Here is a 72,089-nt window from a genome sequence, read left to right on the forward strand (position 1 = left end):
GCTCTCACCCGTGCAATTTGTAAATGTAGACGGGCGGTGGAAAGGAAGCTAGGAAGATAGAAGGACAATGGGAAAAAGGGCCAAGGCTACGGTCGGCCATGTAAAAAGGGGAAAAGGGGATGACCGCCCAAAAGGGATTTAGGGTTTTGTATATAAAGTTGAAAAGTGAATGAGAAGCTCAATGTGGGAGCTTTCACTCAACCGCCAAGACCCTCGGACCGCTTATTGTTTCAAGCGTTCCAAGTCGAGCACTAATGGCTACCTCTCACATAGCCAACGCGCCATCCATATTTACGGGTGTAGTGAGCTTACCTTGATGCCATTCGAGTTACCTCCTCTCCCTCACACTCCGATAGCTCCATGATCCAAGTGCAAGCTTCAAGCAAGCTCCATCCTCAAGCTCCATGCTCCAAGCTCCATTGCCGCGAGCAAGACGAGAGAAGAGAAGAGAAGAGAAGAAGAGAGGAGAAGATGGAGAGCTTCTCCTCCTCGGTCCCTCACCCTCACACACTCACTCCCTCACACTCTCACACTCCCTCTCTCAAGCACAAGCTCGAGCAAGCAAGAACAAGAAGAAGAAGAAGAAGAAGAGGAGAGCCACTTTTGGCCACACACAAGAATGAGCTTCTCATTCACTTTTCAACTTTATATACAAAATCCTAAATCCCTTTTGGGCGGTCATCCCCTTTTTACATGGCCGGCCGTAGCCTTGGCCCTTTTTCCCATTGTCCTTCTATCTTCCTAGCTTCCTTTCCACCGCCGTCTACATTTACAAATTGCACGGGTGAGAGCCCGGCACTCTTTTACAAGATTCCAGGGTGCGCCTTTTTATTTTAAAATGCGCCTTTCCCCTTTTGCCTTTGCCTTGGACTTTTAAGGTTGCCCTTGTGCTTTTGGCCTTTTCTCCTTTTCTTTCTTTAGTCGGGCTACCTTTTTTCCGCCTTTGCCCTGCATCTTTTCCACTTCCTTTTGCTTTCTTCGTGTTGGGGTTAACATTACCCCCTCCTAGACGAGTGCCAGTCCCATGGCACTCACCGTCGTAGGTAGCAGGCTGTAGCATGCACCGAAGACGTGGGTGACAAGGATGCCTGTGGTTTTCGTGGAGGAGTGTCGGTGGTGGTGTGGCAGAAGGTCCTGGGGGCCTGTTGGTGGCCAAGGTGGGGCTGGTGGAAGGTTGTTGGAGTTGGTGGTAGGGCTATGCTGTGTTGGGGGTTGCATTGATGGCCAGCACAAGTGTTTGTTTGTTGGGGATTCTGCACATGACGATTCTTGTGGGCTTGTCGAATGGCAAGGGACAAGCATTCAAAGTTGAGCATTGATGAAGAGTGAACAACACCTTATACCTGCAATTGGAAAACCTCACATGTGGTCTCTCCTTAAGGGGTAGTGCTAGGCTTCTCATCGTGCACAAGACATATTTTGATTAGTTTGGGAGGCAGGTCGAACTCTAAGCAAGCCTAGAGTATTATCATGCACTTGAGGACCCAAACTGTGGATATACTTCGGTGCAGATATTATGTGAGTGCTCGTGCATACTTAGATATATTATAGTTAGAAGGCCGTGGGCTAGTTTCTCATAACACTTCGTGGATGAAGCAAAGTTGTCCATGTGGGGAAGGAGTACGCGTGAAGGCATATGAGACATCCTTTGCATTGTGACTGCACGATGTAGCATAATGGAATACAAGGACACCGCACTTTGAGTAGCTGGAAACTATTGGACTTGCTTGATGAGTACGGTGTATTTTTCATGGCCAATCGTGCGGTGCTTATCACCACTGATTGCAATGGTACTAAGGCAGAGTGCAAAAGAAAATTGTGCAAGTGGGTCAGGGTGACAGGTCTAACCCTAGGCGAGGCAAGCTCCCCAGGTATGTCCTGCCCTTGAGGTGCCTTGAACAATTGTGGGTGATTGTAAGGGGCTAGGGGACTAGGGACGAAGCCGATCGACCAAGGTCACCAGACGTACCTAATTTGAGGACCCCTAGGTACTGTGCTATGATCGTGGGTGCTTCTTATTTTTCCTTTTTTTTCTTTTCTTTTCTTTTCTTTTCTTTTCTTTTTTTCTTCTTTTTTTTTTTGGCCTGAGTACAACCATTACAATATGTTGAGGCTATCAGCCTTTCAATGGGTTGAAAAATGTCAAGCTTCGAAGGCTCCGAAAATGAATAATACAATGATGATGGTGCCCTAGCCTCGTTGTTAGAGAAGCAGTTGGCGAAAAGGGGGAAATACACTTGAGCTATTGCACCCCTCCTTGCGGCACATGCGATGTGGGTACAATTGAGGTGACGACTGCCGTGAGCCAACTATAGAGCTGGACCCAAAAAGGGGGCGTGGCCCAGGAATGTTTTGTGGGCCATGCAATGTGGGCGGTTGGCAAGGGTGCTTTCGGCAGCGTGGCTTTGTCGCGGCTCGTTGTGGGGTTGTGGATGTTGCAGTGATTGGGCATTGAACATTTTCGCACAAGGACCTGTATCATCCTGCATCCACTTGTCGCTTCATGAGAGCATATGCATTGTGTATGCCGCAACTATAATAAACTAGTTCAATGCAAGGAGACATCACTTAGTTGACTAGACATTTATCACATGCGCTTGATTAGCCTTTTCTTTTGCTAAGGCGTAGCATATATTAAACGCAGATATGATAAGTTCATACAAGTCAGGAACACGTCAACACTTAACAAGTTGGGAAAACTTAACCATTTAGAACAAAAAGTCCTGGCCAATTATCATTTGATAAGCCCTTTATGCATTATGGGCTACTCGATTTGTACGAGGCGGGGCGAGTCTGGATAGCCGGGTGATTGGGGCTCTGCTAGCGTGGGGCTCCCGTGGGGGTGAGCAGGGAACATGTCGGCCAGGACATGAATGGTGTAATCCCGGCCCGCTACCGTCTCCAGAATATCTTTAAATAGTTCATTAATTTCTTCTCTTTCCCGGGCTGCCCTTTCTGCCTTTGAGCGTCTGGGGCCCGAGCGGGAGCTGGGAGTATGTACCACTAGTGCTGCGGCCTGTTGCGGGTTTCGAGTCTCTACGTTCTTGACTCGAGTATTCTTCGGCCTTTGCCCTGGGCAATGTCGCTTGGGGCCTCGCTTCTTGGCATACCTCTTGATGGTGGGCACATAGCGCTCCGGTGGAGGGACGCATGCCACATGCTCCTGCCTTCTGCGAAGAGCATCCTTGCATGCTAGATCCCCATGATTCTCCATGCGTTCTGCTGCCAAAGGAAACCTGCAGGGCGCAATCCAAGGGTTAGACCTGGATATAGGATACAACTATTTGCATGGAAGGGATTTCAGTGTGGTTTATCAAGCGCATGTGACAAGAAGGGGAGGGGTGAGGCATGCAGTGTTTTGTCATAACGGGATGGCCCCCATGATGATGTTCGTTTTGCCTCCAGCCATTAGCCAATATTGGCTTATGCTAATTTGTGTGGACTGGTTGTCATGGAGTGGGATAGGGCACATCCTCGGAAGGATAGACCAAAACGGGAAGAAGGTGTATAGAAAGGGACCGCACCCTGTCTACAACATCAGTGTTGTTGGTCAAGGCCTCCTATGGCAGTAATGTGGGTTGCATGCCCTTCACTTGGGGTGGGAATGGTCACACGGCTTTTAAATGTGTGATGAGAAGAGGACTTGAGGAGATTAGCCTGTTAGAACCAACTCTTCTCCTTGCGCTTGACTATCATTACTTGTGTGTGTTGATATTGTTTATACAAGGTGACACAAAAATCAGTGTTTATTTATATACATATCTATGAATCCATGTCACATCTCGAGGATAAGAACCAAGTGTAGAACTCGGGGTTGTACCGGAGCGTGGCACACGCATCTAGTATTCGTGGCAGCTGACTTAATACTGCTAGATATTTTGCCATGTCGAGTAGCATGGAACCTTGACCGAGTCTACTGGCAATATATAACTCCTCTTCCGTGAGAACCTTATCAATCAAAGGGCCCTGTAGCCTAGTCCCAGCCAAGTCCGCACCCCGAATGTCAGTGAGCACTCGAAGGGAAGTTGGTGCCATGTAGGTTGGGTCTCTTTGAGACCGCCATTTGGCCAATCGCTCTTCTGAGACCGTCATGATCTGAGCCCCTAGTTCGGCCATTACAACGCGGCTTTCGCACCAACGCTGCTCAAATTGACTCTGGCCTGCTGACAGTCGCTTTAGTAGCTCTATGTCTACGAGATTCGGTCGACAGAGCACTTCATTGAACATGACGGTTAAGCGTAGTTCGTCAGCCTCCTCGTCAGGGATGAGTCGCATCTGTTCATGCAGGAGCCTGTCGTAGTGCCTGTTAAGATGTTCTTGTTCTTCCCATGATAGAGGAAAGGTCAAGTAATCCCCAAGCTGCTCCTTGGGGATCGTGCCCATGTCCACAAGGACGTAGACACGCGCGACCACTTTGAGCTTAGCCTCCAACTCAGTTAAGCATTCTGCGACACTTCTATGTTCAACGAGGGCTTGCTCGGTTGCTATCTCATGCAAAGTTCTAAGAGTTTCCTTAGGCTTTAGCATGGCTAGGGGCTCAGGCCTAGATGAGCAAGATTGGTCCATGCTACGTTTTCTCATGATCTTGGGGTTCTCACGTTTCTCCTGAGGTTTTGCTATTATTTCGTCATGGTTCTTCTCGGATGTGACTGGTATAGATTTGTCACCCTATTGTGACAACGTTGTATCCACTCTTGATTGATCAATGTGAGTTCTATTGTCAGTGGATAGAGTGTTGCAAGCAACTGTTGATTGCAACCGTTGCTTTGGTTTCTCAGAACACACGGATGTGTCTGGGGTTTCACCGCTATTAGGAGAGACATCAGTGGGTTCATTGGTGGATGGACTCGATGCTTTATTCATTAGCTCTCCAGCGCCCTTCGTCTCAATGTTCTTCGGGTCCACAACCACCTGCATCTGTTGTTGTTTTCTCTGCTTTCTCCTCTTTTTCTTGGTCAATGAAGGTGCCTCTTTCAACAACTCAGGACCCTGGGCTATATCGACCGTTGATGTGCTTGGTCGGGCCTCAGCATTTCCCTTCTCTAGTGTGTCCTTATGGGACATAGCCGTGGTTTGCTGAATAGCCTTGCCCGGTTGTGAGGGCACAACTGCCGCCCTTTTCGGAGAGTCTAGCTTTTCAACCAACTCCCTTGCGTTTGACTCCTCCATTCTAGGCTTTAGGCACTTTGAAAGTGCTGGAGTTGCTGAGGGATTTGGTTGCGACACCTCCATCAATGCCTTCGCCTATAAGGCTTGGGCTTCTTTCGTGGTCTTCTACGATATTTGTGAGTCCAAACCCTGTCCTTGGCCTTGTCTCTTGACCTTCTTGTTTCCGGCATGGCCTCACTCACTGGTTCTCGTTGTTCCGACCTGTGCTTGTATCAACTCTTCCAACAAGTCCTTGCCCTCGTTTGTAGGCGTGACTGTTATGTCATCACCTTCCTTGCCTTTCCCTTGAGGTTCGATGAGGTCACCCTTGCTAAAGGTGGTGACTATCCTCACACCCGGTAGTGTCAGGTGTATCCTCTGTGCTACATAGTTGGCCTCACACTTGGTTGCCCTTTTAAAGGGTCTTCCTAGGAGGGTTTCTTTCTCGCAGCTAGCACCATTTGGAGGAACATGAAATAGGATAGGCAAGCTTTATGTTTCAATTGTCGCAAGGATTTTGCACTTCCCTATGAGTGCTTGTGGATGTTCCCCGTAAGGGCTAAGGGTTGCACTAGTCGGTGTGAGCTCTGGTTGTCCTAGAAGGGTCCATGATTCATAGGTCAAGATATTAAAATCTACTCCTTCATCAATTAGAGCATCAATAATATGCTCTCTTTTCGCGGTGAGTTTGACCCTAAGATAAGCAGGTGGTACTATGTCTTCATCTTCCGGGTCTTGGCTTGTAAATTTAAGCCTTCTGACAGATGCCCTTGAGTTCTCGACTGCACGACCAGATGTGGATTCTCCACTGCTGTCTTGGATCGTCAGTGCAATGCTATTCAAGGTACATCTCTCGTCAAGAGTGTCATGTCTAGTCATATTCGCATTTGTAGCTTGCTGAAGTTGCATTTTGCTCTGACTAGACAAGGTTTGAACACAATGTCTTTGTGTTCTCGTGGTGTGGCCTTTTTGCCCTTGATGGCTAGATTGGCCCATTGATGTTCTAGGGTCTCTGTTTCTCTCTGTTCGGGTATGGGCTTTTGGTTGCTCTATTGCAAGTGAGAATCCATGCTCGTGTAGAGCCATTACTTCACTAGGGTCCAATTTGGAAGACCTGTCACACAGCGCGCGTTTTCTCTCCAACCTACTCGGGGGAGGTGCGGAGGGGGCAGAGCCCCCTCTGCGGGGGTCCGGGGGGGTAGTCCCCCCGGCCCGCAGGGCCGTTACAGTAAACGCCATATGTAATTTGGAGGACCGTTTATAGCCAAATTTTGAACTACTTGCTCTAAATTTTAGCCCGGTTATGGATCTGTGATATGCCTTCAGCTCTACTAGCCTTAGGGGTCAATCTCGGGGGTTTAGATGTATCAAAATTTGTGTTCTAGGCACGTGTCCGATTTTGACAGTTTTTTGTCCGATTCTCAGATGTTCGATTTCTAGGAGTCCGATTATCAAAATCGGACATCCGATTTTGGGTGAGTCCAATCGGACCAGTGGTCCGATTTTGGTCACGTCCGGATCTAGGAGTCGGATCGAAAAAGTGGTCCAATTTTCAAGTGGTCCGATTTTGGGTGGTCCGATTCTGGCTGGTCCGAGTGTCCGAGTGTCCGAGTGTCCGAGCCTGACGGGTTGGTCCGATCGGACGGTTGTCCGAGCGTCCGAGTCCGAGCGGTCCGAGCGTCCGATTCTCAAAATCGGACGGGTTGGTCCGAGTGCCACGTGGCACGTCCGATCGGGCTGGTCCGATTCTAGGAATCAGACAGTCCGACTCCCGAACTCGGGTGGTCCGATTCTAGGAATCGGACCACAGCGAGTTGGTCCGAGTGCGTCGGCGGTGGGCGCGATTCCCGCGCGTTTGACCCCTCCTCACTGTCTGGTGTACACAATCACCACAGACTTTCTAAATCTGATCAGGGCACTTGTTGGAAAACACCAGACTCACCTGGAGCAACACGAATCACCAATGCCTAGGAATCGGGGCAGCGCTTCCTCGTCCTATGAACCAGAAGTTCTCTCTCTTTCTCTCTCTCACACAAGGCAAACCAAGGAAATGAGGTCTGTCCTGGCCTCCCAAGCCTCTTAAGGTCCTTTCCCGGCACTGCAGAACCTTACAGCCAGTTCTCTATCCCTGTCTCACCCAGAAACTTGAATCTGGTCCCCTGTTTCCCTGTTTTAGCCTGTTTTACAGCAACAGAGAATCCTATTGTTTGCTTGTTTTTTTCTTCTTTTTCTTTGTTTTTTCCTACCCTAATGCACCCAATTCATAAAGTAAATACCTACACTACTTCATTTCTCAACATAAATCTCAAGAAAGCAACAAACCTACTTGCCAAGGAGATCGAATACCATCTTCAACCCCCTCGCTTCCTACCTATCTACCTCAAGCACTGGTTCGGGGGAAACCCCTTACTTTGATGCTCGATTTAAAGCGCGCAAGCGCTCAAGGCTTGAATCCGTAGGTCCCGGCAACGGAAGCAAAATGTGGGAGCTTTCACTCAACCGCCAAGACCCTCGGACCGCTTATTGTTTCAAGCGTTCCAAGCCGAGCACTAATGGCTACCTCTCACATAGCCGACGCGCCATCCATATCTACGGGTGTAGTGAGCTTACCTTGATGCCGTTCGAGTTACCTCCTCTCCCGTGCACTCCGGTAGCTCCACGATCCAAGTGCAAGCTTCAAGCAAGCTCCATCCTCAAGCTCCACACTCCAAGCTCCATTGCCGCGAGCAAGACGAGAGAAGAGAAGAGAAGAGAAGAAGAGAGGAGAAGATGGAGAGCTTCTCCTTCTCGGTCCCTCACCCTCACACACTCACTCCCTCACACTCTCACACTCCCTCTCTCAAGCACAAGCTCGAGCAAGCAAGAACAAGAAGAAGAAGAAGAAGAGGAGAGCCACTTTTGGCCACACACAAGAATGAGCTTCTCATTCACTTTTCAACTTTATATACAAAACCCTAAATCCCTTTTGGGCGGTCATCCCCTTTTCCCCTTTTTACATGGCCGGCCGTAGCCTTGGCCCTTTTTCCCATTGTCCTTCTATCTTCCTAGCTTCCTTTCCACCGCCCGTCTACATTTACAAATTGCACGGGTGAGAGCCCGACGCTCTTTTACAAGATTCCAGGGTGCACCTTTTTATTTTAAAATGCGCATTTCCTCTTTTGCCTTTGCCTTGGACTTTTAAGGTTACCCTTGCGCTTTTGGCCTTTTCTCCTTTTCTTTCTTTAGTCGGGCTACCTTTTTTCCGCCTTTGCCCTGCGTCTTTTCCACTTCCTTTTGCTTTCTTCGTGTTGGGGTTAACAAATACCTATAGTAGCAATTAGGGTAGCGTGTCGTTGGATGCTCCTGGTCATCACACAAGGCTATGTGGGGTTATCTTATGAGTGTTATAGAGGCCCGGCTAGTGCATATAGCTAGTGTTGGGCCCGTTTTTTGTCTCAACAAGTGGTGCATTTGTCAAGAGCATGGCGGTTTCCAAGTCTTGGTCATATAAGGGACATGTTAGCCTTATTCTATAATCGAGAGCCGCTTGAAGCGGTGGATGTTAAAACTGACCGATTACAATTATGCTAATTAGCCTTATTCTAAATGGTTTAGTGGTTTTTTAGTTAGCCAATTACTTTATTCTTTGCCCCAAAAGTGGCACCATGCTCGAGTTTGGGTCTCTATGGGGAAGCACCCATGGAGTGACCTTGAGTAATAATAAATGGGGGTTAGAGGAAATATTAGGGAGAAAAAGTGAGGCTAGGAAGGCACAATCATCGATGATCCTCAATAATGGTAAGTTTTTAGAGGAAAATACTGCGATGCCATTGGTTGGAGTGATATATGCCTATGAGCGAGATATACATATGATGCTAGGGCTTGATGTAGTTGGGTACCGAAGTGCAATTTCATAAATCCATAAAGCATTGGATGATATCTATATATGTGCAAAACCCTTGCTAGAGAGGAAGATTCTATTGGGACCTATCTCCAATTCTAGGGAAACTATAGCAAATGAGGATAGAATTATTAAAACATCATTAGTAGGTGATGGGGTAGACTCCCTATTGCATAGCATAGGCCTCCCCAAACCACTTTATGAGTTGGTAGAAAGGGACGGCAAGGATAACATTAACCTTCCTACACCAGAAAAGGTGGAAACGGAAGAGGCCAAATACCCTAAAAGGCTGGAACTAGGTCATGACGAATATGAAGATTTTAATGACCCAGTGCTAATCCCAAAGGAGAGGACTAAATGCCCTCCTCCTTATAGGGATCTCCCAGTGTTTCATGGGCTGATAAAGGAGGATCCAATGTTGCACTTAAAAGAAGATGGCCTAACTTGCCTTGGAAGTGGGTTTAGCTAGGAAATGGTATTGGAGCCTCCCAAGAGGGTCGACTAAATCCTTCAAGGAGTGGTGTGATAAATTCTTAGATGAATATGAAAAGAAGGTGTCCCATGACTAAGGTCTTAGGGCAGCTTATGGAGATTAGACAAGAGTCATCTACATCTACTAAAGAATATGCTAGAGCCTTTGATGGTATCCTTAGGCTTTGGCTAAGAAGAGCCACTATGTTGCCAGAGGATAATGTGAGCTCTTTATGAGTGGTCTAGCACTTGATACACAAATCCAAGTGAGGATGCGAAATCCTAAGTCATTAAGGGAGGCTAAGATGCATGCAATAGACTATGAGAAATATATTCAAAGGTGTTAGGAAAACTTTTGGAGTTTTCCCTGCTCACTGCAAGTGCATCCTAGTATCCAACCATTTCTACAAGGAGATAATTTATTTTTTGGTACCCCAAAAACCTATGTGGGGGATCTTGGTAGCCAAAACCTCCAAGTAAGAAATGGGAGCCCTATGAGCAGTGATAGTGTGCCTCTTTGTAAAAAGACTTCAAGCCAAGCAAGTGCCATTAGGTCTTGCAACACTTCCACGAGAAGTAGTTGTGGAAGTATTAGTGATAGAACCATTGGGCCCACAAGTGTGGATAAGAGCACTATGAGTGGTTCTAGTTGTGCTCCTAGTAAGGCTCTTGAAATACCTTTCCAATTTATGGATGAATCATTCTTTTGAGTAGATGCTATTCCTTTTAATAAGAGCATGGTTCCTATGAATAATCAATTGCAGAGTAGACAAAGGCAAGTAAAGATATCTCATATGACAAAGATACATGATGCCAAAGGTCCATCTGCGCTCGATAAAAGTCATAAGGATGTTAGGCCATTTGGTTATAACAATAAGCCTACATTGAGTTCATTAGACCAATGTGGCAAATCGAGGATGTATAAGCATATAAGGAGAAATGTAAGATGGGTTTGGAGGCCCAAAACCCCTAAAAATACTATTGGTGCATTAGGTGAAAGGCCAAGCATTCCATGTGGTTATGCTTTGATGAATTTCAATGTGGAGACTAAAGGCCATATTGATACATCAGATGATATGAAACACCCTAAGATGCATCTAGGTGATGGGCCTAGGCTTGAAGCTCCACCTAGTTTGAGTCATATCATTGACGTAGGTAATGATTCAATTAGGGAAGGGTCGAGTTATCAAAAATCTATGATCCTCCTCATAGGGGGAGTTTCTGGAAAGTTGGAACGACTGATTCGTTTGAATAATAACCAAGGAGATTAGATATATAAGCCCAAGAGGATCGCTCATTCAGCTCATAGTACCCAAGAGGGGATGGATCTTATTACTGAGATATCAATAGAAAGGCTTGGGCTAGTGGATCTACAAAAGCCCAAGATCAAGCCTTCATGTAATATTCCCACCATAAAACGTCATATCAAGAAACAAATTTGGGCTTGAAGTGTTTTAAAAACTACTCATTGAGTTATCACATAAGTGAATGCACATAATATCGAGTCTTGTATTAAATCAATTCTGCAATCCAACACGAGAAGACGCCTCAATGTTCCCAACCAACAAGAAGCAAAAACGTCTCGTAAATAATATTACGACGGCTTGATCATAATATTTCCAGCATTATATTTGATTTAGTGTTCCCGATTCCATTTCATGCGTCGAAGATCGCATAGCCAAAAGAATAAGGCGACTACATGCTCCCCCTCATGGCTATAAATACACCCCCTCTCCTTTACAAAGAAAGCAAGAAGGAAGACCTCCTAATGATGGAAAATTTTCTCTACATCTCTTTTCCATTCTAGCTTGAGCCTTGAAGGAGGAAAATACCCCTCTTCTACCTCATTTCCATTTTCTCTACCCCCTATTACGCCTTCCTTCCATACAACCATATCGCTAAGCAAAACCTTGGTAAAATTTTTCTTGACGACCATCAACTCTCCCTGAACTACCATGTTAATTTTGCCTGACATCCATGGCTCCACGAGGTCACAAAAATTCAAGAAGCCCATTTGAAGCAAAAGAAGCAAGAAACATGGACGATAGAGAAAATGACGTCGTAGGAATTGGCAAAACCCCCATTACTACAAACCTGATAGAGGTAACATCTCGTCAGTTTTAAAAAAAGTAATATTTTATAAGCTTATCACTATATTTGACTTTAAATGATTATAAACGCATTTTAAAGAAAATGCATATGAACTGCGACTTAGGAAAATAACCTAACTAATATAATAATTAACTATTCAATGAAAAGACTCTTTCACTTGGAAAATGAATATATGCCTATCATTAAGAAAATATCGTAATTATAGTTGATTTCGTGATATTTATTGTTATCTCGTTAATGACGCATGTGATTATAATAAGTGAAAAAATGTAGAAGGTGTTAGGAAAGTGAATATTTTATCATTTTTTCTTGAAAGTGACTATCTCTATTTCATTTTTCTAATGATAAACAAACGTATATTAGTTTTATAATAATTTATAGAAAATTATTTAGATAATATTATAAAATAATCAATGCATTAAATCAATAGAAAATTGTATAGGAAAATATATACTAGACGCGCATAAATTAGATGCATAGTAATATAATTCAATGTCTGAAAGGTGAAAGAAAATTTACACTTATGATTGTTACATTGCTTAGAATAAAGTTTTCAGAAAAACAATGAGCATTGCACTTAGGACATAGCTAAATAAAAATTGATCTTTCTAGATAACGTTGAAAGTTCATCCAACATCGTTGATTAAACCATAGAATATGAGTAGAATAGAATAAAAATTATTTTCTTGTTGAAAACACACGCAATGTTAATATTGATGGTTATATTAGGGAGAGCGTCAATATCATGAGTTGACCCACGTATGAGTCAACAAGAAAACTTAACCTAAAATATCGAGAATGTTGAAGCAAAAATAACTATGAAATACTCGACAACCCTGAAACTATCAATATCAAGAAATTAAATAAATATCAAAATTATGTAAGACTTATTGGACATTGATAAGAATTTGTCGATACAAATTTTAAAGTCTAAACAGACTTGGAAAAGCAATTGAAATCCTACTAAGTGCGGGTTAGGGTAGGGCAGTGCATAAACTACATGCCATAGGTATAAATGCCCATATTATCTTTTAGGAAAAAAATACCAAATTTTTCATAAGGATAAAATACACTTCATATTCGCTAAATAACTTGCAAAGAAGAGTTGTAAGTAGGAAGCAAAACCCTAAGATTAAGGTGGAACCTTAAAAGAGAAACCCTAGATTTGGGTGGGGCTGCTTCCCATGCTAAAAACACTTACTGTTGTTTCTTTTTTTAATTTGTGCATGCATTGATGGTTGCGCAGGAAAGATTAATTGCGCTTGCAGCAGTTAGATCTGATTGTAAATATATAATCAGGATAATAAGAGGAAACATCGCGCTATGCCTCCCCCATGGCTAGATGCGGAACCCTGCTCCAAGGGGGATTTTTTTGTACCGCCACAAGGGGCTTTGGACTAGCCCCGATGGCAAAAGAGGTCGCTTCCATTAGGCAGAAGGAGGTGGGAGTGCCAAGGGAGGCTCTGGCCGTAAATCTCTCGATCCCTCCTAGGAACTGCTTGCTGACCCTCACGCGAATCAGGATGGGATCCTAGAGTCCCCGATACTAGTGAAGGGACAGAAATCTTGGAGAGTTTGTTTTCTTCTACACTGACGGAAGGGATTTTCCGATGAACAAAGGTTTTATCTTCTACATAGGAAGAAGGGAAAAATCATTGTAAATAACTTTGTGAACTAATAAATAAATATGTTTTTCCAAAAGATTGTTTTTCTTTGCCTTTGTGTTGTGTCGTAAAATTACATGAAGAAACCTATGATAACAGGTTAATTAATGAAGCTGCTTTCAAATGTCATAACTTAATGTGATACGTAATTACAAAACTAAAGAAAACCATTTGTGGGAAGCGGGTGGGCAAGATTCTTGATGGATCTATCCTATGGATGGGTGGTCCCGGTAAGCTAGGAGCTTCTTTTAAGAGATTGAACGAAACGTTAATTAGGAAAAATTAGGTAGAGCCGAGCGTTGACTTACAAAGGGTCAGGTCTTAACCTTGAACATTAATTATCTTAGGGGAAAGGTGCGGTGGTTGTGCCAAAACTCCATTAGGGTTCCCTGAATCCTAACCAGTTGCTCGAAAAAAGTGTTGCACTCCATGAACCAAGGGTAACTACGATCGCTCCAGTCAAACAAGAAGCCCTTGTGGGACACCTCCGATGGAGCTAGCTGATGCATCAAGACCTCAATTGCCAAATTAGGACCCCGAGCTTGCGCGTTGATCCTCGTGGGGATGACCGGTACCTTCCATTACGAGGTGGACTCTGGAAAACCTAGGTGATAGAGCCTGTGCATTCTCGTGAGTGCCAGGCGAAGCCGTCTAGGATAGTTCCCCGATGGACCACTAAAACGTGCTGTCATAGAATTGTTAGGTAGGCATGTGACACGTGGTATCATAGCATAATTGAAATTAAAAATATCTATGGTTTTTAAGACTAACTGTTCTAAGTAATAATCAAACTGTTGATTGCTAAGGGATAAACTTTGGCAAAATAATGAAGCTTGGAACCAGTTCCTTGTTTTTCGAGCAACGTACACATCTGCGTTGAATTCCACAAATGACAAGTGGAGAAGAGAAATGATGAGGATACTTGATCGCCTATACGGTCCATCCCCCGTGATTCATGAAAGAAGATGGTTCTGGGATGAGTGTTATTGTTACATCAAGGCCGATCGATTCTTCAACATGTAGACTAATGTAACATGCCCTGAATGGATGAAAATTTTAAAAGTAGTTGAGGCCTTTATCTTCTGTCCGTCCAGAAGGAATCCACTTATGATTACCAGTGGTCGGCAGATACTTCTAGACCGTTATGTCTATGACAAGGTACTGAAGGTAATCCCAACTGACAGGATTATAATCCAAGGACATCACAACTGTCGAGATTACCATATCCATGGTTTTCCAGATCTGCCATTTCCACATTATAGGTTTCTGGACATAGACAGCAATTGACCTACTTTCTTCTACATGAATGTAACTGATATCCATCCCTGAAAAAGAAAGATATAATGACATCTTGTTTTGGAAATTGTACATAGTATCTAACCTATCCTATAGATGCTGATGTATCTCTACTTGTAAACATCTTCCCTTTGTAAATATCCCTTACTTGTAAAAATCATAGCATATGGCTAATAATAATAAAAGATAACAACGACTAGATTTTGTAAAAATATTGTGCTCTTTGGTCCATTGTTGTTTTACAAAACTAGTAAGATATGTTAATGTGAAACAAAGTTGAAAAGTTTAAGGCACTAAACTAATTCATGAAACTTATGATAACCCATGGTAATATAGCTATCGCTAGTCCAACTGAAATTCAGGAGAAGAAGTATCTCCTTAAGCAGGTTAAGCCACCAAAATTTGATGGCAAGGGCAAAGATGTTGAAGCCAAGGCAAAGATTTGGATTGAGACCATGGAGGACTACTTTACTACTGCGGGAACTACCCCTGCTAATCAGGCTATGATCACCAAGTTGAAATTGACATGTAAGGCACGCCTATGGTGGAAACAGTGGTGTAAAGACTAGGGACTTATTGAGACAGTCATTACCTAGGAAAAGCTTAAAGAAGCTTTGCGTGGTTGATATTTGCTACTAGCTTATCGCACACTAAAAATGAATGAGCTCTTTAACTTAAGACAGCTGGGAATGAGCCTAGAGGCATATTACTCAAAGTTTATCTCATTGCTTAAATATGCACCTTCCATGACTATTGCTAAGCATGTGTCCAAGTTTTGTCACACGGATTGAATGCTCCTTTGAACACACGCCTTGAATCTATGCGCCCAACTGATCTGCAAGATACTTTGATTCGCGCAGCACCTTTTATTCAGGAGATGCAGTCAAAGACAAGGAATAATAGGCTCTGGAATCAAAACAAAGGGACTTCACGGGGTTATGTTAAGCGAGCCCAAGATCAATGTCCACTTGGTCAAGGAAAGAGGGCCAAAACAAATGCATTTGGAACTTCATACCTACAGAAAGTAATTCAAGAGTACTTAGGTGTTTCCACTATAATGAGCTAGGCCACTTTAAAAGACAATGCCCAAAGCTTGGCCAAATTCCTCGCCAAGGACAGTATAGAGGTCAGAACCAAGCTTCAATTCCAAAAGGAAAAGCATTTGTTGTAATTCTTAAAGATCGTGAAGAAGAGGAAAACCCAACTATGGAAGCTGATATGGAAAGGGCATCACTTCATGCCACCCTCCATAAGAAAGGCCCAAATCGCCAATTTTCAGTGATTCAAACACCAGCAGAATATGAGGGTAAGTCCTTTAAAATTCTGCTTAACTGTGGAAGCACACACCCTTTCATGTCACCAAAGTGTGCCAATAAATTAGGTATAGACATAATACCTACATCTAGGTTACTTGTGGAACTTGCTAATGGAAAAGAAATCCTATCTACTCAACAAACTTGCAAAGTGACATCGTAGTTGGCTTACCTTCTATTCAAGGAGGGTACAATTCAATCATGGTGATTGTGGATATGCTGACAAAGGTCACTCATCTTATCCCAGTCAAGACCGACTACACATCTTCAGATATTGCATGATTGTTTGTGAGAGAAATCTTTAGGTTTCATGGATTGCCTAAACGGATCGTTAGTGACCGCGACTCTTTGTTTACGTCACATTTCTGGAGAAGCCTATTTGAAGCAATTGGAACCCAACTTTGCTTTAGCATAGCTTACCATTCCCAAACTGATTTTCAAACAAAGCGGGTTAATCAGGTCATTGAAGATATACTAAGAACTTACTATTCCAAAGAACCGACAAGGTGGATACAATATTTTCCCTTAGTAGATTTTTCCTACAATGCGTCATATCACCAAAGTATTCAAATGACTCCATTTCAAGCATTGTATGGGCAAGATTTTTTTACGCCACTGAATTTCTCTGATCCAACCCTAAAGGTTGAGGCTTCTAAGAAAATGCTAGAAGACATGGATGATCAAGTCAAAACTATCAGACAAGACATCCAAGCTACCAAAGATTGCCAGAAAGCTTATGCTGATCTAGGACGGCAAGAGTGTATCTTCCAAGAGAGAGACATGGTTTTCATCCGTTTATGCCCAAAGAAGAGTTCTCTGTCATTGGAAAAGTTAAAAAAGTTGAGTCCAAGGTATTGTGGACCATATAAGGTTCTCAAATGTCTAGGAGCTAATGCCTACAAACTATAACTTCTTGATCATGTGAAAGTCCACAATGTATTTCACGTTAGTCTTCTGAAAGCTTATGTGGCAAATCAAGATCATATTCTTGATGACCAGCAAATCGTAATGCCTAGTCAAGGAGCCCTTGAACTCCAACTTGATAAGATCCTAGATGTAAAAGAGAAACAGAACCATTAGAGAGTATCTTATCCAGTGGAAAGACTATCCTGAGGAGGATGCCCCTTGGATAGAAGAGACAACTCTAGAAAAACAGTTTCCCTAGTTCTTTTCGAGATGAGGACATCTTGATTCCTCTAAGGAGAAGAGGATATAATATTCCCGCCATAAAACTTCATATCAAGAAACAAATTCAGGCTTGAAATGTTTTAAGAATTACTCGTTGAGTTATCACATAAGTGATCGCATCTAATATCGAGTCTCGCATTAAATCAATTATGCAATTCGACATGAGAAGACGCCTCAATGTTCCCAATCAACAAGCAACAAAGATGCCTCGTAAATAATATTACGATGGCTTGATCATAATATTTCCTGCATTATATTTGATTTAGCATTCCCGATTCCATTTAATGCATCAAAGATCGCATTGATTTCGTAATAGCAAGACAAATCGCAAAAGCCTTAATCAGTAGACAAAGAACATACAAGAACGAGCATGATATTGAGTAAGTTAAGTATCAAAGAGTATGGCATGACTTTATAAACTAGATAAGACATAAGATAACTTGGCCAAAAACCACTGGATGTAGTCGTTTTGAAGAAAAAAGACGTTTTTTTTAAAATAGGCCAAAAATTAGGACTTTTTGACATCTTGGAGGGAGAGAAAGAATTTTAAAATCATCCCCATGCCACTATCCAACAGGTAGGCAATCAAAAATCTTTTTTTATAAAGCTTACTTAGCTCTTGACAAGTAGCCAAAAGAATGAGTCGACTGCATGCTCCCCCATGGCTATAAATAGACCCCCTCTCCTTCACAAAGAAAGCAAGAAGGAAGACCTCTTGATGATGGAAAAAATTCTCTACATCTCTTTTTTATTCTAGCTTGAGCATTGAAGGAGGAAAATACCCCTCTTCTACCTCATTTCCATTTTCTCTACCCCCTATTACGCCTTCCTTCCATACAATCATATCGCTAAGCAAAACGCTGGCAAAAATTTTCTTAACAACCATCAACTCTCCCTGAACTACCACATTAATTTCGCCTGACATCCGTGGCTCCACGAGGTCGCAAAATTTCAAGAAGCCCATTTGAAGCAAAAGAAGCAAGAAATGCGGCTAATGGAGAAAATGACGTCGTAGAAATTGACAAAACCCCCGTTACTACAAACCTGATAGAGGTAACATCTCGTTAGTTTGGAAAAATTTAATGTTTTATAAGCTTATCGCTGTATTTGACTTTAAAGATTATAAACGCATTTTAAAGAAAATGCATATAAATTGCGGCTTAGGAAAATAGCCTAAGTAATATAATAATTAACTATTCAGTGAAAAAACTCTTTCACTTGGAAAAGGAATATATGCCTATCATTAAGAAAATATCATAATTATAGTTTATTTCATGATATTTATTGTTATTTCGTTAATGACGTATGTGATTATAATAAGTGAAAATAGGTAGACGGTGTTAGGGAAGGGCATATTTTATAATTTTTCCTTGAAAGTGACTATATCTATTTCATTTTTTAAGCTATAAATATACGTATATTAGTTTTATAATAATTTATAGAAAATTATTTATATAATATCATGAAATAATCAATGCATTAAATCAACATAAAACTGTATAGGAAAATATATACTAGATGAGCATAAATAGGTGCATAGTAATATAATTCAATGTCTGAAAGATGAAAGAAAAATTGCACTTATGATTTTTACCTTGCTTAGAATAAAGTTTTTGGAAAAACAATCAGCATTGCACTTAGGACATAGCTAAATGAAAATTGATCTTTCTAGATAACGTTGAAAGTTCATCCGACATCGTCGATTAAACCATAGAATATGAGTAGAATAGAATAAAAATTATTTTCTTGTTGAAAACACGCACAATGTTAATATTGATGGTTATATTAGCGAGAGTGTCAATATCATGAGTTGACCCACGTATGAGTCAACAAGAAAACTTAACCTAAAATATCGAGAATGTTGAAGCAAAAATAACTATGAAATACTCGACAACCCTGAAACTATCAATATCAAGAAATTAAATAAATATCAAAATTATGTAAGACTTATTGGACATTGATAAGAATTTGTCGATACAAATTCTAAAGTCTAAACAGACTTGGAAAAGCAATTGAAATCCTACTAAGTGCGGGTTAGGGTAGGGCAGTGCATAAACTACATGCCATAGGTATAAATGCCCATATTATCTTTTAGGAAAAAAATACCAAATTTTTCATAAGGATAAAATACACTTCATACTCGCGAAATAACTTGCGAAGAAGAGTTGCAAGTAGGAAGCAAAACCCTAAGATTAAGGTGGAACCTTAAAAGAGAAACCCTAGATTTGGGTGGGGCTACTTCCCATGCTAAAGACACTTGATGTTGTTTCTTTTTTTTATTTGTGCATGCATTGATGGTTGCACAGGAAAGATTAATTGTGCTTGCAGCAGTTAGATCTGATTGTAAATATATAATCAAGATAATAAGAGGAAAGATCGTGCTATGCCTCCCCCACGGCTAGACGCGAAACCCTGCTCCAAGGGGGATTTTTTTGTACCACCACAAGGAGCTTTGGACCAGCCTCGATGGCGAAAGAGATCACTCGGTGAGGAATCCGTTAGGCAGGAGGAGGTGAGAGTGCCAGGGGAGGCTTTGGCCGTAAATCTCTCGATCCCTCTTAGGAACTGCTTGCTGACCCTCACGCGAATCAAGATGGGATCCTAGAGTCCCCGATACTAGTGAAGGGACGGAAATCTTGTAGAGTTTGTTTTCTTCTACACAGATGGAAGGGATTTTTCGATGAACAGGGATTTTATTTTCTGCGTAGGCAGAAGGAAAAAATCATTATAAATAACTTTGTGAACTAATAAATAAATATGTTTTGCCAAAAGATTGTTTTTCTTTGTCTCTATGTTGTGTCGTAAAATTATGCTAGCCTATTATAACAAGTTAATTAACGAAGCTGCTTTTATATGTCATAACTTAATGTGATAGGTAATTACAAAGCTAAAGAAAACCATTTGTGGAAAGCGGGTGGGCAAGATCCCTGACGGATCCGTCCTATGGATGGGTGGTCCCGGTAAGCTGGGTGCTTCTTTCAAGAGATTGAACGAAACATTAATTAGGAAAAATTAGGTAGATCCGAGTGTTGACTTATATAGAGTCAGGTCTTAAAACCTTGAATAGTAATTATCTTAGGGGAAAGGTGCGGTGGTTGTGCCAGAACTCCTTTAAGGTTTCCTGAATCCTAACTAGTTGCTCGAAAAAAGTATTGCACTCCATGAACCAAGGGTAACTACGATTGCTCCAATCAGACAAGAAGCCCTTATGGGACACCTCCGATGGAGCTATAGCTGATGCATCAAGACCTCAGTTGTCAAATTAGGACCCCGATCTTGCACGTTGATCCTCGGGGGGATGGCCGGTACCTTCTGTTATGGGGTGGACTTTGGGAAACCTAGACGATAGACCTTGTGCATTCTTACTAGTGCCCACCGAAGCCGTCTAGGATAGTTCCCCAATGGACCACTAAAACATGCTGCTAGGGAATTATTAGGTAGGCATGTGACACTTGAGCTACGTGGCATAAGAGATGGGGTTAGCCCTTACATCTCATGAAATCTTTAGTTCACCTTGGATGGCCAAATAAGGTGCAATGTATACACCAAGAAAACCATGTATTTGATTGATTAAAATGTTCTATTTTTTAAAAGTGTAGTGGAGGTAGGATGGGGGAGTGGAGTACACTTGGGAATGGGCCCTAGAGTGCCCACCAGGCATGCGGGTAGTGTGCAAGGTGGATCCATAGGTAGGGATGGGCTGACTAGGCATGGGCATGGTAGCCACATGAGGAACCCAAGGAGGTGGGATGGGAACACGGGGAGCAAAAGATGGGAATCCCTATGTAGGTGGCATCAATAGGCATCAAACAAGCAATGCCAAGAAGCATTAAACAGTAAATGTCAAGTGCTGCCCTATTTTGATAGTCCTATGATTGTATATACAGCAAAGGACTGAAGGGGGAAGCACTGAATCGGGCACCAAGAACTAAGATCCAATGCCAGGGACTTTATGAGAGCAAATCTTATTCTACAAAAGTCCTAGTAAGATTTTCTTAATAAAAATTTACAGGTATATTGTTCTCTTCCATGGATGTTCTATGGTAAAGTTTTATCTCGTTTGGAAAGAACCCGTGTAAGTTATGTGCACACTCTAATATGAACTTTCTTTTGTTTTGGTGCTGTAAGTTACAGGTATATTGTTCTCTTCCATGGATGTTCTATGGTAAAGTTTTATCTCGTTTGGAAAGAACCCGTGGAAAGAACCTGTGTAAGTTATGTGCACGCTCTAATATGAACTTTCTTTTGTTTTGGTGCTCTAAGAGTCTCTCACAGTGAAGAACAATGATATTTTAAATACTCAACTTCTTCTTCAACATCTCTGGGTTTCTCTGTAAATAAAGTTATAGGTATGTTGACTTGTTTTTTTGTTCTGCATAGTTAAATTTCATCTTGTTTGAACAAAATCTATACAGATTATATGCATACTAAGCTTTCCTTTGTTTTTGTACTCCAAGAATCTCCCATAGTGAAGAATAATGATTTTCTAAAAACTCAACTTCTTCAATATCCTGCAAAGAGAGCCACATGTATATTGTCTTTTTTTTTTGTTGCTCCATGGTTAAATTTCAACTCATTTGGACAAAGCCTATGTAAGTTATATACATGCTTTGACCTATGATTTCTTTTGTTTTTGTACTCTAGGAATCTCACAGTGAAAGAACAATGATCTTGTAATAACTCAACTTCTTGTTCAACATCTTTGGGCCTCTTTTTGTGAGAAGAATTACAAGTACAATGTCCTTTTTTAAAAACTACTTTATGGTTAAATATAATTGCATTTGGAGAAAACATTTGCAAATTATGCATATTCTGAGTTAAACTACCTTTTGCTATTGTATCCTAGGTCTCCATCTCAACGAGATACCCCTATTGTCTATAAAACAACTTCTTTTTTAACAACCTTAAGATTGAAGGGCTACAAAGTTTCTCAAGCACATTGCTCTTCTCTACAGTGATTAAATGTAAAATTTTGTTTCAGATGTAAGTAATTTTTAATGAATTATTGTTGTTGACATCTAGTTAGGATCGATGGGAAGAAATATCTAGTATAGATTTGAATATTAAGTTTGTTATGTTAATAATGTTTATATTTAGAATTCCACAATTAAAATGCTATGAATAAGAAAATATTTTATTAGTTTTTGAACTTGTTAGGATAATTTTATTTAGATTCTAAAACCATGGAATAGCATGAGATAGCATCAGTGCTGCAATCTCATAGCATTGTATAATATTAGAATTGTATATGTGAAATGACAAAGGGATGTTTGTGCATGAAAATATTATTATAGTAATGATTCTATATATGGACAAATTCACTTACATGTAATAATAAAAGTACATAAAAACTTGATGATAGGTAACTTTTGTAGTTGGTTAATATAGATGTCTTCATCACGGAGGAAAAACATAAGTAACATACTTGCAATGGAAGTCTTCAATAGGAAAGATAGTAGTGGTAATTGGATTTGTGATAAATACTATGAGCTGGATTGGATTTTGATGCATCCAAGTACTTGAGAAAGTTTCAAGGTTAAGCATAAGGATATTGCAGACCCCAACAAACATTGGAAAGGTAGAATTTTAGAGTGAAAAGTGTTTAATGGGACAAGTATAGTAATATAAGTGTTGATGCAACATGTTTATACGCATAAACACTACATTGCAAAATATCAATAAAATAGTAAGTTTCTAAATGTAATCATTTTTTATTGTTTTATATCATAGTTATTTTTTATAATCTTTACAGTGTTCTAATTTAAATGTGTTCTACTGATAGCTCTATAATATCCATTGACTCTGCATAAATGGAAGAATGTGGAATACTTGAGCGGCAAGATACATGTTTGGTATGAAGATATAGGTTCTTTGATCTATGATAATAACTTTGCAAGCCAATTTGCAACTCAATTTTAAAAAAAAACAATTCATTGTATATAGTAGAAAGTCAAAGATTGCAACATATCCCATTGTCGCCATTATCTAGTTGTGAATGGTTGATTGGAGTTATTAGGAGCATGTCAGTCGAAGATAAAATCTTACATCAATAGTACTATGAAACCTATCACATGCTCCAAAGATATGCATCTTAGTTGGTTTATTCCATTTTCATTGTTTGCACATTTGTTTGGTTCATGTGAGTTTTCTGAAGAAAACGAAGATTACTTGTTAATGCAAGTGTTCGTTTGAGAAATGGGCGAGTCATGGTAGGTCAAAAGAACACATTTTGATGAGATGATTGAGTGCAACGGCCAACCAATCGGATCTTACATTCAGATAAATTTTTTTAATTGAATTGTATGCCTTGATTTAATTGATATAAGTATTGCTTAAATGAATTGTTGTGTTAGTCACTTTTACTTACCATATTTTTTATTTTAATTACAGATATTTCATGGCTAGAAAAACTCTATGCATTTGCTTTTGATATAGAAGATGGAGACTTTTGTGAGGGGAGTGGATTAGCTTGGATCAAGATACCCGAGATGAGACACATACAGCTCTCATAGATGTGGTTATCTTGTGAAATGGTCATAATCCTTTTGTATTGAGCGTAAAGAGTCAATGGCCCATTTATTTTTTGAGACAAGAAATCCAATTAATGTCCAATGAGCCCCTATGCAACTTCTATTTCAAGTTAGATAATAGAAAGGTGAGGACTCGTAGTAGTGAACAATCCACATGTAAGTAATGTGCTTATCCACATATCCTTGAGATAGTGGAATCCTTGTAAAAATTCTTATAAAGAGCGAATACAAACTTTTTTAAACTTTTGTATACTTTTGATTTTAATAATTTTGGTTTACTGTGATCCAAGCATGTGAGTATATATGTTGTAAGTAGTTAATCACACTGGTTAGAATCACCATTAAATTATAGCCTAGAGTTCTATAGCCTTTGGAATACTATCTTTGAATAATGATATATTACAACTCATCTCTTCTACTCATTTTTTGAGCACTCATTCTATTGTTGGAGGAAGGAATGAAAGTAAGTGTTGAAAGTATTTAGATTTTCAGTTGTTGCATTTGAAGGTTTATTAGATTTTTTTCTTTAAAAAATCCAATATTTCCTCTAGTTATACTTGAACATACTCAGTGATCCAAACATATTTGAGGGTATAATGAAGTATAATGAAGCGTTTGTCCATTTGAGTAATTTTGATGGTGGTTTTCAATCATAAAACTAAAGTATCTATGGTTAGGATTTTAATTCGAAACTTCAAGGTTAAAATTTTTATAAGAATCTTTGTTTAAAACCCTTGATACATAAAAGTTAGATCTCCAAACTCATTTTCACTTTCATTCTCTACTTCTCTATACTTGTGCTCTCCTTCATTCTCTCTCTCCATGCCATGGCTACTACTCTCGCCTTCACCACATGGATTAGCTCCACACGCTACGCACTTATAGGAGACTAGATTTACCAGAGGATTTACATGACCTTGAATCTAGAGAGCTTACTTTCCATGGTAGATCCTAGCTCTAGCATATTGGCATCATTGTGCGATGAGGTGAACCTTGTCACTTGCTCCATTCCAAACTCTGCTCTTAGGTGGATTTTGATAGATTTTTTGCATAGTCTACATGTCAGATCAAGCCATGCAAATGTAATAAACCGAGCTCTTGTGCATGTGGGGCAAAAATTCTGCGTTAGAGCTGTACCCATCTCATCCCAGGACCATATCACGATGTCGTGATGTTATGAGGACACAGTGTGAAAAAGTATGGAATGCATCATCATCTAAGTTCTTTATTGATCTAGAGAGTTAATGTGATCTAAGCCATTAGTACTAGTGTGAGTTGCATGGATTATCCAAAAATACTAGATTTTTGGATAAATTTAGCCTATTTTTGATATTATTTATTGTAAAAATCTGAAAGATTTAGAAAAACCTTCTAGATTAGGATGGCATGCAAAAAGCTAGTTGCTTTTTCAGCCAATTAGGGGATTTTCACAAGAGGGACAGATTGGCAAAATCGCGCACGTCGCAATCGCTGTAAACAATGGAGCCACTAGATTTGGGTTTCGAGCAGCAGAGAAGGAGATGTAATTTTTATGCACGTTTTGTTCTACAAAGAAGCTCCAGGAGATCTAATGCCTGGAGATTGCTTCTGAGTAGTGCGAAGATTCCAGGTTTTTTAAATACATATTGATTCAATTCATTGTGATTTGTCTTTGTAGTGTTTACCACTTGGGTATTCTCTATCTTCTCTTCCATCTCCTATCTCTACTTCCTTCTACTTCTGATTCCTGGTGGATTTGACCTTTCGACAAAAACCCCTCCGACATTGGTGAACCTGACGTGAAAGGTCGTTAGAAGAAGGAAAGACAAGATGGGAGAATCTTCGAATACGTTCTTCAGTGATGTTTTGCAACAGTTGGTGCAAAATATGAATATGCTTATGCAGGTACAACAACAACAACAGGTGATGCAAGCTTCAGCTCAAACAGAAAGTGTTGTGATGAATGCTTTGCAGGGAGTTGAGCATGAGGTGAAGTTATTCAATAGTAGGAATGTATCTGCATATGTATATATCTATGCTCAGAAGATGAAATTCTTTCGGGTGGCTCGATCTGCATGGAGCCGGTATTTTGTATGTTACTGTTCATGAGCTGAAAGCTCAGATTACTGAATTATACTTGTAGGATGCAGACTGGGTAGCCTTCAAGAAGACACTCAGGGAAGAATTTTACATTGAGGACACTAGTTTGATTACGCGCAAGACTTTTCAAGAGTGGGTTTTACAACCCAATAAGAGTCTTGTGGCTACGGAATTGTTAAGAGAATTTGAAAGTCGATTTGAGCAGTTGGATCTTATAGAACAACAAGCTCTTGCAAGTTAGAAAATTGAATTGTTTCGACATGTAGCTGATCCTAAGCTTCAAAAGAAGCTTGATGATTTGCTGGAGGATCAAACTACAGAGACAAGTTTGAAAATAGAGTGGAGACATGTCAAGGAAACTATTACTGCACTTGTGAAGAAGCATAGAAGAAGAGAAAGATTGCATGTCTCTAGCTTGCCCACTGTTACGGGCAAGACATTTATATATCCGAGAAGCCGCCTACTTCTGTGGCTAACTCTATGGCTGTACCTGCTATTGTTCCCTCTGTTAGGGAAGATGTCTTAGATGAATTGGTCAAAGGCATGTGGGATCTTCAATTAAAGGTTGCAAAATTGGACGAAAAATGACGAGGAAAGGGGACGGCGGGCAGCAGCCCTTAAGCCTGGAAAAAGATGTATGTGGTGTGAAATTTGCAGTAGGAGAGAAAGGATTGTGCTGTCTAGTAGGAGGCCTTGGCACAACAGCTTATCTTTTGGAAAGATGGCAAGATCCATGCACAAGAAATGGGATTGCCTCTTGCTTTGAATTTTGGAAAGGGAGGTATGCAGAAGTTGTTGGAAGACTTGGCTGTCCGAAATACTTATTCGGTGGTACATGCTTCTACTTTTGGTCTACAGTTGGATAGAATGCATGGCCAAGTGATGGTTGGTCCAAAGGCTGAAATATGGACACATGCTTTACATGCAGCTGAAAAGAGAAAGGTCACTGATAGTGAAATGTCTCATGCAAGGCAAGACATTCATGGCATAATTGGTTGGGAATCACTAGTAGATGCATATTCAGTGTATGCATATTTAGCAAAGGTACAAAACACGGATGTACTTATGGAAGAAAAACGAAAAAGAGATGAAGATATTGCAAGGACATCTAAAAGAATGACAAGAAGAAGTGTGGATCAGCCTAAAGCTGCAAATTAGCCACCTCCCGAGTATGTTATGTAAGAGGTCAATCAAGAGCAAAAACAGGATAACAAACAAGAGGGCAAAAAGAAGGGCAAGTAGCCAGGATATAAGTTGCAATCTGACATTGAGATAGCCACAGATCTTAAGAAGGTTCTTGAAGAATGGATCTTCAACAATCGGGTGGAATTTACCTTGGGAGAGGTGCTTGGGATGAGATCATTGACATAATTAAAAGGAATCGTTAGTTGCTTGGTGATACCACTAGTGTATTGCTGCAATTTGAAGAGGAAACTGGTTTGTTGGGTATTCGGGCTAAATATGAGCATGAAGTAAGTACATGATTGTCTATGTAGGATGCTACTAATCAATGGACATCATGTGGAAAAGAGAAGAAAGTGGCTGAAAATGCATTGTCTTGTAGCAATATGCATGGTGGAGTAAGGCAAATGCAACAATATGGAGAAGAGAATTTAGGATTTATTCCTCAAAGTCCCTACACAAGAAATCATTGGGCTAGAGCTACCACTGAAATGGTAGTGAAAATAGGGGAACGTTAAACTTCTTGTGTTGCTTTACTTGACCATGGGTCTGAGATAAATGTCATTGAGCGGGGATTGTATGAAAATGGTGCATGGCCTGTAGACACTTGATCATGGTTGGCGAATGAGGGCTACAAATAATTCTTTAGGGGAGCTCTAGGCTGCATGTCCTAATGTAAAAGTGACGATTGGTGATGTACAGGAAGAGCAACACTTCTTTGTGCAAGATAATTCCTCATATGCAGTGATTTTGGGACAGCCTTGTATTACAGGTGTGCGTATGAAAACAAAGGTGCTTGATGATGGTTCTGTTTATGCAAGAGTCAGAAGTAAGGATGGGAGAAAAGTAGTCCAATTTCTTACTATTTGTGTTAATCATCCTAGAAATTGGGATACGCTTCGAGAGTCTCCTTTAGTTCCAAATGCAAGAGAATTCAAAGACCTGGATTTTCATTAAGCACTGTTGTAATGCGGGGCTACAGTAGTGCTGTTCAGTGGGTGTACTTGCCTCTTGATGAAATGAAGCATGCATTTACTATTGGTAATTCTCAGTTTACAGCAATAATTCATGTTGGTTTAAGCCTATGGAAGCTATATGTAGGGTTGAATGCATATCTATGAAACGGGCTACCAAGAAACTGAGAGCATTGGGGTTGTTAGCTGAAAATGATGGCATTTCAGGCATCTTTTATGGGCTGAATATTACTGACACTATGGCTGAAATTTTCAACAACTATACATGCAGAAAATGAGGATGAAAACAGAGTGTTGTTAGTATGTTCTTTGGATATGTATGATGTTATAGCATTGTTTGCTCAGCAGGAAGGATTACAATGGGGTAAAGCACTTGTGGAGACAAAGTATAAGACAGTTGACAAAAAGGTGAAACTAATTGCTTTGCCACTTCCACTAAAGAGTGACGGTATGTATGAAAAAGTGTCAAGGCAGCCAAGCTTACGGGATCTTAAAGATATAGGTCATCAGTTTACATCTGAAACATTATAGGAATGAGAGTTGGTGTAGAAGGGTTTCTTTTGCATGTTGAGAGAGACTGTTTTATGTGGATATTGGCTAGACATGGGAAGGCATTTGCATTTCAGCCAAGTGAAATAGGTTGTGTGGATCTAAATGTTGTCTCTCCTATGGTCATATTTACTATGCCACATGTACCATGGAACTTGAGGCCTATTCCAGTGCATAAAGATTACTTGCAAAAGCTGATGGATTTGCTAAATGAAAAGATTCGCATGAAGATCTTGGAGCCTTCTTCTGCCCCGAACTCAAATCGTTGGTTTACTATGCCCAAAAAGAATGGGGCTTTGAGATTTATTCAAGACATGCAACCGGTCAATAAAGTGACCATAAGAAATGTGGGTGCAAGTCCTGTGGTTGATGAATTTGCAGAGGCTTTTGCAAGCAGAGCGATCTATTCTTTGGGTGATCTTTACTCGGGTTATGATCAGTTTCAGCTTGCAATTGAAAGTAGGGATATCACAACCATGAAGACTCCTTTGGGCTTAGTACGGATGTGTACTCTCCCATAGGGTGCAACAAACTCAGTGGCACACATGACAAATGCTATGAATAGGGTACTCAGGGATTTTATACCACAATTGACTATGCCCTTCTTGGATGATGTTCCAATCAAAGGGTGTGCAGTGGATGAAAAGAATGAAGAGATGAATGCTCATGGATGCAGACAGTTTGTTGTAGAGCATATTGTGGATTGTGAGAGGATTTTGACACGTTTAGAAGAGGTGCATTTAACTCTTTCTGGACAAAAGTCTATCTTTGGAGTTGAAGAGGTTTTGATTGTTGGGCATATGTGTGGGCCTTATGGGCGAAGGCCATTACCAGCAAAAATAGATGGGATTGATAGAATACAAGATGTATGCATGAATGTATCAGAGGTGCATAGATTCTTGGGAACATGTGTGTTCTATTTGATATGGATTCCTCGCTTTGCACATGTAACCGATGCTTTATATCAACTTCTAGGGAAAGATCAGAAATTTCATTGGGAAAGGAAGCATCAGAAAGCAATGAAGAAATTGAAGCAACTCTTAAAATCTGCTCCTACATTGAGAAAAGCTAACTATTCACATGGAAACCACATTGATTTGCAAATGCTTATCATCTGTGTTCGACCCTTTTTTACTCTAGTAGTCTTAACATTGCTTTCCTTACTTTGAAATATGTGTAATATTGCATTTGCATATCCGTATGCTCTAACACATAATACACAATTTTTTTCCCTCTCACAAAAGATGGATCTTCATCAGTGGTCCTCCTCCCTTAAGTCCCAGAATCTTTTCCTATTTGTGTAGACATTGTCTTTTTTGGCCAAGTATGTGACCCCTCATCATGCAATATAGCCATAATATCCACAAAGACATTGTCTCGATCTATATATTTCTTCTCTTTACAATAAGGAGGCAATGTTAGCAAATAACCAAATGGCATTTTCCAATGAATAAGAGAGTATTATAAGGATAGGATACACAATAAGCTCAAGACTTCATATATCGACCTTGAATATCGCAATTCATTCTAAACATTTGTCAAATGACTCTAAGAATTCTCAAATCAAATTATTTTCCTAAAACTTATTGGTTCCACATCAATGGAGCCAATAGATTACCATGAATGTATAGAATGTGCACTAGGGGAGCTTTTGTGGTTTCTAAAGGAGTAATTATTGAAGCAACAATGCTAGTTAGCATAGTCCACCATTCAACACAAACTTTGGAGAGATCAAATACCAAGTATCCATCCACGTTCATATAAAAGTTTATAATAGGCATATGGAAACTTCGAGAAGGCTAATACAATAATACAGAATACTATAGATAGAATAAAGCTACAAAGCGAACTCAATAATGTCAAGAAACTATCAAAACATAATAATGACACAACAACAAAGGCTCTAAAAGATAAACACATTCTAGACATAAAATTTAAATAGAAATAGCCCTCTTAGATTAACAAATAACCATCTTGAAGATCACATAAACACTAATAATGGATTGTTTAGACATCATTAGCTAAGAAGTAAAAATATAATCAAGATCTCAACACTCGAAGAGATCTATACATACATTGCAAATATCAGGGCTTAGAGAATATAGTTTAACATAAAAAGAAGCTCAAAAATAGTGTATTTTCCAAGCTTTTTGAGCAATCAATTACTTAACCCTTCCTTTCTTTTTGGGAGGGGAGGGTGGGATAGAACATAAATAAATCAAGTCAGATGCATAAACATTGCTTAACAAGATTCCCACTCAATTTTTGTCAAACCTAACCTATGAATGGTGTTATTTTCACCATATCACTTTATCATTTAATCTCTACTTAATGGACAATGTGCATCGTTATTCTAAAAACTAAAATATTAAATACTTTCAAACTTCTACCATTCACAATGTGCAATAAGACATAGACAACTCATTTCTCCAAATTTATTGATAATCTAAGTTTTTTAAGCCACTTATTAATTGCCACATAACTTAATACCTAATTTATATGAGTGGAAATGATAAAGCATTTAGCCGCATGCTAAAGAATTGTGTGCTAACAACAAGTCAAGTAGAGTAAAGGGGTTACACAAAACATTGAAATAAACAAAAATATCATTACATGGCTTGGCACTCTTTTTATAATGATAATTCTTTGGCTTGTTTTAATATAACAAGTCAAACATATAAAGGAGGATTTTCATAGGTTATTATTACAAGTATTTCAGATTTAACATGCACCTTTCATGTTTGTTTCAATGATTCCTTGGCTAGTCATGCTACTAGGAAGGATCAAGTGAACTACCACCTATTGATAATTAAGGGCTTAACTTCTTGAATGAAATGCACTGTAAAGTTGTTACTTGATTCCATATTGTTGGCATGTGGCATCACATGTGACTCCTTTGAGAATGGAGCTTTCCTAACGAATCACCTTCAACTATGTTGTATTGAAGTTGAATCTATTTTGTACTACCCTTTATAACACTATAAGAGCTAAACAATTCCTAGTTTCATCTGATTTGATATAAAGGGGGTAGAGCACATATCTATTTTGGAAGTTCAAATGCTTTTAGTGAAAAATGTGGCACAAAAGTATAAAATAAATAAAATCGGTTAGAAGTAAAGTTTTTAAAGGGAAGATTTTAAATCCATCAACTGAGAAGGCAAGTGAACTTTTGCATGACATTAGAATTTTATTGGTAATCTTTTATATCTTACAACTTAGACGGTCCATTGTCCTAGGTGACTTATATCTCCTATGTCCACTTATGGAGATTGTTTAAAACTTTTGTTTCTTAGCATATAGAAAAGCTAGTAATATGAATGTGCTACTTTCTTATAGATTGTTTTACCTCACCAAGAGTCCCAAAATATCCATACATGTCATTAGAGGAGGTAAAAATTAACAACTTACAAGGATTTCCTAAGAATTACATAAAAAAGTGAGAACTATTTATAATGATTTTGATGTATTAAACTAGACTTAAAACTATGATCTATCCAATGATGAAAAGCTACGAAATCTTGTAACTCAAAACAAAATTCTTTTGTTGTGCAACAAATTGCACATTTCCATGCTAAAACAAACGTGCATCCTAATTCTTTGCTTAAACTACAAAGCTTTGCAGAGTTGTAAATCTCCTTTGCTTTAAAGAACACACATTTCCAAATCACGTGAAAAGTGGCTCCTAAAATATAAGGGCCCCAAAACTCTTTTGGTTGGTAGGGCAATGTGATAAAAGGTAAAAAAAATCTATAGGTTGGTTAGGTGAATGGATGCTTGAAGCTACTCCACTACAGTTGATTGCCATCATTGAAGAGAGATTAGGATAAATACTCACCAAGTTCCATAGGTGGAAGAGATTGGGGTGAAACCTACGTATTAGTTGCATCTAAACAAGGGTAAAAATCCCCCTTTAGAAATGCTTGAACTAATCTCCATTTGGATCGAAAATGTGGATTTTCAAATAGAGACCAAGACAGGTGCTCTCTAACACAAATCAAGCTAATTTATATTCATTGTTTTCAAAAGCTTGCAATTCACCCTTTGTACTACCTCTTGTTGCTTTTAGCTAGACATTGTATTCCTTTTAGTTTTCAAATTAGGGCATGCAATGTCCTTCTAAAAGCTTAGAAGTTTAGAAAACTTATCCATCAAATAAACCTTTTAGGTGTCAACTTTCAAGTTGGAAAGATACTATCCTTCTTTTGGCATGTGAAACTGATATGAAGGCATCTTTATCAAAGATGGAGGATTAAGAAAGTTGAACATGTATGTGCTCATATTCACTTCAAAGTTAGCTTGATTTATGAGCCTTATGAGCTTGTGTTTAAAACCCTCGTTACGCATTAAAATGTATAGTTTTTTGTGGTGGGACCCTATTAAAGCCGCTTAATTATGGGACCTATTTACAATACATAGGTGAGTTTAGGCCCATTGCAACTATAATAGGCATGGATTGTGTTAACAAGGTCATTATGCTTCTATTTACATGATTTTGCTCGTTATGAGAGCTTAGGGGATTTGCATTGGAACATTGAGCATGTCAATGTATATAAGTGAGGCGGGTTAAGACTTAACAATCAAATAAAACAACCAAGTAGAATTATGCATGTGCTAACTTTTTCCACCTAGTACATGGGATGTCTAATTTCAATTGACATCCCCTATCTTCTCAAATGGCATTAAATATACACATTTGTTGAGTGGGCGTTGGTACCTTATGTATAGGTAATGAAATTTTTGGGATGTCCCTAACAAAGGCAAAGGCATTAGTAGTCCTCTTTTTTTTTTTTTAAAGGGGGGGGGGGGGGGGGGGGGGGAGGCAAGGGAGGGGGTAGATTGTTGTTGCTTAATTATTAGGAACACTTTTGGCCAGCTTTGAAATATGTAGAAAGATGTTGTAAATATCTATACTTAATTGTAATATAACATTAATATAACATTGTGATTGCATTAAAAAAACTACAAAAAGCACCAAATTCATTAGAAACATGGAAATAAAAATATTTATATTGGTTACAATTCTTAGTGTAATTAGTAATGGGGCCATCCTTCTCTCTTCTTTCAATGTGCAACCATTTTTGTCTTTCTTATTATATGAATAACTTACATTAGCCTCATTAGTGATAGCCTTCTTACTAGCAATGCCTAGCCTAATATAACAACAGCTACACATGGCCTTGTATGGTTGGGCAGTGTGACAATTGTTAGTGGTTTTGTTTACACACTACTTGCACCCAAGGTTGAACAAAAAGGGCATTAGCCCACTAGTTTTAATGCTTTCCTTAATGAGGACTGGGGGGTTCAAATCTGTTAGATGCACAATTCAATTTTTAAAAGTAGATATTGTTTTTTACTCACTTGGGCATTGATAAAATTTGGGTGAGCAAGATTTCCCCGCTCAAAATTAATTTCCATTGTGCAAAAAATACAAACCCTATAGTCATCTTGCAATCTCTCTCATTAGCCCCTATGTGTAACCAACCTAAGCATACAAGTACACATTTTGAACACCATGTTTCATGTAAAGAAGGGTTTTTTTTCTCACACATACACGAATGCACATATACACAAGCATTTATTGAAATGGTTTGCCATCTTTATCTCCATGTACAACATGTGCACATATGCATATAAGCTAATAAAAGCCCATGACACTTATTGATATTCCATTGTATTCATTATATTTAACTTAATTATTTCAATACTAACATAAAATCAGACTATTCCTCTTTTCTATCTTTAAAAAACACACTTAATATGTAAAACATATTACACTCGCCATTTGCATGTGCAAATGCTTCTATATCTTACTCATAGAGTAAATGTCTATTGGCTTTGCCAAACTGCATTTTACTCAATCTAACTCTGTGAAGAAAAATTGTAAGGGCCTTAATAAATGCATACTTCTTTTGAACTACTATAATTTGAACTTACTTTTAGCTAAAAAGTTTTTGTATTTAATTTGGTTAGATTTGTTTTGAAAACCTATCCCAAATTATGATTTGTTGCTTAAAATATACATAATGCACAAAATTGGCCAAGATGTTTAATGTCACTTGGCATTTGTAGCAGGTTCTAAGAATAATATCTATTCGTTTGTAGTGTGTAGCATTGGTTGGAATGTTGCTCAAATCCCAAAGGCCAGTACCCATCACACATTGATGGAAGTACCCCCCCTAAATTGCTCATTGTAGGAATTGAACCATCAAGCACATGCATTGCACACAATGCATTTACCAATTGAGCTACTGCGCAAGGGTAGACTCACATATCGGTGAACATACATCCATTAAATTGTTTATGTTAGGACTTGAACCATCAACCGCATGCAATGCACACAACGTCCTTGCGAACTAGGAGCTCGATTTAAAAGCACGATGCGGTAATGGTTGTGATCTAATTGTATCCATGATTAGATTATGATCAGATCGTTCCTTTACCCAAGTAAGTATTAGACCCTAAGTCTTTGCACCTCGCTGCACTATTCTCTTGGAGACCCGTGTGATAACATGACTTTATTAAAAACAAAAAAAACTACTATGGATAAAATCCCAAGTCAGGAAGGGGGAAATTTGAAAAGTATCAAACAGGGCTATCATGGCATGCCTATCTGGCTTCTTCAGAGTCAAAACCCAAAGCCAAAGGAGGGGCCTGTCGAGTATAATTCCCAATCGCAACGCAGATCAATGGAGGAGGCACGGGCTTTCCTTCATTTTGGCTGAAAGGGTCTGTGCCACTGCCAGGAGGCGGCTTGCCTGCAAGTGCTAGTAGCACTCTTGATCAGAGAAAGGTCGCCTTTTGTTGATAACAATACTCTTTCTCACTCCCTCCCAGATCACAGTATGGCATCCTAGCAGCATCCAGTTTTGCAGAGAACCAGTGGAAGGAGGATATAGACAGGTCAATCGAGGAGAGGCTTCATTGCCTGTTAGCGAGACAGAGGGTGCTGTGAATCCGAGGTCGCTGATAATCACCATTGCTGCCTGAAAGAGGCACTAGAAGAATCTCCATTGCTCCTGGAAAGAGGATACAATCTAGTGCCAGCGAGACAGAGGGTGATGTAAATCCGAGGTTGCAGACTATTGCCATTGCTGCTGGAAAGAGGATACAATCTAGTGCCTGCATCTCCACACAGAGCTCAATTTGCCTAGAGAGAGAGAGAGACTGTGGGTTGGTCAATTGTGCAAGAGAGACGGACTGCGTGAGACAGAGGGTGTTGCAAATCCGAGGATGAAGAGGGGAGGATTAAGAGGAAGAGGAAGGCTAAGAGAAAGAGATGGAGCAGGATTTCATCGGGTCGGAAGCAGCAGTGATGGTGATGGCATTGGCGATAGGAATGGCTCAGCTGCAGGGCCCGAGGGTGTGGATTGGGAGTTGAGACCAGGGGGAATGCTTGTGCAGAGACGAGATCGCACCACAGATCCTTCCCCTTCCTCTGGCCCACTGCTGAAATTGAAGATCTCTTATGGCCGTGTGCAGCATGATGTTATCATCCCTTCTGAAGCGACATTTGGTAAGAGATTAACGTATATTCCCATGTCTCCTGAAAACCCACAATAATAATCATAACATATGACTATAGTTTTGCCTTTGGGGTTAACATCCAAAGGGTGGTTTTCTTTTGTTCCTACACCAAAAGTTCAACAGTACATGGCTTACATGTTAATAATCCAGGTTCTGGAAGTTATATTGATCCAGATGTTGAAGTGTTAACTCTCATGGATCAATGAAACTACATTGACATGAAAGAAAGTTTGTGTGTCCATGATATAGAGATGACTTTTTTATCTCGTCTATGCCTTGGCAAGTTACCTTTCGCAAGCATTGCTATATGCAGTCCTATTTCATCCTTGATTAGTTGTAGAGTACAACATGGAGTCGTCAAATTTTTGGCTATGTTACATAGATGTGGAATGATTGGCCATAGTGAGATTAGTGCAGAAATTTTCACAACTGTGATTTCAAGTTTGATGTCTTGATAGAATGCTCATCCACTGTGGCTTCAGCAAAATCAGGGCTGTCTGCAGAATTATTATGGACAAGGACAGAATTATGTGTTGCAGTGATGTTAGCTGGTGGCACAACTGATTGTTGTTTGTCTTCCCAAGTTCAAACCCATTCTTTACAAATATGGGCTGACGACTTTCATTGGGAAAGTTTAAGGGTTTGTGCAGAAGGATTTGCAAAAATCAGGGCAGACTTGACTGTTTATCAGTATGTACAATTTTCACTCTGACTCAATTTTTTCTATGAGTGCAAGCCTTATTGTTTTAGTATTGTCTCCAGGTCCAAATATATGACTCTTCAGCTGCTGAGCCTGAACATGCAAAGTTTGTCAGCAATTTCTCTCATTCTGTGTGCCAGCTCAGCATCCATGGTGGCTGTGACCATAACGGGTCTAATTGCTCTTGCTGCAGATGCTGCCATGACTAATGAATATCAAAGTGCATGACCATGGTGATAGAGGGAGTGAGGGAGGCAGCCTCAGAGTAAGAGGGAGGCAACCTCTAATGTTACTAACACCTTAATGCCTAGTGAAGGTCTTAGAGTCCATTTGTGTAGATACATGAATACAATTATAAGTAGCATCATACTTACTGATTCCGCTCCTTATGTGTTCATTAGTGCACCCTTAGAACCATGCTTTGAAGTTTCCAGCAGACCTCACATCAGAGCAAAGGTTCGTGGCTTCATCCTGCTGTTGCCAGCCCAGGGACACTCCTGCATTTTGGTGGTCAGGTCTGACATCATCATCTTGTTGCTGTTTGGAGGTTTACAAGCCATCATCTGCTGCACATGACCTGCCTACAGCTGCGTTTCTTTTTGTGTAGCAAGCATGTAGTCAAGGAACCTGATAGGAATGGGGAGGCCCCATTCCAAGAACAGGGCATTAAGAAATATGTAAATTTAGGAATTTCCCATAATTTCGAAGTATACAACTTCTCGATTGTTGAAAGATGCTCTATAAGCACACTCCAAACATCATATTGGACTATTAAAACTAAATGAACTGTGCATCATATATTAAGACCAATTGATGCTGCGTAATGTGTACATACCACTTAAAAAGTCTAAAGACTGAAGAGCCATAAATATTTGAAGATTGAAGTACATATCATGAAAGAGCCAAGGTCCATACTAGTAACAAGGGCTAAGACAAAACAAGGAACATGGATGGCAAGCTGAAGCCAAGTTACAATGTGAACACTCAAGCTTCAAGGATTGCTACGCTCCTCCAAGATGTCCATGACAGCATCCTCATCTTCCATCTCATATGTGGCCTTTTTTGTTGCCTCCTTAACTCCCTTCCCAAGCTGTTGGACATGCCCTCTTGCTTGCTCTTCCTCTTGAACCATCTCCCATTAAGGAAAGGGATCGACCTTCCCAGCTGCACGCTTGCAAAACATATGCAAGTTTGCATTGGGGGAGACAATATCATTGGCCTTTTGCACTCCAAGATTGCACCTCAAGGCATATGATTGTAAGAGCACCACAATTGCTCCAAACTAGAGAAGCTAATAGCCTAGTTTGAAATGGGAAAACTGCTAGCTGTTGAAGGTTAGGACCCAGTTGCTAAAGCTTAGGGTCATCTGACCCAAAATCCTCCCACCACAAGGCAACAACCCAACCCTATACAACCCCCCTCCCCCCTCCCCCAGCCCTTGGTCAAGAGGGCCCCATTGAGCCACTAAAACTTGCCTCTACCTTATTTTTTTTGGCATTTTTCAGCTCATTAAACAACCTTAAAAACATATTTTTATTGTTTAAACAAGACACGAGACTTCTTTTGAATCCAATAGTTTCTACAATGTGCACATCTTCATCTCTTGTACCTCTTTTTCCATCCAATGTACCAACAGTGTCATTCAACCAACCCTAATTTGTAATCTATGTGAGACATCATCAAAATTAAATGCCTTGTACAAAAAATGTGGTTTTTAGTTGTTGCTTTGGAGCCGCCTTGCTCTGATCAACAAGACAGTCTGCTGCCCACCACTTGTCTTGCCTAGCATGGATCTCACCTCTCATGCAATCCTTCTCTCACATGCTCTCGAATTCCTTCTGACTCGCCCTCTCTTGACCACGTCATTTGCCTCCATCAATGCATAAGCACATGTATGTGGGCATTGCTGAGGTGCATTACCATCTTGGCCTACAAGTCAATGCTTTTTGAAGAGATTGTGCAAAAATTGAAGTTTTGGAGGTAGATCTAGTTATCTCTAGTGTTTGTTAGTTTTCATTAGTAAGAACAACTCTTGGCTTAATGAGCAAGCAGGGTTGGAGTGCTCTCTGTGAAGAGCAAGTATACGAATAAGTTGTTGGTTAGAGATTGCCAATGGCTAAAACTTAGGGTTTCAGAGCAAATCGGCTACTTTGTAATTAGATTTAATGGCCCTAGTTATCTTAAGAAATATTGCAAGGTCACTAAACTTTGGGGCCAATCCTTGTTTTATGTTTCTCAGTAGGAGTATTCTAGCTCCCTTGTGTTTGTAAGTTTCATGATTAAGGTTAAGTGTTTTGTAGATCAAGTTTATGATTAGTTTCTTTGATCATGGGGATTAGTACAACAATATATTTCTTGATACAAGATTGATACAAGATAAGACATCGATACAAGACCAGATCAAAGACAAGACAAGACAAAAACTAGAGATATTGGGCTTGAATTGGAACTAGAGAGGGCTTATCTTGTAGGGTCCTCCCAAGTGGTGTTGGCAAGACTGAAGGGCTTGTAGCCTAAGATCTCTATTTATACTAGAGTTGAGAAGGTTAAGGAGAAGCTTTTAGATGATGACATTAGCAATGTTATTCCAAATGATCTTCTAGAACTTTGTCGAATCTTTTAGAAGTTAGATGCTAGATTTCTTGATGTCCATGACATTATCCTCTCCTTTAGTGATGAGTTCCACAAGGAGTGGTGGGATTTCTTTGTAAGGATCTTGGCTTCAAAGGATGTCATTGATGAAACTTCTTTACATTAGTAAGTGCTTGGCGAAGGTGGGAGGTTGGTTCCCATGATTGCTCACTAGTATCATAGTCTTTTCAATGAACAAGGTATTCGAGCCTTCGGTGAGAGACTTTAGAATCAAGGATAGTCTCGACTTTGTATCCTAGGTGATCTTTGATTTCGATAGGTGGTGGTGGTTGTAAGTTTCTCCCCTTATCAAGGATGTATGGCAAGACTCCAAGATTGAGATATGGAATACTAGGTGAACTCTCATGGATTGTGGTAAGTGGAGATGATAAGTGATCGAATTCACTTGGTGAATAATCTTCAATGGTTCAAATCTTTGCTAATTCAACTTTTGGGAAGGGCGAGAAGAACATAGATTTTGTTGTAATTATTAAACTCAATCTCTGATGTTGTAAGTTGGATATTGTATCCTTGTCGATCGGCATTGTCTTTGTATTTTGCTTGGGCTTGTTGAATATGTGACTTTAACTCCTTATGAATCTTTCACAAGTGTTTAGTTAGATTCATAGCTACTAGATTCTTTACCAGGTGACTCGTATAAATGTCCATTCTAGGGTGTCTTTCATAGTTGACAAAGAATGGAGTTTACCTAATAAAGTATGACTAGCATTATTGTAGGCGAATTTAGCCAATGGAAGTAAATCCACACATGACAATGGTAGATATGTTCAAGGAAAAGTTGGGTCGTGTCTTTGCCAATCATTGTCCTATGGGTGGGGATAAAGTATGTCATCTTGGTAAATTTATTAACCACCACAAGAATGGAATTGAACCCCTTGGAGGAAGATAGATTAGTGATTAAGTCCATTAACCCAAAGGACCAAGGGTGATTAGGAATAGGCAAGGGGTGGAGCAATCCATGAGATTGATGGTGAGAGACTTTGGCTTTGTTGCACATATTACATGTGCGTAAAAATTCTTTGACTAATTTTCATATTTGAGGTCACCAATAGACTTGAGAGATGAGCTCTATTGTTTTATTGACCCAAAATGTCCTATAGCTGGAAAGATTATGCCTTGTTTGGAGTATATTTAACTGAAGTGATTTGGGTGGTATATATTATAGCCCTTGATAATAGAGCAGGCCTTCAACTTCTTGGAAGCCTTCAATGCTTGTATACCCTTCTTGAATTTTTTGCTTGATATTTTGGGCAAACCAATCCTTGGAAAGTTCTTTCTTCTAGAGCTTTGCTTGTTTATTGTGCAAAGTTGGAATTGTCTTGGTTTCAAAAGAATAGAATTTTGTTGGCCATGGATTGCATCTCCTTTTTTAGGTGCAAGATAGGAATGTTGAGACAATGTATCTAGTTTTCCTTATTGGTTGCTAGGCCGATATGATATGACAAAAATAGAAGGTACTCCATCTTACTTGCGTTGATTTAAGACTCCAGAACTCATGAAATACTCCAGAGTTTGTGGGGTGTAAAGATTGTGATTTTGTGGAGTGTCTTCTCTAGAAAATGTCTCCATATTTTGAAAGAGTCAATAACAGGTAAAAGTTTCTTATCCTGAATTTCGTACTTTATTTTAGTTACTTAGAAATTTTTAGAATGAAAAGCCATTGGATGTACTCAGTCATCATCGTAAGCGTGGGAAAGGATAGCACCAAGAGTAAATTTGATGCATTAATCTCTAGGAAAAAAGGCTTGGATGGATCTACATATTAATATTGGGGCTATATTGAAGGCTTAAGTGTTTGAAAAGCCTTATTTGCATTATAGTTCCTTATAAATTTATCATTTCTAGTTAATTGTGAGTGTCACTTTCTAATTAATTATGTAAGTGGCATGGTGATCTTGGAATAATCCTTAATGAAGATTTGATAAAAGCTCAAAAATCCCAAGAAGCATTGTATATCTTAAACTGATCTCGGTATTTCCATTCAAGAATAGTCTTAACTTTCTTTTTATCCATTGAGATTTCATTTTGAGAGACAATATATCCAAAGAATTTCACTTTTAGTTGATGAAAGGAGTATTTTTTTAATTTAACATATATGTCCTTTTCATGTAGTTTATTGAAAACTAACCTCATGTGATACTCATGCTCCTTTTCATTCTTGGAAAATATTAGAATGTCATCTAAATATATTACCACAAAGTCATCTAGATACTAATGAAAGATATCATTCATTAGATGTTGGAAGAGTGTTGGAGCATGGCATGACAATATATTCAAAGCAACTATACCTTGTGTGAAAAGTTGTCTTCCATTCATCACTTTCTTTTATTGTGACAAAATTATAAGCCATATGAATATCAATCTTTGTGAATATCTTTGTCTTCCAAGTTGCTCCAAGAGGTCTAGGATCAAGGGAAATGGGTAACGATTCTTAATGATTACCGTGTTGAGTTATTTGTGTTGACATGTTGGATTTCTCTATCATTCTCGTACAAAAGCCTTAAAATCATAAACTATAAAATGTTACTTTTGTAAGGGTACACTAAAATGGAATAAATTGAGTGCTCTAGAATGAGCTATCTCCTTTATCAAAACAAGTGATAGACAGGTCGGAGCTCCTAAAGTCCTTGTTTGACTCAGATTGAGGCTCACAAGTTGAAGATGACAAGGCATAAAAAACATTATTGCTAACACCTCCTCTCAAATCTTGGATGTGGTGGAAGGCCAAAGGAGAAATGGATCCTGGGGTGGCTATGAAGTCCGTTGATGAAGACTGTTGATGAAGAAGCTCTTCATGATCCTGGAAAAGCCCCTCTGAAACACTAGGGACTAGGGAATCCACAGCTACGACACCGAGATCGTCCCTCTCTGAAAGGGGGGTACGAGGAAATCACGGCAGGAGGGGGGGGGGGGGAATGGGGAGGAACGTGTGGAAAAGATGGTACACAAGAGGGAATGGGTGTAGCAATAGAGGACTACCTTGGAGGACCTTGCATAGAGAAGGGAAACGGAGGGCACTTGTATAGAGGGTGCCATAGAGGACATATGAAGGCCAACAGAACGAGTCTTTTGTGAAACATAGAGAGAACGGGGAGGAGAGGGATCTCGTACAAAACGGGCTAGGTGATCTTCGGTTGTCGCATGAACTAGCTCAAAAATTCTAGAACTTTCTTGAATCTTCTAGAAGTTTCTAGAAGAAACTAGGTTTCTTGTTGTCTACGATAGTTGGTTCCTCATCTCTATAAAGAAGGGGCTGCATAGCTATCAACCATCCTTGTCTTGCAAATTCGGACTGCCCTACTGCTGGTACCTGATTCCATTGCTGTCCATGCCCCTTCTTGGTGGTCATCTCAACTCATGGTGCTGTCCAGCATGCCTCCAGCATTGGTGACCTGATCAGCCCTGCCTTCAGCCTGTGTTTGCTGATCATGACTTGATTGCACACATCCTAGAGCATCCAACAACTATTGCCTACTCTAGGATGCCAAGGGTTGCATGTTCAGTCTGTTCGGGTTGTCTTGATGTTAGCATATATGCTACCAGTCTATCTGCTTGGGCCATTTGACAGTTGTATTTGCAGCATCTTGCTACCAGCCTGCCATATGTCACATCACGGAACTGTCGCTATGACTAGAGCTGCTGCGTTTTGATTGGAGCCTTCGGCTAGAATAGATCTACATTGTATTTTCTGCACTATGCAGGCCCTCCCGCTACCCGCTGCCAGATTTAGCTTGTTGAACTTCTCTGTTTGGGTTTACAACAACTGATCACTTCCAGAGGCTGCTTTCTGTGTTTTAGGATCTGTTCAGTATGACTCTCTTTAGCTCATCTCTACATTGGTCTAACTGAGACGCGGAGGTTTGAGGTTCATTGTATTCACATTAGCATAGTGTCTTTGTTCATTCATTTACATTCTCTTTGAGTTACGCTTCACCTTTGAGTTCTACTATTTTCATTGTGTTATTGTTGTACCCTTTGAGTTTATCTTCTTTGTTTGAATATTCCTTTACAGTCTGTCCATGGACTCATTTCAAGGAGTAGGGATGTGCAACTCCTATGAAGCCAATGAGAGTAGATAGCTATTGTCTCATGGGGTAGCAGTCTGTGGAGACGAGGGTATTCAACAACCTTTGTCTCTCGATAGAGCGGACTATGGAGCCAAGGATCATGAAAGCTACTGAATTTGAAAAATGAGTATAGGAAACCTTCATAGCTGATTGCGCTATCTCTAGGAGGGCTTATTGTCCATACCTTGATTTTCTCGAAAGAACTTAGGGTGCATTGTAGGCATTTTATTGCTTTGAGCAAAGAAAGAAGCAGGAGAAGAATTATCCACAACAATTTACATTTGTCTCCACGAGGGCTTATTGGCAGTGGCTTGATGTGCTCGGAAGGACTTAGCATGTGTGATGCAAAATGATTAGTGTCACCCAAAATGGTGAATTGGCACAAGGGGTGCCTTCGAGGATGTGCATACACTATGGTGGGGTAGGGGGTGACGGTCAATGATGACAAGCTGAAATGGAGTGATGTGTCTTGCTGCAATAGGTCTATCCAATGGTCAGTTTTTCATCTTGCGGGGAGAAAGCCATAACACTGGTGTTGCAGACCTAAGATGGGAGGTGTAAAGAACTGCATTGTCCTGATTGGTAAAGGGCACCAGGACTTGTGGAAGGAGTGTGGAGGGAGCAAAACTCATTCTCCTAGGAAGTAGGATATTGAAGAATATCGTGAATAGATGTGGGCAGCGAGGGAGGGAGCAAATACAGTCTTGATCAGCAGGATGTTGAAGATGATTGTGGCTGGCAAAAGACAAGTTCTGCGGGTTCAAACGCAGCTCCACGTGCAGATGATGATGACATTGATGATGATGACTGCTGGCTGTTCTCTTTGGTAGAAACACAGCTTGCTGTAGTTGATGACAGCAGGAGCTGCAGAGCCGATGGTGATGGCAATTGAATGGGGGGTTCCATAATGGACTGGGTGTGAAGAAATATCCTAATGCAGAAACATAAACGAAAGCGTATGACAAAGCATAAACTCAAGAGCTAGCTGCAGAGCCAATGGTCATGGCAATCGAATGGGGGGTTCCATAATGGATTGGGTGTGAAGAAATATCCTAATGCAAAAACATAAATGAAAGCGTATGACAAAGCATAAACTCAAGAGCTTAGGGAGCTTTGCTGTGAACAGCATAGAGTGTGCCATGTTCATGATGGTTTGGTTCCTATGCTCTATGACTCCATTGTGTGCATGGGAGTTGGTAGAGGTAAGCTGGCTTGAAATATTATGCTTCTATAGAAAGTCGGAAAACTTGTGGGAGTTAAACTTTCTCCCACTATCACTCCTTATGCATTCTACACAATGACTAGTTTGGTTATGTACTAGGAGCAACCAAGTAGAAAAATATGTGAAGGTATTGGACTTATGCTTGAGAAAGTACACCCATATGTAATGGGAATGATTATCCACAATAAAAAAGTATAGTGCCCCGTTCAAGGTGGTGGTGGATGTTGGCCTGCAAAGATCAATATGATCTAAGCGAAAATGCCAAAGATGCTCAATGTTCGTAGGCTCTCGTGTAGTAGCTAAAGCTTGGAAGTTGGGAACTCAGAGCCCTTGGTTGTTGGCTTGGAAAGAAACTATGTCATGTGGTATAGGCCACTAGACTGTGCCTCACCGTGAGCAATTACTAAACTAGTCTGAGAGTCAAGGACCTTGACTGTGGTCACTGTGAAGAAGACTACTTGACTCAATTGGCAAAGCTACTAAACAAATAACAAGTTTACCCCTAGTTGGGAGACATAGTATACATCATCTAGTGTAGCGCGATTCAGGACTTGGTTAGTGGGAAAACTGATGTAACCATGAGCCTGAATCATGGCCGAGGAGTTGTTTCCAACTCGAATGTGCCCAATTGCAGGGGTTCGGGAAATGAAAATGTCTATGATGGGCGTCATATGATGCGTAGCTTCTTTGTTCACAATCCAACGAGTAGCTGAAGTACTCGGTTGTGATGAGTGGGTCTCTGTAGTTACCTCGTTAGGAGGCAACTTGCAGACATGGACAAGACTTGCATCCTCAAATGTCTCTATGGAGATGATGTGGGCCTTTGTAGACCAGTTAGGCAAGCTCTCTGGTGTTGAAAACGTTATCGATTGTGATGATTGATTGATGGTAGTGTAGGTCTAGCCTCGCCACTGCTCTTGTCGATGGTTGCCACCACCTTGTCTCCCATGTTGAGGGTTATCCGACTGAGGGGTGGGGGTTTGATTCTTAGCTTTGTATAGCTGCCAGTTAAGTGTGTCTAACACTCAGATCCTAAGTCAAAATGTTGAAGATGTGAATGAAATTGAAGCAATAGACCTTGTATCTACTCGACAATAGTGGAGGCATTTTTAGTCTTCCATGAGTGGAAAACCTCTCATGAAACAAGTGCAAGATCAAGTTGGGCACAAGGTTCCATAGGTTGTGGGAGCCAAGGACATGTCTCATCAGGTTTGACCTAGTAGTGAAGTTCGGCCCGTTAAAACGAGTCTTATCATTAAAGGCATGTTTGGTGGATGAGGACAAAAAACCATGAGATGTTGGATAAGTGGAATAGGAAGGAGGTGGTGTAGGGGGATAAGTGTTATGACAGAGAGTGTGAGGATTGAGACACGCAATGCTTTCTCATAGTAGAGAGACAGAGAGATAGAGTGCAGAGTAGAGAGGAGAGTGAGCACGATATTCTTGGGTACAATGTTGAGTGTACCTCTTTAGGTTATTAGATAGATATATATATGAAAGTACAAATGTGCTAAGGGTGTGTTTACACCCGTGCACATGTAAAAGGCACGATGGCCCTTTATTCCGAACAACCTCCCACCTAAAGGCAATGTGTCTTAAGGGGAGAAGGTATGTACAAAGCTGAAATACATATATCTATCCAACTCCTATCATTTGTCGGTAACGAGCAAACTGCTCTACTGGAAGATCCTTCGTGAGAAGATATGCAAGATTATCATTTGTGTGCACTTTGACAAGCTCAATGCTCTTGTTGTCAAGTATATCTCTAATGAAGTGATACTTCACTTGTATGTGCTTCGTCTTTGCATGAAAGACAGGATTCTGTGCTAGCATGATAGCACTTTGACTATCACAATGGAGAATAGGTAACTCTGTAATACCAAGCTCTCCCACCAGATGTGAAAGCCATAAAGCCTCCTTGCAAGCCTTAGTGGCAGCCACATACTCTGAATCAGAAGATGGCGTACCAGTGAGACAGTAGGGTTTGCGGGGAGGAATACGGAGTGAACTCGGCAAACATGGAGAAGAGAAGATAAGGGAGAAGAAACTCTGATGAATGGAATGATAAAGTTTTGAATCACGGAGTGAATGTGATACAAGGGAACAAGGGTGCCGTAGCACAAGGAAGATGATGAAGATAGCTACGAACCACAAACTGCAATGTCCTCCTGAAGGGGTGTGAGGGTAGTGGAGAGGCTGGAGAGAAGAGGTGACGGTCTGAATGAATTACCCGTAAGGAATGAATGAGAGAGTGGCCTATAAATAGGCACAGTCAGTCGAGGATGGCGCCCCTTTTTGGGGCTGCAAACCCTAAACGCAAAACGCAGAAATGCAAAAAACGCAAACTGCGGGTGAAGGGTTTCTCAACACCTCCTCTCAGGCCCAAAAAGGAGAACAAGGGAAGAGTGAGGTGGAGATGCAATGCTACATGCTGAAGAATGCTCATGTAGCAGGTGTCACTTGGACAGTGTCGCTGGGAAAATTGTTCACTTGCCCAAGCACCCTAGTACATAGATGATGAAATCATGCAATGCATAGGAGGAATGTCGGACTTTGTGTGGTGCCGAGAACCATAAGGATATGCCCGTACTCGATCTCGGGAGGTGGCTCCATGCTAACCAAGTGACCAAGGCAAGAAGAAGAGGAGGAAGAAGATGTAGAGGATCCCTAAGATCCAAGATTTTCGTCGGAAAGGGAACCTGCAGTAAAGAATAGTAGACAGAGTGAACTAGAGAACCTAAAACACAACCTCGGGAGAGAAGCCACTAGCTTCGTGCATCCATGCTGGAAGGAATATGAAGGCCTCGTCACCAAGTCACGGCTGAACCTCCGAGGTCCCGATCTAGGTGGTACCTGAAGATCCTGGGTATCAATAGAAGAGATGACTGGTGGAAGACAGCCACCCCAAGAAAGTAGAGGATGGGTGAAGAACTTCATGTGGAGTAGGTTTCCCCTCTAAGGTGGGAGGTGGAGGGGCCCCTGCTGAAGTCAAAGAAGAAGTAGATGCCCCCTCTGAGGGCAAAGAAATAACATCCCTCTCTGAAGTAGATAGGGAATCCAAAAAACTCATGGATCACGGACTTTGAAATGTCTGATGACAAAGGAAGTGCCGCCGGTCGGCCGAAGAAGGTATCTGGGGTGCTGAAGAGCTCTAGAGGTAGCCTCTCGAACTTGAGTAGTCGAGGGTGGCGAAGGGTGGGGCTCAAAATGAGCAAGAGGTGGGCAACAGTTGCTGTCTCTCAGTGGAACGGATTGGGTAGCTGAAGAAGAGGAAGGAGTCGAGCAACCACTCTCTCTCTCAAGAGCGGATTGATGAGGAGACAGTATCAAACAATCAGTCTCTCGATGGAGCGGACTGTAGAACCGTGGGCCATGGTAGCCACTGTATCCGAAAATAGGTGGGAGAAGATTGCCGCTGGCATTGCGACGATCTCCAGGAGGTCGCAGCGCCAATCGATGCTCCATGTGCTCGAAAGGACTTAGTGCGTATCGGATGCGTCTTATTGCCTTGAGCATAGTACTCTGATAGTCGATGGAGAACAATCTCTATGGCCCAGAAAGGAGAGGTGGTACAAGGAGTGCCAGGTGGAAGACGCATATACTTCGGGGCGTAGGGAGCAAAGGTCGAAGTCGGCAAGTATCGGTGGTGTGTCCGGTGATGCCACAGTAGGAGCACCCAGTAGTCTAGACATATGTTGGTAAAGAAGCCATGGATATCAGTGTGCCTTGCTGAAGAAGGAAGAGATCGGTCACCATGAACCACGAACTGCAATGTCCGCCTCAAGGGGTGTGAGGGCAGTGTGAAGCACGAACCGCAATGTTCACCTCAAGGGGTGGGAGGGTAGTGGAAGGGTTGGAAGTGAGCTGTCAATCGGAGGAGGATGTGACCAGCAGTAAGAGGTTGCAACCAGTAGAAAAACGCATGTGAGGAGAGAGAAAGACTAAAAACGCAGGCAGGATAGCTTGCAGGAGAGAGAAAGACTAAAAACGTAGACAGGACAGCCTGCGGGAGAGAAAGACTAAAAACGCAAGCAGCAGGACTATGATGACGTGGTAGGCTGTACGGTAGTAGGTCTGCACAGGAACAACAATCGCTTGTGACTGAAATCAGTTCCAAACTGCGTGAAGAGGGCTGGAAATCGGGCTCCAACTGATGGAGACAGCAATGGATAGCTTCGGCTGAGATGTCCTCTGCGAATGGGGTGCAGGCAGCAAGTTGAAACACGCGAAATTTGCAAAAATGAGATTTTGATGCAACGGAAGAAGAAGAGAAGTGGATATTGAACCCGCCACTAGTCTTTGCCTTCACTGGAGTGGAGGATCTTCGCTGCTAGGTGAGCAGATCCAGCTCTGATACCATGTTAGAAGATGACGTACCGCCGATACAGTAGGGTTTGCGGGGAGGACCATGGAGTGATCTCGGCAAACATGGAGAAGAAAAGAGAAGAGAGAAGAAACTCTGATGAATGGAATGATAAAGTTATGAATCATGGAGTGAATGTGATACAAGGGAACAAGGGTGCTGTAGCATAAGGAAGATGATGAAGATAGCCACGAACCACGAATCGCAATGTCCTCCTGAAGGGGTGTGAGGATAGTGGAGAGGCTGGAGAGAAGAGGTGACGGACTAAATGAATCAGCCGTAAGGAATGAATGAGAGAGTGGCCTATAAATAGGCATAGTCAATCTAGGATGGCCCCCCTTTTTGGGGCTGCAAACCCTAAACGCAAAATGCAGAAATGCAAAAACACAAATTGTGGATGAAGGGTTTCTCAACACTCTACCTCTGCAGTAGACAATGCAACACACTTTTGTAGCTTGGAGAGCCAAGAGATTGCTCCTCCTGTGAAGATAAACACATACCTAGAAGTGGACTTTCTGCAATCCGCATGACCAGCATAGTCTGCATCCGTAAAGCCAACAACAGATGCCTTCTGCTTTCCAAAGCAAATGCACAAATCCTTTGTGTCTTTGAGGTATCTCATAATACCTTTCACTGCTTCCCAATGCTTTTTACCAGGGTTTGCCATGTATTTACTAACCACTCCCACTGCAAAGGCAATGTCAGGACATGTAGCAACCATAGTATACATCAAACTGCCAACAGCTGAAGCATATGGTATCTTGGCCATTTCAGCCTTTTCATCATCAGATGTAGGACTGTCCTCTGCACTGAGTTTCACATTGGAGGCAATGGAACCATAAATGTTTTCCCCCCTCCATATTGAAACGTTGCAAAACCTTGGAGATATACTCCTGCTGAGATAGATAGAGTAATCCTTTTGATCTATCTCTGAGTAGTTGCATGCCAAGAATGTGATTCGCATCACCAAGAGCCTTCATGTCAAAGCTGCCATAAAGACTTTGCTTCAGTGAGTTCAAGGCATGAGTATCCCTGCCAGCAATTAGCATGTCATAATCATACAAAACCAAGATAATCAGGCTGCCATCTGTTGCCTTCTTGGTGTACAAGCAGTGATCCAATTGACTTCTATGAAAACCTTGAGGGTGTATAAATGTATCAAACTTATGATACCATTCTCTTGGTGCTTGTTTCAGCCTATACAAACTCCTTTTGAGTTTACATACCATCTTCTCTTTCCCTTTTTCCACAAACCCTTCCGACTGTTGCATATATATGTTTTCATGCAGATCACCATGTAAGAATGCAGTCTTTACATCCATCTGTATGAGCTCCATATCTTTAGCTGCAACCAAGTCTAAAATGGTTCTCAATGTAGTCATTTTAACTATAGGAGAGAAGATCTCATCAAAGCCAACTCCATGTTCTTGCTTGTACCTCTTTGCGACCAATCTTGCTTTGTACTTTGGCGAGGAACCAGAAGTGACCTTCATCTTGTAAACCCATTTGCATGGAAGGGTTTTTTGCCCTTTAGGCAAGTGCACCAAGTCCCAAGTGCCATTTTTCTCAAGAGATTCTATCTTTGACAACATGGCTTTATACCATTTCTTACTGTCCTGTCCATCCATTGCTTCCTTGAAGCAAGATGGTGCACCACAGTTTGTCAACATGACATAATCAGCCACATTGTTTGCACCAGGAACAAATCTATCAGGTTGTCTAGTAGCCCTAGATGATCTCCTAACCCAATGATCATTATTTGCTGGCTGTTCTTGCAAATTTCCATTTTTAGCTTGTTATCCTGGCATTTCAGAGTGCAAATCGGCATTAATAGCTTGCTGTCTTGGCCGTTCCTTTACATCCAGTGGCTCATCATTATGGGCAATAGCTGGCTGATCATTTCCAACATTATTTTCTGCATTTGCATTGTTCATTTACAGCAGGTATTTGCTGCTGTACAGCGGGCACATTTTGCTGTCCAAAAGGTATTTCTTCCCAGAATACAACTCTACAAACCTCCTCATTCTTTTCGGGCTGTTTATGCATGCGATCTTCCTGGAAGATAACATCATTGCTACGTACTACTTTCCTTTTCTCGGGATCCCATAATCTATACCCCATTTCACCTTCATCACCATATCCTAGGAAAATACATTGCAGTCCTGAATGTATCCCAACTCTTTGGCAGGGTGCAAAGCAAGAACGTAGCCTTAAATTCTTCATCAATCAAGAACTTCAAGGCAACCAATTGGCTGAAAATGGAGTTAAAACTCACTCAAGTGAGTAGACATTGTTGTACCCTCTTTCATACGCAAATTCATAAGCTTTTTCAGCCAATAAACTTTGCTTGTGGCACTCTTCTGTGCATACAATTCTTCCAGTCGAGTCCAAATAGTATAGACAGAATCCAAACCTTCAATGTTAAACAACAAGGCATCAGAGATCGATAGCTCGATGGTTGAGCGTGCAAGCTCATTTAACTCATCCCAATCTTCTTGTTCCATATTTGCGGGCTTTGCTTGCTTCTTCTGCAATAAGATATTGTAGCACTGTTTTTGCCAGACTACAAAGTTATGTGCTCCTTCAAGCTTCTTAATGTGCATGAGATGACTACTGTCATTGCTGCCAACCATGATTTTCAGCCCAAATGTAACCAAAATATTCAGCAAATGCGGGCCCAAACTGTACACAAGTGACCAAAGTACAAACGAGTACCAACCTGCAATAAATAACCACGTAGAAGTAGAAATTTCAAACCTGTAAATAAATTTTCAGAAGCACCAAACTTTGTGCTACAGCATTCCACAATTGATTGCAGCTGTTTCAAGGACAAATACATCACATTACATGAGAAATCCCAAATTTTAGCTGCAATTTCTGTTGTATATGCATCCACGAGCATAAAATTTGACACGCACTGTCAAAAGCCCCAAAACTTTTGTACTCAAAGCATCAACCATACATTTGCACTGTCTCTAACATGCATAGAATAGGCTAATTTTGCCAAAATAGAGCAGTTTCAGCAAAACCCCCAAAATTTCCTAGTGCTAGATGTCCAAATTGCATGGAATTAAACCTGCATGTACATAAAATGACAAATGGCACACAAATTTTGCCCAAACAGCAAAATCCCCAAATTGCAGGGGGTCCAATGTGCATCAATGTCGAGAAATTGGGCAAATGTCAGCCCAATTCTTGCATGTATATGAAAAGCCCCAAATGTCGGAGGCAAAATGCCACAAATGCTTGCGATTTCTGAGACAAATGGTCTTGTTCTGCATCACAATCCCCAAATCCGCGAAAAGCCCCAAATTCTTGGGCCAAGATTGCACAAATCTAAACTCTGTGCTTATGCGTGCGAACCCCTATCAGGCCAAGGGGAAATTCAAGAAGAATTTTGAAGAAAAACGAATTTGTGACCTGAAGGAAAAAAAAGTCGTGACGAGGTCCGTTGACTTGCCAGTCATGTTGCGTGACCTAGAGCCCCGCCAACTGCCCATCAGACTTGCGTGACCTGGAACCTCGCATCGATTGTTGCGACAATTGATTTCGCTGGCGTCTGCTTGGTCACGGTTGACCTGTCCAGCATGTGCCGTCAGCTCGCTTGCTTGTTGACTTGGTCTTCGTCAGTCCTGTTGTCTCCTCCTCAACTCGCCCCGACTTTCGCACGCCCTGACTGTTGCCTACAGTCTGCTACCCGTCGAGACTGTGTGTCACTCGTGCGACACATGAAAGGCCGCTCGCTGGTCTGACTGCCTCTCTTGCACCTGCTATACATTGACAACTGGTGCGTGAAGCTCCTGCTTGCCTGTTACTAGCTTTGGGAAATGTGCACAACCTGTGTACTCTGATACCGGTTTGTTATGATAGAGAGCGCGAGGATTGAGGCACGCAATGCTTTCTCACAGCAGAGAGATAGAGAGAGAGTGCAGAGTAGAGAGGAGAGTGAGCACGACGTTCTTGGGTACAATGACGAGTGTATCTCTTTAGGTTTTTAGAGAGAGAGATATATATATATATATATATGAAAGTACAAATGTGCTAAGGGTGTGTTCACACCCGTGCACATGTAAAAGGCACGATGGCCCTTTATTCCCAACAATAAGGAGGGGGAGATGAGTAGGTAGAAATTGGCTAATAATGTCCAATGGGTGTCGATTGATGCAGAGGCATGGGAACATGAATGTTTCATAAAGTGCCGGTGGAAGTGGAGATACTAGGACACATTAGTTCTGTCCAATAGAGGGTTGGGACATAGCAAAATGAGCAGAAGGTCCACTAGGTAATGCCATGGAGACAAACTGTGGTACCGACTGATCCACACTCGGTGGTGGGTGGGTAGCATTTTTAAGCCGTGAAAAACTCGAAAGTGTGGGGATGAAAGGACGAACCTTCATCATGGAGACACCATTTGGCTGGGGAAGAGATGAGGTCTAAAAGGAGTGCCTATGGGTGAAGGACTCCTTGGTATGATGTGGGAAGACATGTGTTGCACTTAATGGAGGTTGAAAGGAAGGCGTATCGGAACTAATGGGTGGGATGGGTGGGAGATTAAATGGATTTGTCATCATTTGAGTTATGGGAAATGTGCTAGGTTCCTTTTGTCCATTAAATACAAATGAAGAAATAGATGAAAGGCTAAAATCATATTGACCATGAGATATAAAAGTTGAAGGAAAAGATGGAGTACTCACTATAGATTTTTGCAATTTTTGTTTACCTTTTCTTGAGTGCAACTAGAAAAACCTAATCTCTTTGGGCCGAATGAACCAATACTTAGTGTGAAGAGTTCCTTCATCATGAGCATCTCTGATATCTTGTGGAAAAGAGGAAGTAAAATCAAAAGATTGAGAGGTAGTAGCATCCGTGCTTGACATGGGAGTGAATGAAGGTGGAGCAGAACATAGTTTATACTCCATGCCAGTTTCCACGTAAGGGTGATTAGTTCTTTGTGGAACTTCTATCCTTCTTGTAAAATCATTAGATTGGTGCACCGAATCTAAAGGGGAAAACTCAAATTTACCTTCAATCTGCCGTTGAGCTCGATACACGAGAATGAGGTCGTGTTCGGCTCGTGAAATCTCGTATGGCTTGTGGACTCTATGGTAGTCCGAAGTCTCTCCGGCCATGTCAGATGGAGGAGCAAGCTATGAAGCTCACTTCGTCACGTGTCTCAATGTGCTAGGCTTGGGAGCATCATGATGATTTGGTGAAGATGTGTTCGAAGTCATCTTGCCCTCTTGTTCTTGCTCGTTATAAAGGGCTTTCATGTCAAAAGCTGATGTTTCGTGGAAGAGAATCTTGCTTAGATACCATGTGAAGAAATACCCTAACGCAGAAACATAAATGAAAGCGTATGAAAAAGCATAAACTCAAGAGAACATAGTTAGGGTTAGGGTAACTCAGAGACAATGAACACAATGGAATCTAAATGAATGATTGAATATTAAATATAACTCGTGTTTGGAGGACCGAGGTAGAGGTGTTGAGCGGGAGAGTGTATTGTACTCTTGATGGATCTCAAAATGCAGCAAAGACAGCCTTCAAGAGTCAAACACTAGCAAACGCATCAGGTGCAAACAGGCAGTGGGAGAGAGAAAGACTAAAAACGCAGGTACTTGAGGAGAGAGAAAATTGAGCTATAATTGGAGGCTGAAGGCGACTGTGCAGGAAGTGTAGGCGATAGTTGGAGGGAGAAACTCAACAAGCACAAATGTAGGCGATAGTTGGAGGGAGAAACGCAGCAAACACAAATGTTTGACAGGTGGCGACAATGTGTGGATGATGGTGACAACTTCATCAAGTGATGTCAGTCAGCAATAAATGCAAGCTCCAGAGGACCATGTGACAGCTCCTAATGATGGTGACAGCTAGAAGGTGAAGACAAGGCTGTAATCGGCGCCAAATGATAGCAGACAGCAAGGGGAAGCTCTAACTATGATGTCCTCCGCGACGAGGGTGTGGGCAGCAGAGATACAGCTCTTGAAACCTGCAAAAATGAGATTGAGATTGAATGAAGGGCAGCTTGCCTATCTATAGAAAGTTTCAAGACCTTGTACCATGCACCATTTTAAAACTCTTTCAAACTGGGCACCATTTTAGGGTTTTAATTAATTAAGCATTTTTGGGGATATTTAAGTGGCTAATTCAGCATGTAATGCTTATGTTAGCTCAACACTAGGTGGCAGTGGATCAGGCTGTCAATGATGGCAATAAGGCTGGTGGTAGCTGGTGGGCAGCAGCTACAGCAGCAGGGCAGACCTCTTTCAGGTTGGCAATGACCTCTAGAGGGTGGTGACTGCAGCAATCTGGCTGGGCAGCAGGGTGGCACCTCTACAGGCTGTCTAGTGCTATAAGGGGTAAAAAAGTTCTTAAACCTATGCTTCTGAGATTGGATGTTTCCTTGTTATGAGTTATATCTCAAACCTATGCCTGCAGTGTGGCTATCACAGGTACATCTTTCTTCCCTTCCACTGTATCTCAATTAAAATCAAAGGCCCACCATGAGCATTGTCTTCATGAAGGCTTATGGATCTCTGTGCTACATAATGACTATCTTACTTGTTGATTAATAACTCCGGGTTCCTGTAAACTACAGAGTACAGTCAATGGTCTTTGAATCCATATATACCGGTGCTTCTCTCTTATTATAACTGTTATTGGTGCTTAGAAGGCTTTGAAATATCATAATTGCATGGCCTTCACATTCTTTAGATAAATTATAGTTCTTAAAAGTTAAAACTGTTTTTAATATAGTTTTGACTGGGTGCTGTTGCTTTTGGCCTGGGGTAGGTGACTTGAAATGGATCTTGGCACCATTGACCAGTTTGCGTCCACAAGAACAGAGACTCCTATTTCGTGGTAAAGAGCGAGATGATTCAGATCACTTGCATCTAGCTGGAGTTGTTGACAAATCTAAAATAATATTGGTGGAGGATCCAGCAAGCAAAGAGAAAAAGTGGGAAGAAGTGAAAAGGAATGAAAACATTAGTAAAGCTTGCCAAACTGTATCACATATAAGACAAGACGTCGACAAGCTGGAAGGAGAGGTAGCTCTACTTAGAGTTTGATATCTTCAGGGCAGTTTTCTCATGGTTCTTTTCTTTGTTTCAACATATGCACATGTGGGGGTTGTGGCTACATTCACACCTGGCAAAACTTGAGTTTTAGCTCTAAAGTTGTAATTGAGATTGGTGATCATTGAAAAGTTTGAATAAAGCATGAGATCACTGGTTTTTCTAGAACCTAAAGTTTGATTCTTTATGCAGATAACTAATTTGGAGGCAATGGTTGGCAGTGGGCAAAAGCTTTCAGACAGAAAATTTTCTTTTCTGTCAGAACTGCTTATGAGAAAGCTTTTCGAGCTGGATAGTATTGAGGCAGATGGCATGGCAAAAGCACAGAGAAAAATTGAGGTTCTTGCTGTTCCAGTTCTTAATGCTTAAGAATTCTGAGGGAGTCGTGTCTTCTAGCCTATATAAGTTAGGCCTGCAGCATCTAGGATTTGGAACTCGTCTAAGTTTGAAGGCTTGCTGTAGAGATAGTTATGGAAGTCCTGTGAAATAAAGAAGGAACACAAATTTCAGGAGTGGGAACAAGGTTTCAGGGTCGAATTAGGAAAATAAGATGGGATATATTCGACAGAGGTGATGAATTCAGGGGTCATCCTTTCTAAATTCTGTGTTTTGCAAAAACATAGTTTGTGGCCATTGTCCTGTGGGCAGGATGAGCACCTTTTTTGGGGACTTTGAAGCTTGAGGATTTTCAGAGTCCCCATGAAGGGCATTTGATTCTGTATCTTTAGTGATGTCATTCCTTGCTTGGAAATTGCATCCCAGTGTCCCACGTCCAGAGTATTTTTCAACAGAGGTGAAATCTATCGTGATTTTGGGAGTCATCATTTCTAAAACCTGTGTTTTGGAAAAGACAGTGTATGATCATTGGTCCCCCTTTTGCGCAGGATCTGCAGAGTCCTTGCTCCATCACTCTTAATTTAAGAGAAAAGATAAGGGCCAAAATGGCTACCAAACTGCATCTTTGTTGTCGGTTTAAGAACTGTTCAGGCCATATTGATTACATATAGAACAATATTTCTGGCCATTGGTGGCATGGATAAATAAGGAGCTGTAGAAGTGCATGTTAAACTTTATGGTAGGGACACTTGAAAGAAAACCAGGAGGAGTTTTACAGTATGTGCTGTTAGCCATGGGTCTTTCTGCTATTAGCTAAGGGTTTTGTTGTTGTTGTTTTTCTCTTTTCAGTGATACATGTGGCTTTTTTATACCGGCCAGATGGCCTCTTGTACCTCTTTAGTTCAACAAAGTTGTGTGTGTGTGAGAAGAGAGAGAGAGAGAGAGAGAGAGAGAAAGAGAGAGAATCATATTGGTTCCTGCAGGTGCAGCGAGTTCAAGGGTTTGCTGATAGGGTGGACAGGTTAAAGGCCCAGAACAGTAATCCCCTTCGTAGTAATGCTGTGGTAGTCACAACACAATGGGAAACCTTTGACACAGGTGTTGGCAGCCTCTCTGCTCCCCAAGCCTTGGCATCGTCTACCATGACCACAAAGTGGGAGCTCTTTTAAGCAGGACCTATTCAGGCACAGTTTGATCTTATTGTTTTTGTACTTGATCTATTTGCTTCTTTATGAACAGTAATGCTCTCAATTGAAATCACTCTTGTACCATCGAAATTGAGCAGATATTCTTTTTGGATTTATAGGTGCTCTATATTGCATGGACTTTGAGCTTTAGCAGAAAACTTGATGTATATAAATGTGAGCTGAGTTTGAATGGGAACTGCTCTTTCTATGGAGCCTTTGGGTAGCAGAATTCAGCATCTTAATTTACATGATTTACAAAGTAACATCCTAGCCCTTTATATTTTGTGGAGAAGCTGCCTTGCATCTGGTAACAGTGTAACTCTCTGTATTTTTGTGTGGGCATGCATGTGCATGTACACACAGAGACAAACGTGCGTGCAGAGGGCATGCACGCATGTACATGCTGTGCATGTACGCACGCACACATGTATGTGCATGCGTGCATGCGCGTTAAGATAAATCAGTTTTTGCTCTGCTTAAGCATAATAAACATATTTCTAGTTTGTACTAGATGATACAATGGGTGGCCATTTTACATGTACGTCTGAATAAATTTTGGCTTGTCTGGGAGTGACTTATGGTTCTGTCTATTCACTTTGGAGTTAAAAAGACAGGACCAAAATATTTATTCCCAATTTGTTAGAAGAGCTAAGAGGGGGAATACAATGGGAGAGGTCTTTACGGAATAGATGTATTTGCAAACCTCTTGAAAACATCACTAGTGCAATAATGAGCAAAAGCAACATTAGGCCAATATTATTTTGCATCCAAAATGTTATTAGTTATGTATATACCTATACATAAAGCACCCCAAGCCATAGCAACATCAGCTGGCTTGTCTTTACGGAATTCTAGTATTATTGGAAAATTATTTCTACCCCTACTACTAACAAAAAAATTAAAATAATATGAACTCTAGTATTCTTGGAAAATTATTTCTACCCCTAGTAAACTTAAGTGGCATTTTTAGGATAGGGGTGTTTATAACATAAAAGGACAATGCTCTTGCATACATTAGTGAACCCCTTTGTAAATGTGCCACGCCTTGCTTGATAGGGGCAATATATGGAAAGGGAAAGCTTGAGTGAAAGCACAGAAGTGGAAGGAGCAAGGCAAGAGCTATGGCAAATAGAGCAAGAGAGCAAGAGAGCGACATCGTATGTGGAAAGTCAAGTAGTCACATTGTGTGATCCCTTATTCGATAGTCATGGAAAGAAATGAAGAATAAAGTGACAGTGATAGGTGCTTGTCACCTATAGTGTTGAAAAGTGTGGGTTTAGTGTGTAGTAAATACAGGGTGGCTAAGGCACAAACACATTTATTGCCAACAACCTTCCACTTAAAGGTGAATGTGCCTCAGTGAGGAGTGAGAAAAAAAAGTACAAATGTATATAAAGTATAACAGGATGATGAATAGATGTCATCTTATTCTATGTCTATCATGTTTCTAAGGAAGAAAAAATGTTTCGCTAAGACTTTTATCAATCATTATTTTTACAAGCTTAGTGGACTTGTTCTCTACCATCTCCTTGATGATGAAGTGATAGCGTACCTCAATATGCTTTGTCTTTATATGGAAGACTGGATTTTTCGCTAATTAGATAGCACTCGTAGAATTCAAATGTAGTGTAGGAGTAATAGTAATATTAAGGTCTATTGCCACCAAACGGCCTAACCACAGGGTCTCCTTGCAAGCCTTAGTGGTCATGCATTTCTATGCCATGGTATTTCAAGAAACAATACCTCTAGGATCAAACGTAGCTCAAAGCTAACTACAAAAGCATTTTATAAACATATACGGAGCCAATCATCAATGCTAAACATCAATACATCCAAGTGTTAAATATCCGAAACAAAAGTAGTGGGCTTGATAGTGTAACTAGGAAGGATCTTTATAGGAGAGGTCAAACCATCACACCCTCGTCTTCTATAAAGAATATCCAAATCTCATGGATTTTGACTCTAAAATCTTGATTATGAATTTGATTAAGGACCCAAGTTTAGCAGTCTAGTTCCATAAATCTCCCCATGCCTTGATCCCTTTCTAGTTTAGTCTAGCTCCTTCTTTAAAATCTTCCTTTGGGGGCGGGGGCGGGGGGGGGGGGGGGTGTGATGGTAAAGGTACGACAAATATAGTCATGATCAACCCACATGAACTCACAGTTAGGGATCTCTTAAGAATGAACTAGATAATGGCCCATCCTTGTTAGATGCCCTTACCTAAGTAGGATACACTTTTAGGAGTGAAGACAAAGCTATTGAAGATGATGATATGCAAGGCGATGTGTTTATGTCTAGGGATGTCTTTGACACAAACTTCAATGAGAGAGTTGATGTAACAAATTGTTCAATCTTCATCTCAATCAATAATCCACTTGGTGGCTAGTCTATTTACAAGGTACCTAAGGTCAAGAAGTCCTTAATCTCCTTTAGATTTGGGTTGGGTATAGGTGTTCCAAGCAACCTTGGCAATATTAAAATTTATTTGAATCCCTTCACAAAAAAACTTCTTACATAAAGATTCAAATTCGTTAAGGAGGCTTTGTGGGGAGGGGGGATCCAATAAGGTAAAAAAATGGATGAAGACTAGGATAAAAATATGAATGAGAACAACAATCCTAGAGGCAAAGCCCTTCATATGCCATTACAATGATATTATGAGAAGGAATTCTTCTTTGGAAGAATTATCCCTACCCCTAGTAAACTTAAGTGGCATTTTTGGGATAGGGATGTTTATAACATAAAAGGACAATGGTCTTGCATACACTAGTGCACCCCTTTGTAAATGTGTGGGCCTTGCTTGATAGGGGCAATATATTGAAAGGGAGAGCTTGAATGAAAGCACACAAGTGGAAGAAAGAGCAAGGCAAGAGCTGTGGTAGATAGAGCAAGAGAGAGACATCGTATGTGGAAAGTCCAATAGTCACACAGTGTGATCCCTTATTCAATAGCCATCGAAAGGAATAAATAATAAAGTGATAGTGATAGGTGCTTGTCACCTATAGTGTACAAGTGTGTGGGTTTAGTGTGTAGTGAATATAGGGTGGCTAAGGCACATACACAATTATTACCAACAACCTCCCACTTAAAGGTGAATGTGCCTCGATGAGGAGTGAGAAAAAAAGTACAAATGTACATAAAGTATAATAGGATGATGAACATATGTCATCTTATTCTACGTCCATCATGTTCCTAAGGAAGAAAAAATGTTTTGCTAAGACTTTTATGAATAAGCATTTCATAAACAGATTCCAATCCAAGCATCAATGCTAAACATCAATACATCCAAGTGCTAACCATCCTAAACAAAAGTAGTGGGCTTGATAGTTTAATTAAGAAGGATCCTTATAGGAGTGAGGTCAAACCATCACACCCTCTTCTTCTATAAAGAATATCCAAATCTCGTGGATTGTTTAGAAGTGTAGTTCCAAAAATCTCCCCATGCCTTGATCCCTTTCTAGTTTAGTCTAGCTCCTTCTTTAAATTCTTCCTTTGGGGGTAGGGGGAATGATGGTAAAGGTAAGACAAATATAGTCATGATCAACACACGTGATCTCACAGTTAGGGATCTCTTGAGAATGAACTAGATATTGTATTTGGCCCATCCTTGTTAGATGCCCTTACCTAAGGAGGACACACTTTTAGGAGTCAAGACAAAGCTATTGAAGATGATGATATGCAAGGCGAGGTCTTTATGTCTAGGGATGTCTTTGACACAAACTTCTCTAAGAGAGTTGATGAAACAAATTGTTCAATCTTCATCTCAATCAATAATCCACTTGGTGGCTAGTCTACTTGCAAGGAACCTAAGGTGAAGAAGTCCTTAATCTCCTTTAGATTTGGATTGGGTATAGTTTTTCCAAGCAACCTTGGCAACATTAAAATTTATTTGAATCTCTTCACCAAAAAAATTCATACATAAGGATTCAAATTCATTCAGGAGGCTTTCTTGGTGGGGGAAGGGGATCCAATAAGGTAAAAAATGGATGAAGACCAGGATAAAAATATGCACGAGAACAACAATCGTAGAGGCAAATCCCTTGATATGCCATTACAATGATATTATGAGAAGGGATTCTTCTTTGCAAAATTATCCCTATCCCTAGTAACTTTAAGTGGCATTTTTGGGATAGGGATGTTTATAACATAAAAGGAGAAATGCTCTTGCATACACTAGTGCACCCCTTTGTAAATGTGTGGGCCTTACTTGATAGGGGCAATATATTGAAAGGGAGAGCTTGAGTGAAAGCATAGAAGCGGAAGCAAGAGCAAGGCAAAAGCTATGGCAGATAGAGCAAGAGAGTAAGAGAGAGTCATCGTATGTGGAAAGTCCAATAGTCACATTGTATGATCCCTTACTCAATAGTCATCGAAAGAAATAAAGAATAAGCTGATAGTGATAGGTGCTTGTCACCTATAATGCACAAGTAAGTGGGTTTTAGTGTGTAGTGAATACAAGGTGGCTAAGGCACACACACATTTATTGCCAACAACCTCCCACTTAAAGGTGAACGTGCCTCGGTGAGGAGTGAGTAAAAAAGTACAAATGTACATAAAATATAATAGGATGATGAATATATGTCATATTATTCTACATCCACCATCTTTCTAAGAAAGGAAAAATGTTTTGCTAAGACTTTTATCAATCAAGATTTTGACAAGCTTACTGGACTTGTTCTCTACCATCTCCATGATGATGAAGTGATACCGTACCTCAATATGCTTTGTCTTCATATGGAAGACTGGATTTCTTGTTAATTAGATAGTACTCGTAGAATTCAAATGCAATGTAGGAGTAATAGCAATACCAAGGTCTATTGCCATCAAATGGCCTAACCATAGGGTCTCCTTGCAATCCTTAGTGGCTGAGCATTTCTGCATCGTCGACTTTCAAGAAACAATACTTCTGTGATATCAAATGTAGCTCAAGGCGGCTGAGTGCAAAAGCATTTCATAATCATATTTAGATCCAAGAATCAATGCTACAACAATACATCCAAGTTCTAAACATCCCAAACTAGAAAATTGGCCTTGATAGTGTAACTAGGAAGGATCTTTAAAGGAGTGAGGTCAAACCATCACACCCTCTTCTTCTATAAAGAATATCCAAATCTCGTGGATTGACTCTAAAATCTTGATCATGAATTTGATTAAGGACCCAAGTTTAGAAGTGTAGTTCCATAAATCTCCCTATGCCTTGATCCCTTTCCAGTTTAGTCTAGCTCCTTCTTTCAATTCTTCCTTTGGGAGCATGGGGGTTGATGGTAAAGGTAAGACAAATATAGTCATGATCAACAAGGTGAACTCATAGTTACGGATATCTTGAGAATGAACTAGATATTGTATTTGGCACATCCTCTTTAGATGCCCTTACGTAAAGAGGACACACTTTTAGGAGTGAAGACAAAGCTATTGAAGAAGATGATATGCAAGGCGAGGTCTTTATGTCTAGGGATGTCTTTGACACAAACTTTTCTAAGAGAGGTGATGAAACAAATTGTTCAATTTTCATCTCAATCAATAATCCACTTGGTGGCTAGTCTATTTGCAAGGTACCCAGGGTCAAGAAGTCCCTAATCTCCTTTAGATTTGGGTTGGGTGTAGGTGTTCCAAGAAACCTTGGCAATATTAACATTTATTTGAATCTCTTCGCTAATAAAATTCATACATAAGGATTCAAATTGATGAAGGAGGCTTTTTTGTTTTTCTGGGGGGAGGGATCCAATAAGTTCAAAAATGAATGAAGTCCAGGGTAAAAATATGTAGGAGAACAACAATCCTAGAGGCAAAGCCATTCATATGCCATTACAATGATACTACAAGAAGGGGTTCTTTCTTTGGAAAATTATTCCCTACCCCTAGTAAACTTAAGTGGCATTTTTGGGAGAGGGATGTTTACAACATAAAAGGACAATGCTCTTGCATACACTAGTGCACCCCTTTGTAAATGTGTGGGCCTTGCTTGGTAGGGGTCATATATTGAAAGGGAGAGCTTGAGTGAAAGCATACAAATGGAAGCAAGAGCAAGGCAAGAGCTATGGGAGATAGAGCAAGAGAGCAAGAGAGAGACATCGTATGTGGAAAGTCCAATAGTCACACAGTGTGATCCCTTATTCAATAGCCATCGAAAGGAAGAAATAATAAAGTGATAGTGATAGGTGCTTGTCACCTATAGTGTACAAGTGTGTGGGTTTAGTGTGTAGTGAATACAGGGTGGCTAAGGCACATACACAATTATTACCAACAACCTCCCACTTATAGTTGAATGTGCCTCGGTGAGGATTGAGAAAAAATTGTACAAATGTACATAAAGTATAATAGAATGATGCATAGATGTCATCTTATTCTATGTCCATCATCTTCCTAAGGAAGGAAAAATGTTTTGCTAAGACTTTTATCAATCAAGATTTTTACAAGCTTACTGGACTTGTTCTCTACCATCTCCCTGATGATGAAGTGATAGTGTACCTCAATATGCTTTGTCTTCATATGGAAGACTTGATTTTTTGCTAGATGGTACTCGTAGAATTCAAATGGAGTGTAGGATTAATAGTAATACCAAGGTATGTTTCCACCAAATGGCCTTAACCAGAGGGTCTCCTTGTTGCAAGCTTTAGTGGCAGTGTATTTCTGCACCATGGACTTTTAAGAAACAATACCTCTAGGATCAAATATAGCTAAAAGATAAGTGCAAAATAATTTCATAATCATATTCAGATCGAAGTATCAATGCTAAAGATCAATACATCCAAGTGCTAAACATCCCAAACAAAAGGAGTGGCCTTGATAGTGTAATTAGGAAGGATCTTTATAGGAGTGAGGTCAAACCATTACATCCTCTTGTTCTATAAAGAATATCCAAATCTTCTGGATTGACTCTAAAATCTTGATTATGAATTTGATTAAGGACCCAAGTTTAGAAGTGTACTTCCATAAATCTCCCCACATGGCTTGATCCCTTTCTAGGTTAGTCTAGCTCCTTCTTGAAATTCTTCCTTTGGGGGTGGGGGGGACGATGATAAAGGTAAGGCAAATATAGTCATGATCAACCTAGGTGTACTCACAATTAGGGATCTCTTGAGAATGAACTAGATATTGTATTTGGGGCATCCTTGTTAGATGCTGCTACCTAAGGAGGACACACTTTTAGGAGTGAAGACAAAGCTATTGAAGACGATGATATGCAAGGCGAGGTCTTCATGTATAGGGATGTCTTTGACAAAAACGTTTTTAAGAGAGTTGATGAACTAAATTGTTCAATCTTCATCTCAATCAATAATCCACTTGGTGGCTAGTCTATTTGCAAGGTACCTAAGGTGAAAAAGTCCTTAATCTCCTTTAGATTTGGGTTAGGTGTAGGTGTTCCAAGAAAACTTGGCAATATTAAACTTTATTTGAATCTCTTCACTAGAAAAAATCCTACATAAGGATTCAAATTCATTAAGGAGGCTTTTGGAGGGGGGGGGGGGGGGGGGGGGGGGGAGGGGATCCAATAAGGTAAAAAATGGATGAAGATTAGGATAAAAATATGCATGAGATTAGCAATCATAGAGGCAAATCCCTTCATATGCCATTACAATGCAATTACAAGAAGGGATTGTTCTTTGGAAAATTATCGCCACCCCTAGTAAACTTAAGTGGCATTTTCAGGATAGGGATGTTTACAACATAAAAGGACAATGTTCTTGCATACACTAGTGCACCCCTTTGTAAATGCGTGGGCCTTGCTTGATAGGGGCAATATATGGAAAGGGAAAACTTGAGTGAAAGCACAGAAGTGGAAGAAGGAGCAAGGCAAGAGCTATGGCAAATAGAGCAAGGCAAGAGCTATGGAAAATATGTGGAAAGTCGAGTAGTCACATTGTGTGATCCCTTATTCAATAGTCATGGAAAGAAATAAAGAATAAAGTGACATTAGTGTAGAAGTGTGTGGTTTTAGTGTGTAGTAAATACAGGGTGGCTAAGGCACATACACATTTATTGCCAACAACTTGCCACTTAAAGTGCCTCGGTGAGAAGTGAGAAAAAAAAGTACAAATGTACATAAAGTATGATAGGATGATGAATAGATGTCATCTTATTCTACACCCATCATCTTTCTAAGGAAGGAGAAATGTTTTGCTAAGACTTTTATCAATCATTGTTTTTACAAGCTTAGTGGACTTGTTCTCTACCATCTCCTTGATGATGAAGTGATAGCGTACCTCAATATGCTTTGTCTTCATATGGAAGACTAGATTTTTTGCTAACTAGATAGCACTTGTAGAATTCAAATACAGTGTAGGAGTAATAGTAATACGAAGGTATGTTGCCCCAAACTGTCTAACCACAAGGTCTCCTTGCAAGCCTTAGTGGCCATGCATTTCTGTACCATGGACTTTTAAGAAACAATACCTCTAGGATCAAACGTAGCTCAAAACTGATTGCAAAAGCCTTGCATAATCATATTTAGATCCAAGCATCAACGCTAAACATCAATATATCCAAGTGCTAAACATCCGAAACAAAGGTATTGCCCTTGATAGTGTAACTAAGAAGGATCTTTATAGGAGTGAGGTCAAACCATCACACCCTCTTCTTCTATAATGAATATCAAAATCTCATGGATTGACTCTAAAGTCTTGGTTATGAATTTGACTAAGGACCCAAGTTTAGAAGTGTAGTTCCATAAATCTCCCTATGCCTTGATCCCTTTCTAGTTTAGTCTAGGTCCTTCTTTAAATTCTTCCTTTGGGGGTGGGGGGGGGGGGGGGGGGGACGATGGTAAAGGTAAGGAAAATATAGTCATGATCAACCAAGCTGAACTCACATTTAGGGATCTCTTGAGAATGAACTAGATATTGTATTTGGCTCATCCTTGTTAGATGCCCTTATCTAAGGAGGACACACTTTTTGGAGTGAAGACAAAGCTACTGAAGATGATGATATGCAAGGCGAGGTCTTTATGTCTAGGGATGTCTTTGACACAAACTTTTCTAAGAGAGTTGATGAAACAAATTGTTAAATCTTCATCTCAATCAATAATCCATTTGGTGGCTAGTCTATTTGCAAGGTACCTAAGGTCAAGAAGTCCTTAATCTCATTTAGATTTGGGTTCGGTGTAGGTGTTCCAAGCAACCAAGACGAGAGGTGAGCCTTTTGGCAAGGGCTCTGGATTAGACTTTTAAGGTAGAGATAAGGCAAGTAACACATCTCTAGTTATGGAGAGGAGGTTTTTGTATTCCTTCTTGTGAATCAACTTTATAATTGATTGATGGACAAGGGAGGGCATTGAAGGTCATAAACTCCTTTTTGATGACTAATAAGGATTGGATAAGGAAAGACAACGATTCTAGGACTCTACATCTAAGACAAACATGTACTTTATCTTGAGGAGCCATTGAGGTTCGATTTGGGAGCTACAATAGCATGACTTGGTCACATTTGGGTAGCCATTACTGATTGGAAATCAATCAATAAAACTTGGTTTTGGATGCTTGGAAAGATATTTTGGTACATGCTTTTGATGTATGTAAGCATAGGGCTTGCTTATGTAAGTGGACATATTTTCATTTGAAAGCAAGGAGCTACTTGCCAAAAGCATAGGGCTTAATAGCAGGGGGTTTAAGTAGGACCTTTAAACAGGGGGCCTACTATAGTTTTTACAATAGAGAAAATGAAAGAGAGAGACACTCGATGGTTTGCTAAGATAGTGATGTTTATGGGTAGTGTTAATTATCCAGATACTCTAAGAGGTGGTTTAAGATGAAAAACACATGCTTTTAGGAATTTGAATGTGTTAATCTATCCTCCCATTCTTGTCACATTTTTTGGTCTTCTGGAAGTTATAGGGTATCTATTTTATCATAAAAATCCATTTTTGCAATCTTTGGAGTAAGGTTAATTGTGACAGGACTAGTTTCACACTACAAAAAGGAGATACTATATTTTGGAGGTTTCTTTGCTTGAGATTAACAGTCGGGAAATTCCAAAAAGGAATTGCAAAAGATTGGTATGGATTGAAGGGTCCTCAAGCTATTTTGGTATTGTCTTCACCCTTGCAACCAATGAGCAGTTGGTTTTGGAATTTTTAGTCTTGTAGCTGACTATATCTTGGTTGCTTTTGTGGCTTGGTCTCAATTTTAGGCCATTGATGCTATTTTAGCCATTGTTTGGCCTTGTAGGATACTTGGATTGCAGTCAATTGGTCTCTTTTGGCTTGTAGTTGGACATATCTTGATGTTTTGCTACGCAAGACATATTATAGCTATTATAGCCAATTCACCTACTTTTTAAAACACATTATTTAACATTGAAAAATTAGATGGCACTCATTTTTCTTATAGTAAAGAGAAAATCTATAACATATTGGCTTAGAAGAATTAGATAAATCCAATCAAATGTAATCGCATTAATCTTGACATTATGGATGAAAACTTGTGAGAAGAAATGTATGAGTTGGCACATTTCACTATCATGTTGACACTCTCAAAGTTTGTTTCATTTAATGTAAAAGACATAGTAGGTGGTGCATATGGTGTATGGAAGAAGTCATGTGATTTGTATGAGAAAAACAATGTTGTTTTGTAGGTATACTCGTTTAAAGAAATTATTGATCTTTGTATGGAGGAGGCAATCTCTATGTCCAACCATCTTAATGAGTTAAATACCATTTTTAGCTAGTTGATATAATAGAAGATTACTTTTCATGATTTCATTAAGGTTCTATTCTTGTTGGTCACCTTGCTTAAGAGTTGGGATACTTTTAGGATAGCCATTAGCAACTTTGCACCTGTAAGTGGTCTTATAAGATCTAATGTTGAGAATAGCTTGTTCACCAAGGAGGTGAATAGAAAATATAAAGTAGGATCAAAGATCTTTAGTATACTCAATAAGAGGAAGGTCAAATGCCAAGGGAAACTCTCGTGAGAGGGCCAAGTCAAGGAGTAAGTCTTGCAGCAAGAAGATGCGAAATGTAATAAGAAGGGACATATAAAGTATGGTTGCTACAAGTGCAATAATAAGAAAAAAGGAAAAAAACATAATGAGGATGATGGCAAAAAGAAAGAGAAGGGCATGGCAAAGATAGAGAGATTAATGCACTATAAGTAGTGATTATGGAGATGTCTTGTATGTTTCCTCTTTTGGTGATGCATTCTTTGTCACCATGGATAATGGCATGTCATAGAACTGACTTTTGGACTCATGGTGTCATTCCATGTTACTCCTCATAGAGAGTGTCTCACTACTTATGGTGCTGGGAGACACCACCTTGGTAACAACTATGCATGTGGCATTGTTGGTATAGGGGATGTATATTTGTCACTATCTAATGTATCTTCTTTTGTCTTGTGGGATGTACAACATGTTCCGGAATTGATTAAGAGTCTGATAGCTTGCTGATTGTAGTTATTAGGTAATGTTTGAAGATCATGTATGGAAAATTTGCAAAGGGTCTCTTGTTGTTTCCAAAGGGCATAAATTTGGTATTTTGTATCCTTTGCATGTTTTTAGGGTTAAAGACCATGTTGTACCTATCACAGTTAATCCATTAGTTTCTTTACAACATCTTATTTGTAGCATATGTCCTTATTGGAATGAAAGATTTGTGTAGTTTGAATTATCTTCCATCTTTGAAATTATTATCTTGGTTTTTGTGAAGTATTGTCTTTTTGGTTTAAAAAAACTAAAATGTCTGATAAGGAGATGATGGTACTAGAAGATCCATGTGCTTGGATTTGGTATATAGTGATTTGTGTGGGCCTATGCTCAAGGTCTCATTAGGTGGGGCTTCATATTTTGTCACTTTCATAGATGATGCTACTGGGAAGGTTTGGGCTTACCCTCCTCATAAAGAAGAGTGATGTGCTAGATGCATTTTAAAAGTTCTTAGCATTTGTGAAGAATTGTAGCTGGGCAAAAAGCTTAAGTGCTCAAAAAAATAAAAATGATGGTAAATACACTTCTCATGCTTTATGAACTTTTATGCAAGTTGTGGTATCAAAAGAGAGTTGATAGCTTTTGAAAATCTTGGTCAAAATGATGTGGTTGAAACTAGAAATAGGAATGTTAGTATGCTTTCTAATTCTAGTCTCATTGATGGGTTTTGGACTAAAGCAATAAAGACAACAATGTACTAACTACAAAGGACTATCACAAATTTCTCTTATTTATCAACACAATAATTATCTTTGTCATCTTCATCATCCATAACATATACCATTGCACAATAGAAAGAGAGAAAAAGGAAAAATGTTTGCATAGAGAAGAGAGGATAAATCTTGCACCACACAAAGAGAATGTGTGTGAATGTGGAAGAAGAGAAAGGAAGAGGCATATAACCATGTGTAATTTAGCCCACATTTTCCTCAAAAGGTACACAATCCTTCAATTTCTTCTATTAATTTTTTTTTGATACATTACTTTTTAAGGATTTCGAGCCTTTGAATTTATGTCTTTTTAAAGTACTCATCTAGTATTCTAGGGAACATTGATGGGCATGGACCTTCACATGTGGCACATCACTTGTAGTAGTTTAAAAACAAAGTGATTACTTTTGTAGGTAAAATATGGAAGTATATTGCTTGTGTACACCACCTTTCTCCCTATTTAAAATTCATTTTTGGGTGTCATCACTTCAGAGTAGCACATTGGACTCATATTCAAGAAGGTTCAGGGGATTGGTAAATAACCAAAGCATCATGCATATGAACTAAAAAACATAGATTGAAATGCAAAAAAAAAAAAACCAAGAATAAGATCTCAAACTTTATAGACATGCAAGAGTAGAAGAGAACCCTAACTTAGAATGACAAACCCTATAGGATAATGTAAGTGATATATTTGGTTAACTAAGGGCCAAGAAATTGCTGTATGCGATCACATAAAGGGCTAGATATCCTGAACCATGGGGAAGGTAGATCTCCCTTTGAGGTCTCTTTGACATAGAGCTTGGCCATTTCAAATGCACATTAGAACAATTAAAGATTGAAAAAATCCACATTTCCTGATTGATAGATAGGATCTTAGTACTATTGAACCAAGAAACCAACTGGATGGAGGGGGATAAATTCATGAGGAAAGTTTCTCAAGACCTATAGGAATCCTTGAAAATTGCAAAGAAGCAACTAACTTCGATATAAGCCAACTAACTTCGAAGGCCATACACCCAAAAGTTGCAGACTCTCAAAGGACCAAGGAAGGAGTACCCCTAGCAAGCTATTGGGATTGAATATAGTTACTAAAAGAGCAGGACTAAAAATGTAGATACAATAAAAAAATCAAGAGGTTAGTCAGAAACTTAGATTTGGCATGGTTGCTTGATGATTCGTTGTCACACTTGGTACAAAGATGGCTACTTGAAAATTCTAGCATACTCTAAGCCATATATCAAATGATGAATAAGCCAACTAACTCCAGAGGCCATACACCCAAAAGTTGCAGACTCTCAAGGACCAAGAAAGGAGTACCCTTAGCAATCTATTGGGATTGAATATAGTTACTAAATGAGAGAGACCAAACACGTAGATATTAAAAAAAAAAAACAAGAGATTAGTTGTAAATTTAGATTTAGCACGATTCATCGTCACACTTGGTACAAAGTTGCTACTTGAAAGTTCTAGCATACTCCAAGATAGATATCAAATGGTGAATACTTTACTAACGTGACTAGGTGTCACACTTGGAATTAAAAAGCAGTCCAAGATCCCCCTAGAAGAAAGTCAAGTGCATGAACATGGGGTAGAAGATGACACCTATAGTTATGAAGCAATTCAAGTAAGTATGTGAGGCTAATAGCCTCACATTCGAGTCTAAGATAGCACAAACCTTTTGATTTTGCTTAGATGAAAAGGGAAGGATGTGGTTTACAAGCTTGGATGTTGCCAAAAAACATAATTTTCTATTTCCAAACATATTTCCTTCATGCACTTTATAGATGATATAGGGTTGACCTTAGTATAAAAGGGATTCAATATGAGAGGATATATGAGGCCATGGCTAGTAATTTAACCTTAGATAGATCCAACATCAATGGCATATCAGATGAAATTGTTAGAGTAGATAACATCCATAGGGGAAGGAGTAAATATAAGAAGGTCATGTGATGAAAATGACCTCAACACCAATGAAGATATTCTACCTACCTTTAGACTACAACAAGAGGAGCTCTCAAAGATCATGGAAAGCATAAATCAACCAAGAGATTGTAGAAAATGTACATGGTATACATTGTGTTGCAGACCCTCTACCATCAGAATGCCCTAGACCTAGTCGAATTTGGACTAACTATGGTAACTTTGACCATATGCTAACATTGGATTACACAAATAAAATAGAGGAGCCTTATCTAGAAGGCCTCAACAGTTGGCTTTAACATCCCCACTAAGCAAAGGCCAATTCCATCTAGAGCAAACACCAATCCTTCAAGAATTAGGACTTATCTATTGAGCAACAAAAGGAACAATTGGAAGAAGAGGGAATATCTGAGCCCATGCGTCTCATATGATGAAGATGGAAATAGATTCCTTATCATTACTAGCCCTTTTAAGTGATAACGTTGGAATGTGGCCAAGGAAGAATGTTGGAATTGCAAACTA

The 72,089-nt window shown here is 40.1% G+C and overlaps 1 protein-coding gene across 1 annotated transcript; it reads left to right on the top strand.

The window, feature by feature from the left end:
- The first annotated feature begins 34,988 nt into the window (after positions 1-34,988).
- LOC148023278 (BAG family molecular chaperone regulator 4-like) lies at positions 34,989-57,803 on the top strand. The gene is made up of 4 exons (XM_087696316.1): positions 34,989-35,899; positions 55,707-55,963; positions 56,183-56,329; positions 57,310-57,803. The coding sequence occupies exons 1-4, from the start codon at positions 35,617-35,619 to the stop codon at positions 57,493-57,495; spliced, it is 873 nt and encodes a 290-aa protein (XP_087552442.1). The 5' UTR covers positions 34,989-35,616; the 3' UTR covers positions 57,496-57,803.
- Positions 57,804-72,089: the final 14,286 nt, after the last annotated feature.

This window comes from Lygodium microphyllum, chromosome 16 (assembly GCF_053477565.2).
Source record: "Lygodium microphyllum isolate KBCC chromosome 16, Lygodium_microphyllum_v1.1.10, whole genome shotgun sequence".
Lineage (NCBI taxonomy): Eukaryota > Viridiplantae > Streptophyta > Polypodiopsida > Schizaeales > Lygodiaceae > Lygodium > Lygodium microphyllum.

Excerpts from the sequence above, each read along its gene's own strand:
- LOC148023278 (XM_087696316.1), top strand. The coding sequence starts at position 35,617 with ATGAAGAGGGGAGGATTAAGAGGAAGAGGAAGGCTAAGAGAAAGAGAT. Across the intron at positions 55,964-56,182 it reads TCGACAAGCTGGAAGGAGAG|ATAACTAATTTGGAGGCAAT; the intron begins GTAGCTCTACTT and ends TTCTTTATGCAG. Across the intron at positions 56,330-57,309 it reads AAGCACAGAGAAAAATTGAG|GTGCAGCGAGTTCAAGGGTT; the intron begins GTTCTTGCTGTT and ends TGGTTCCTGCAG.